Genomic DNA, 70,308 nt, shown 5'->3' with positions numbered 1-70,308 from the left:
CTCCCGTAACCTCTTGAAAAGATCAGAAGTTGGTTGACCGTCCCATCTGTTCATGTTCTCACCAAACTGATCACGCAGAGTTATCCAGATACTGCCACGTGATTGCTTCTGCTGTCTGTTTTGGTTTGACCTGTTCTGGAATGGCCTCCTTGGAGCACGTCTGTTTCTAACAGCTGAAACTTGTATCCATCTGGAGGAAGAGGAATCAGAATCATCCCCCTTCATCAAGTTGGATATGGACGTTTTAAGTTCCTCCTTCAGCTCTTTCATGCAATTCTTTATTTCTCCAGAAAAAGTTTCAATGGCTGAAACCAAAGAAGTACGTGCGAGACTATCCTCCAACTGCCTCATTTGGTCAGTGAAATGGCCAACAGTGGGAGGCACTCCACCATAATTTCTTGCCACAATCCTGCTTGCCAGAATAGTAGCATAATTAGGAGGAGCAAGCTTAATGAGCTTTTTGGCAAGGCCTGTTCCAACAGGAATTTCATCAGGATTCAGAGTCTTATGATCTCCATACATTATTTCTCTCACAGCAAACTCTCTCAGACGCTTGATTCCCTCATCTATTGTGGTCTAAGGCTTAGGGTTCCATGGTAAATCATCTCTGCTGGGGTACCTCAGCGAGACTGCCAGTAGGAGGCGTGCCCACAGAGAAACTTTACCAATGCACTTGCCTAGGTGCCTGTCTATGCCTGTATCCTTTGAGAGCATCCCCAACTGAGAGGCCGACTTGTCACCTACCACCAATGCTGGGGCTCCCATATCAAAACACCTGGCTAGCCAAGACAGGACTGGCTCATTATCTCCTCTGATGTAATCCTTCCTCACATGTCTAATTTCCTGTCTGGGTGCATTAGCTGACTGTATGTTATCCTCCTCCTCATCATCATCATCATCATCATCCTGAGGTTGCTGTCCCCATAATCCTGTAGTAATCCTCCGTTGAATTTCCTTGAGGTCAGAGGCTCTGCCAGCAGTTGCTAATCTACCAGGGTCTAATCCTGACCTACATCTCCATCATCCATGTGGAGTCTCAAGAGGTCTACCAGAGTTTTAAGGCTAACCCTCTCTTCCTCACCAGAAGGATCTTTCTTAACAGAGGGACCCTGAGTAGAAGGACCCTCATCTCCATCTGCACCATCTCCTGCAGCATCTGCATCTCCTCCTGCAGCTCCTTTACGCTTTCTGGTTACAGTGGCCACCAAATTTACTGGCTTGGTTTTCACATTCACAGCAGAGTTGGAAGAGCAAGTAGCCTTATGTCTTTCTTGACACAGTGCTATCAGTAGCCATATGATTATTCCAAGAAGCAACAAAATTAAGATTAGCACAAGATATCTAGGGTACCACTGGTTCCAAAGACCCTCTGTAGTTGTAAGAGGAGTAACAAACTCATATGTGTCTGCTAGCAGATCCATAGTTGAGTTACCATAGCTTCTTAGCCCAATAAGACCACAACAGAATTCACCAACATTCAGTAACTTGTTCTTAACCCAAAGAAATGACTTATATGCCACATATCTCACAATCTTGTCTATCATGCAGGAAACAGCCCATCTGTAGACAATCACACTGATAACAGATGAAATAGAATGACTCAGAATCCAAAACAGCTTCATTTTGCTTCCTAATCTGAGCAGAAATAAATCATACAAGCAATCAAGCCCCACTTTGGGCGCCAAAAATAAAAAGTGTGTCGGTGTGAGCTGAAATTCCCCTCCCACCGACAATAACCAGGCTAGCCCAGTCTGGAAGCAAATGAAAGCTGTATTTACAAAGCAGAGTCTAAAATCTACGATGAAATGCAATGAATATGTACAAATATACAAAATTCACAACATTTACAAATATATACAATCAACAGAAAAGCACAACCAAGCTCCCTTAGCTTCCCCCCAAGGGGTCCCTCCCAAAGGGTCCTCTCTCTCTCCCAGGAGCTTTCCCCCAGACCCCCCTGGACAGAGGAGCAGAGTTAGTTAAGCAGAAAGTTGTTAACTTAGCTGCCAAGGTCAGTACGTGTTATCTTCAGTCAGAAGAGAAGAAGAAACAGCAGCCAGACAGCCCAGCAACTGCCCCCACCGCCGAACACAGAATGTGCAGAGTGCCCACTTTGTTTTGAGTAATAGTTCTTAAACATTTCTATCTATCCAATGGAAGTGTTTAGAACAATCAGTATTTTGCTTTCTTACACCCAATAGTGACTTATTTACAATCTTTCACTTTTCTGTTTTGAACTTTGCAAGGAAAAAATTAAAAAAACAGTTTCAAACCATCACACAGGGTTTAATCTTTCCAGGATATGTGTAATACAGACCTTGGAGCACAGTCCTGGGATGTTCTTCCAGGCTTTATGCTTTTTCCCACGTCCCAGGCTACGACAAAGAACATTTCTCTGGTATTGAGCCTTCCTCCAGGTTTCTTTGTCAAACATTTTATTTTGCCAGCATAATTGCTCCTCACAACAAACCCAGAAGCATCTGTGTTAGGATTAAGACAGTTCTTACTTCATTATGCTGCTGCTTATGGAGGGGTGCAGCTGAAAATCTGGAGCATTGCATCAAAATCTTTTGGGAATGGTTAAATTTTATCAAAGCCAAGCCTTACGCTGGAGCTCAGGCACAACACAGCTCTCTGACTGTGGACTCAGAAGGTTGTTCTCCAGAGCTGGTACAATGAACAAAAAAGAGCAAACACTTCTCTTGCTTCAGATGCTTATGTCCACCTTGTCCAAGGAAGAGACCAAGTAAACAGAGGTAGCTCATTTAAAAGGAAATAAACATGCACAAAGTCTTTCCATCGTTTCAGTACAGGAGGACACAGAACTTCTCTGTCAAGCCAGCTTAACAAAGCAGTTACAAGTATGAGTAGACATGAAAATAGAGATTTTTTTTTTTTCAGTTTCAGTTATATATATCTGTATATTTACTGTATATGTTACATGTGCTGTACAGATAGTTGGGACAAAAAGGGAGCATTATTGTTTCAGCATTCCAGAGCAACCCTGGGAGCTCAGAATGGAGAGTAAAACATTAACTAAGTACAGAACAGTGAAGAATGGTGTGAAAAGCTGAGAGAGATGAACTACCTGTTGTTCTCTTTGCTTAGATGCTAACTTTCTAGGTCCATTGTTATGACACAAGAAACATTTCTGTACTGGGAAAATACCACACAACTGTGTTTCCTTTTGGTTCTTCAACTTACAAGTCTCCTGAAGCAGCCTTGTAGAAGGAGGAGAAAGTGCTGTTTTGTTCAATACTTATTGTGCAGCTCTGTTTACAGAAGCTCTTTTTGTTTGCAGCTGTTGTGAAGCCTGAATTAGTTCGAAGTTAAAAAATGGTCCATCTTTGAAGGGTTGTAATGGAAGATGCAACCTGCCTCTTCTGTTCTGTGGCCTGATGAATGAGTATGCTTTGAAGCAACAACACAAAGCACTTGCTTGGAGGGGCTGCAGCAATAGATGTAACTGACTATTTTTGAGCAGTTCCCCAGGTACTGACATAAGTTTAGGGAGGAATAAAAAAGATCTCCCCAAATCCCCAAGTATAGCAAAGATCCAAAGCTGTTAGCTAGGAGAAATCCTTTAGCTTTACACATGAGAAGAGGTAATGAGGCAGGGCTCGGCTGGGCTGGGGCATGCACCCTGATGATGTGTGAGGAGTTGTGAGCTCTCCCTGGGATTCTGCAGTGGCAGCTGGGGAGAATTGGGTACTCTGTGCTCCTCAAGCTGTCAGGGGTGACACCAAGGTCTTTTCTTGCCCAGCTCACCGAAGACTTCATGCTGAGATAGAATTAGGCAAATACAAGCGAATGCAAATCCCACACTTGTAGCTCCCTGACATTGAGCTGCATGAAGTAATTGTGAGCTTTAAGAAACCAAACAGAGTCTGCAGCTCAGTTATCTGTTAACTCAGGCCAAATGAGAAGTCTTTGGTCCAGGGTGGCTTTTGGGGGTTTAATGGCTTTCAATTTCATGGCAGATTTTGTCCCTGTTGCACTGGTGTGTGGGGTGTGGACCGCTGTGAGCAGTGGAGACTACAGCCATGCACAGAATCACTGAGAAAAGAGGCAAATCAGGCCTGTCTTTTAGGAATCTGTCACATTCAATGCACTTTGTGACTGTTTCTGGCCAACAGAAGTGCTTATTGAAAGTGCATTGAAGGTTCAGTGCCTATTGAACATGACACCATGCTGCATTCTCTGCTCTCAGAAAAAAACTGGTTTAAGAAGAAATGTTGAAAAGCTACATTTTGGTCACAGTTTGGTTTCAGAACAAATAAGAACTATAGCTTTCAGATGTAGGACAGTTGCCTAAGGCTGTACTCCTGTTAGAGCACATGGTGTGTCCTTGTGTGGGTAGGATCCCCACTCAATGTTCAGGTTACTCATTGTTTTGTAGTGTTGCTGCCTTTCAAGCTTGTGTTTTGTTTAAATGGCTTCACTTTGGGTGCTGTTTCCTTGCTGGGATGGCACCAAACTATTGTGGTTCCTCTGGAGTTTGTGTCTCTCTCAGCACACGGTGCTAGGAAAGGATTATTGGTGATACCAGGACTGCTTACATTTTAGAGGTGTTCTTACCTTCTGCAACAAAGCCAGGCACTTACCCTTGAAAAGGGTTAGGCTCAAATCCTGCTAAAAATAGAGTTTTTCCCTGAGAGCAGGGTGTCCAAGGATTTGCTGCACCTCAGGTATCTCCATGTCTTCTTTCTGTGGGAGAACAAGCATAAATCTGACACTGTGTTAGATGGATTTTTGATGGTGGTGTTTTTTTGTTTGGTTGGTTAGGGTTTTTTTGTTTCGGTTTGGGTTTTTTGTTTGTTTGGTTTTTGGGGTTTTTTTAGAAGCTATGAAATATCTTTAGTAGATCTTCTTTATGTTGTTTTAGTTTGGATTGGTTTGGTTTTCAGTTGGTTTAGATACACTCACACCAAGAAGAGTTTTAAGGACTGACACAGAGGCATCAGTAATGGTGTCTATGTTGAGACAACTTTCACACTGGAGAGCAGACTTTGCAGGAAGGATTTATTTCCAAGTGTGTGTTCACTTTTGCAACACAAAGAAATCTGAAGTGACATGAATACTTTTCTGCAGAAGAGACTGTAGCCAGGATATTCTGTTCTGGAAACCATACTTGCCCAGGGAGTTGGTGGAAGCCTCATCCCTGGAGGTTTTTAAGGCCAGGCTGGATGTGGCTGTGAGCGACCTGCTGTAGTGTGAGGTGTCCTTGGCCATGGCAGGGGGGTTGGAACTGGCTGATCCTTGATGTCCCTTCCAGCCCTAACAATTCTATGATTCCATGATCTCCTTCAGGAATCGCAGAGGTGGCCTGATAGCTGAGGTCTATGCCATCAGCTCAGAAAGCCCTGCATTTCCAGGTGTGACCTGCAAACATGAATCTTCACTAGTTTCTCATTTGCTTTTCACCAGGAGCTCTGACTCTGAAGAAGCATTCGAGACCCCGGAGTCCACCACCCCGGTAAAGGCACCACCTTCACCTGCACAGCCACCCCCTGAAGCAGTGGCAGCAGCAGCAGTGGTAGCAGACACAGCAGAACAAGAGATAAAACCCCAGCTGGCCTCAGAAGACACAGGTAACAAGTGTGTGACGAGTGGGACAGGTTACTGAGGAAGATGATGCTGCAGGGAGGTGTCTACAAGCACAGGCTAGGAATCGATGCTCATACAATGTCCTCTGGAGGATTAGTTTCTGCATACTTAGCATTATCCATGCCAGGAGGGAAAACCCTCTCACCTCCTGGAAGTATGGAAGGATCTGCCCATAACTTTTGACAAATCCTAAAAGAAAGAGGAACTTTCTAGAAAGACCTTTGTGTTTCTTGAATCAAAGTTGTTCTGTAGGATCGTTATTGAGTCAGACAAGTAGAGAAAGGAGGCACTGAAGTGCTGGTGCCTGGCTAAGTGTCACAGTCTCACAGTATATCAGAGGTTGGAAGAGGGACCTCAAGAGATCATCAGGTCCAACCCCCCTGCCACAGCAGGATCACTTAGGGTAGTCCACGCAGGAACACATCCAGAATCCACAACCCCCCTGGGGAGCCTGTTCCAGGGCTCTGTCACCCTCACTGGAAAGAAGTTTCTCCTCATGTTGAGCTGAAATCTTCTCTGTTCAAATTTGAACCCATTGTTCCTTGTCTTATCACTGTGAACCACCCAAAAGAGCCTGGCCCCCTCCACTTGACCCCCACCCCTCAGCTATTGATAGACATTGATCACATCCCCTCTCAGTCTTCTCTTCTCCAGACTAAACAGCCCCAGGGCTCTCAGTCTCTCTTCATAGGGGAGATGCTCAAGTCCCCTAAGCATCCTTATGGCTCTCTGTTGGATTTTCTCCAGCAGGTTTCTGTACTCTTGAACTGGGGAGCCCCAAACTGGACACAGGATTGCAGGTGTGGTCTCAGCAGGGCAGAGTAGAGAGGTAGAAGAACTTCCCTAGCCCTGCTGGACACCTTTCTTGATCCATCCCAGGATCCCATTGGCTCTCTTGGCCACAAGAGCACATTGTTGTTCCATGCAGAACTTGCTGTCCACCAGCACTCCAAGGTCTTTCTCTGTGGAGCTGCTTTCCAGCAGGGCAGCCTCTAACCTGTCCTGGTGCCTGTTGTCATTTCTCCCCAGATGTAGGACCTTGCACTTGTTCTTGTTAAACTTCCTGAGGTTTGCCTGCAGCCAGCTCTCAGCCTGTCCAGATCATGTTGGATGGCTGCACAGCCTGAGGGGTGTCAGCCAGCCCCCCCAGTTTGGTATCATCAGAACTTGCTGAGGGTACTCTCAATGCCCTCAGCCAGGTCCTTGATAAAGATACTGAACAAAACTGGACCCAGTACTGATCCCTGGGGAACACCACTGGCCACAGGCCTCCAAGTTGACTCTGTGCCATTGATGGCAACCCTCTGAGCTCTGTTGTGGAGCCAGTTTGCATCCACCTCACTGACAGCCACCTGTGCCACATCTCCTGAGCTTTTCTATGAGGATGTTATGGGAGACTGTATCAAAAGCTTTACTGAAGTCAAGATATATGACACCCACTGCTCTGCCCTCATCTACCCATTTGGTCATAACTTCATAGAAGGCTGTCAGATTAGTCAGACAAGATTTCCCCTTGGTAAATCCATGTTGGCTACTCCTGATAAGCTTCTTGTCTTCCATGTGGTTAGAGATGACCTCCAGGATGAGCTGCTCCATCATCTTTCCAGGGATGGAGGTGAGGCTGACTGCTCTGTAGTTGCCTGGCTCCTCCTTCTTGCCTCTTTTGAAGACTGGAGTGACATTTGCTTTCTTCCAGTCCTCAGGCACCTCTCCTGTTCTCCAGGACTTTTCAAAGATGATGGAGAGAGGTTCAGCCACAGCAACAGTATCAGCAGCTCTCTCAGCACTCGTGGATGCATCCCATCAGGGCCCATGGATTTGTGTGTCTTCAGATGGTATAAGAGATCTCTAACCCTGTCCTGCCTGTCCAGTGGAATGTCCACATCTCTGCAGTTCTGCTCTCTTGCTTCTAGAGGCTGAGGTTCCTGAGGGCTGGTCTTAGGAGTGAAGACTGAGGCAAAGAAGGCATTCAGCAACTCTACCATCTCTGCATCATCAGATTTATTGTCACCTGAAACAAAAGGAGAACCAAAAGCCCATTTTAGAACAATAGAAATATTTATATTAGCTTTGTAGGGGGAACAGGGGACTGTGTGTGAATGTGTGCATAATATGCATCCACCAAAATAGCAGTGTACTGGGGAATTAACCTTTAACAAGAGAATATTGTGTTTCAATTCTTTCACCCCTAAAAGTGTTCTGTGTTCTCCAAATTGAGTAATGGAATATGAGGTAGTACAGAGCCTTCTATTAGCCCAAAATAGCTTTGTTTGGGCTGTCAGATGACAGCTCAACAATTGGAGACTGAAATCCTCATTATGCTGTCTCTTTTTCCCATCCCAAAGTAAAGTCATCTTGATCATCTGGCTACATTGCATGAAGGTAATTTTACTCTCAGCAGACTGAAGCTCTCTTGTACTTCATTTGGAGAGATGTGTGGCATTGCCAGGCAGTGTTTTAAACCTTCAGTTTCCACTCCAGTAGTGCCTGTGTATGGCAGTGGGCAAAAAGCAGTGTCAAGGCTGATGTGTGTGCGCATTACAAGGTCTGTCTAGCTTTGATTTTGACCTCCAGGAAAGTGACAAATGAGTCTTGCAAATGGCTGGAGCTACCTAATGCATTTCTGAGAATTATGCATTAAGGAATGCCCTTTAAGACCATGATTTATTATAGGAGTTTATAAGAAGCTAGAAAGATGCTCAATAAATTGATTCCACAACATAAGAATGAAATACAGAGACATCCTCATACTCCTTTTCTGCTGTTGCAGTTCCCTCTTCATTGGAGCAAACACAGTTATTTATTCTCCATCTTCTTTCCTTTTTCTAACCTTTTGTAATCTAATGATTACAAAATAAGTGCTGAGAGAACAGCTGAACAGAATTGGAGTGTGCTTTCAGTTACTGCAGCAGATCATCTCCAAAGCCTTGATTATACATGTGCTTCCCTGGCACATGGCCTTCTTTTTTCCCCCCAGCCCAGATCTCCCCCTCCTTTCTCTCAGGTAGTTCTGGAGAAAAGTAGGAAACTGAATCTCTCTGTTCACAGTCAGTGTGAACTGTCCTGAAGGCCAACAGATGGCAGAGAGGCTCAACGGGGCTCTGGGCAACCTGAACTAGTTGCTGACTGCAGAGGAGATTGGACTAGATGACCTTTGGAGCCCTCTTCCAACCCAAACCATTCTATGATTCTAGGAAAACAGTTTCATTTGCAAATTAGATTTGTCCATGGGACAGAAGTTACCACAAACTAACAGGGCTCTTTTCAGCATCCCAAAATAATGCAAAGTGAAGTTATACAACAGGGCAGTTTCTGTGAGGGAAGGAAGATGTCTGTAATGCAGAAGAAATTCCAACAGGAGTAGGAGGGCAACACAAAGCATTTGTTTGTTCTGGAAGTTGTAGAAGAAATCCTGGGCTGCAGCAAGAGAAGTGTGGCCAGCAGGGCCAGGGAGGGGATTCTGCCCCTCTACTCCCCTCTGGTGAGACCACACCTGGAGCACTGAATCCAGTTCTGGAGCCTCTGTTACAAGAAGGATCTGGAGGTGCTGGAAGGTGTCCAGAGAAGGGCCACAAGGATGAGCAGAGGGCTGGAGCTGCTCTGCTATGAGGACAGACTGAGAGAGTTGGGATTGTGCAGTCTGGAGAAGGACCCAAGGAGACCTTCTTGTGGCCTTCCAGTATCTGAAGGGGGCTACAAGAAAGCTGGGGAGGGAATTTTTAGGGTGTCAGGGAGTGATAGGACTGGGGGGAATGGAGCAAAACTAGAAAGGGGCAGATTCAGATTGGATGTGAGGAAGAAATTCTTCCCCATGAGGGTGGTGAGACACTGGCACAGGTTGCCCAGGGAGGTGGTGGAAGCCTCATCCCTGGAGGTTTTTGCAGCCAGGCTGGATGTGGCTGTGAGCAACCTGCTGTAGTGTGAGGTGTCCCTGCCCATGTCAGGGGGGTTGGAACGGGCTGATCCTTGATGTCCCTTCCAACCCTGACAATTCTATAACTCTAGATCAATACTCCTACTTCCTTCTCCAGAGATGTTTTGTACCTTATAAGCCACTTGATAAAGTTATCCCATGGTTTGCTTACTTGTGGCTGCAGACAGAGAGTGTGAGTCCCTTCCTAAGGGGCTGTGGCCAGTTAAAGCAGAGTTGCTTGTTGGTCCCACGCAGCTGAAGGAGCAGGTCTCCAGTCAGGAGGAGTAAGGAACGGCGGCAAGCAGCAAGCCTGGCACATGCACGGGGAGAGGCAGTGACATCCAGCTGGGTTTCTGGCTCACCAGCTGCATGGCTTTGTCTTCTGCATGAGGCTGGTGACAGAGCATGTGTGTGGATGGAAGAAGGGAGCATAGTAAGTGTTTAAAGGCTTATTTCATCTCTATCTGCCAATAATTACTGATGCAGTTGTGCTGCGTGGTATCGTTAGCACAACAGCTGGACCCCACTGCTGGAAGGCCAAGAGGAGAGCTTTTAATTAGGTTGACTTCAGCCATGGCTTAATAAATATGATGAAAGTGAGCTATAGCTAGACTCATCCTGGGCTTGTGCCAGCTCCTGGTGGGGTAAAACCTGCTGCATGGCTGCGGTCCATCAGCAGCAGAGCAGAAGAGGGGAGTCAGTCTGCGGGTGAGTCTGGAGGGGAAGAAGAGTAGCAGAGCATATATGGAAACTACCTCTGCACCTCAGGAGGAGTCACTGAGGAGCCTTCCTATTCCTCTGTAAACACTCTTTTGTTGTGGGGAACTGGGTTGTTCTGTCCAGGCAAATGGGTTTGTGGGTGCTTTGTGTTGGTTTTATGTTGGCAGGATTTTAAATGATTGTTGCCTGTTTCATCAGCTTCTTGTAGCAGTGTTCTCTTGTCCTTTGTTCCAGCCATCTGATCACCAGAAAATCCCCCAAGCCCTTTCTCCCAAATACCCTGTTTCTGACCAAGAATTCCTGCCTAGGGAAGGGCATTTCTTCTGTCCCTCCACTGCCTTCCCCAATTAATTACTGTGTTCAGATTATAAACATGGGGAGCTGTGGGAGCTGGAGTCCCCTCTGTACGTTGCAGCCCAGTGATCAGGAGATGGGAGACCTATATTCAGTTCCTGCTAGTGCCAGGGAAATTGAGGTCAGGCTTTCCAGCAGAGAGATGACGACTCAGACAAAAACAAACCCAATTTAGGGGACAGAAAACATTCTTCTCTTTGTTTGTTTTTCTCTTGAAGTTTAACAAAGAGAAAACGAAAATAAATTGTATATGCAGAGATTTCTCCCAGAATAAATGGCAAAAGCATTTTTACACTGCTTTGTAAAACAGTGTTACTAATTGATTCATAACTTCAAAGGGTTCTAAAAGCAAGCAGGAACTGGAAATAAACTGTGCTTCAAGATGTCTGGTGTTAGATAATTCCAATTGCTGTATGCTGGAGGCAAAGTGGATTTGTCTCCTGAGTTATTTTTGCGCTATAATGGAGCATGCTGTGTGTGTTTTTCCAGTGTTTGTTTTTCTCTGGAAAACACAACTAGAATTTAATTTCTGCCATGTTTGCTTTATTAGAACTGGTCAAGTTTTCTTTCTAAGCCTTTCAATAGACTGTTTCATTTTGTCTCCAGCTCAGCCGCGTTAAGCCCTTCTATTTTCAGCCTGTTGGTTTGTCTGTGTTGTAGAGAGATGCCAAAATGCTCAACTATCCTACAGCACAATAGTACAGCTCCTTCTCTAGGAGAATTTGTTGTCATTTGAAAGGAAAAATATTTTCTAAATACCTAGAAGCCTTCTATGTGTTCTACCTCCATAATACATTTTCATTATTCATAAAGCAATAGTTCAGATTTAAATTCAATAAGCTCATAGCTGGTGCAGATATTTAATTTTGTTTCAAAAAATGTCTTTTAAAAACCTCTGAATTTACAAAGCTTTTGGAAACTTTTTTTTACTTTCATTTTTTTCGTGAACATGTCCCCAGAGAGCACACACCTGAGCTGTGGCAGGGTGATGCTGCAGGGTGTTGCATCCTGTCCCACTGGTCAGTGCTCGGAGCAGAGAATCACAGAATCATTTTGTCTGGAAGAGACTTTTTAGATCAAGACAACCTTTAACCCATTCCTGACAACTCACCACTAAACCATGTCCCTCAGAACCACATCTACACATCTTCTGTACCCTTCCAGGGATGGTGATTCCACCACTTCCCTGGAAAGCCTCTTCCAGGGCTTCACAACCCATTTGGGGAAGAAATTCTTCCTCATGTCCAATGTAAACCTTCCCTGGCATGACTTGAGGCTGTTTCCTCTTGCTCTATCACTTGTTAATCAGGAGAAGAGTCTCACTCCAACCTCTCAGGCAGGTACAGATAGCTCTGCAGGTGAGGAAGAGGTTGGTGATACTGCACCAAGATGAAACAAGTCTGCCCTTACCTGGGCTGCTTCTGTAGCTCCTTGTGCAACCACTGCCTCTTGAGTTTCTCCATTTTTTTCTGAGGCTGTAAAAATGTAGCCTAATAGCCACCGTGATCCCAGCCTACAAATGCCTTCTGTGCTTCCCATCCAGTATAAAGCCACAGTAGCAATTTAGTTAAAATTGGATATCCTCATCAGTGGACAATTTGGGGTACACAGAAAGGATTTGTTACTGTTCAGATCATTTATAGACCTCTAAGTAAAGAATCAGTGAATCACAGCGTGGTAGGGCTTGGAAGGGACCTCTGAAGATCATCTAGTCCCATGCCCTTGCTAAAGCAGTGTCACCCAGAGCAGGTTGCCCAGGATTTCAGAGGCCAGGGGGATTTGGAATCTCTGCAGTGAAAGAGACTCCACAGCCTCTCTGGGCAGCCTGCTCCTTTGTTCTGTCATCCTTGCAGTAAAGTTTTGCCTTATGCTGTGTGTAAGAAGGCCAAGTTCAGTGAGGCATGTGTCTACCTTGCTGCTTTTGTAGGTCACTGAAGCTGTAGTAGCAGATAAAGTGCCATCAAAATCTTGGTCTTTTGTAATGTACAATAAAAGATTTCTGTGGTTGACCAGAAACAAATTTTTTAATTGCTTTTTGTTGATGCTAAAACAGAAATTGGTTTTGTTTATTAAAGCAAACAGCTTTGTACTATCTTTCTAGCAACATTTGCTTCTGTCATAATAGGTGACAGGTGAAAATGCCAAGCATTAAACATCTCCTGCAGCTCTCACTTAGTGCTCTCCCTACCTGGATACAAGATGTCTTGGTTTTTCTGTTGTTGCTTTTGGGTTGGGATTGTTCTTATTTTTCACAGCTGATCCAGGCAAAAATTCTTTGAAATAAGAGAAATTGCCTTGTGGAAGGAGCAGAACTTGGTCAGTACTGTTTGTATCTTCTTCTCTGGCATTTCTGCTGTTGTAAGCAGGGAGCCAATGCTGTTGTGATGCCAAAGGAGTCTAACAGCAGCATTTCACTGCTACCAAAAGCCATGGGGTTTTGAGACAGTTTCACAAATGGTTTCCTAAAGCAGCAATAAAAATACCACAGTAGTGAATCGAGCGGCACTGCAGAAATCTGTAAGGAGAGGATTTGTTCAGGAGGAAGTTGTGAAATGAGCAATTACAGCAGATTAAAGCTCTGCACTATGTGCAGCACACCAAATTTGAATGCTGTTTAGCTTGGAGAGGCTGGAAAGCTTTGTGTGCTCTCTCTGCTGCCATGACGTGTCCCAGCCTCAGCTCTTCCATGCCTGTCATTTGCAGTCCAACTCCTGCAGGCCCTTGGGTTTCTTTTATTTTGCTTAAATGCAGGTTTGTACTGACTTTGAACAAGGGGCCTCCATCCTGCTGAAGCCTTTGGCTCATGCTGGAATGAAAACAACACATAATTGCAGACAACTTCTTGCTCAGATCCCCCTTTTATTTGGTGCTGACCTACATTTGTACTCTGCTGACATGTTGGAGCTCCGGGAGTGCTGATGTTAAAGTATTCCTGTGAAGTGTCTTCCATTCCTGATTTGGTGTGCAGATCAGACTCATGCTGGAGTTTCAGGGCACTCTTTGTATCCCTTTAACAGAAGTCCCATCAATGTCAAAAAGTGATGTGTGTATGAAATGAGCACCAGCTCAGCTCACAAATCAAGTCTGATTAATGACCTCTCACCAGGCTGAAACCGTGCCCGACCCAGCAGAGATTAAGGAGAAAAATAAGCTGTCCTAGAGTACTGCCACCTCCTTAGCATTCCTTTAGCAGAAAAACACATTCAAATAGTATTTTATTTGATGTAACTTAGTAATCTTCCACAGTCTTAAAAGAGAAATGGTGTAGCTGTCGTTCCTTTGATGATACCTGCAAAGAGGTGGTGTCACTTATGGTACTGTTCTGGGAAATGTGTCCAATGCCCTTAAATCTTTACTGTCCTCTACAGCCATAAATAATAACTCTCGTAATCTATATGCAGACACACAATTCCCTCTGAACCAAAGGAAAGATGTTTTATTCTGTTCTTATTCCATTCATAGCCTCCGACTAAAAGTAATTGTATGTTGTCTGTATTGCTTTTAGGAAGGGCATTAATGAAGGTAGCTGGGCAAAATGGGAACTCATTTGCAAAAATGTCAAGATGAGGATGAAAAAGATATGCAGAAATGTCTCCAAAATCATTTAAGGATGAGGAAAGCATTTTTGTTTGATTGTTTTCCTTTTTAATTGTGTCATTGGAGAAGCTGACAAAGTGGAGGAGGCTGCACTGCTTCCACAGCAGACGCTGGGGTGTTCTGCCCCAGTCCATACCAGTGGGAGCTCAGAGCAGCTGGCTTACCATAGCTTGAACTGGCAGCTGGAGGGAGGTTCCCCAGGTCTACAGTTCCCTGGTGGGACACACAGACACAGAAGGGGGTGTCTGTTAGGTTCAGACAGGCAGCAGTCCCATGGCAGCAGGAACAAACCCTATTTTTTTTGTGAAGCATTTTAATAATGAACTTTAGTGAGCTGGAAAGCAGAAAGGGGCAGCACCTTAGCCCTTTCCTCCCTGTAGATTTTCTTTTCTGCACACACTGTCCCCCATGCAGTTCTAATAGCCTGAGTCAGGGGATTCCTAGAAATCTCTTTAGACTTTCACTTAATAAATCTTTAATTACAGTGGCTTAGCAGTTTTAGCATAGAATTATCTCTCTAAAATTTTCTTTTCACTGATGAATGGTGGACATCCTGGTGGACAAGTTAATCATGAACCAGAAGTGTGCTTTTATGGCCAAGAAGGCCAAATGGTGTCATGGGGTGCATTGAGAGAGTGACCAGCAGGTCAAGGGAAGTTCTTCTTTCCCTCTACTCTGTCCTAGTGAGGCCATATCTGGAGTATAGTGTCCAGTTCAGCAAATAAGGAACTATTGGAGAGAGTCCAGCAGAGGCTGTGAAGAAGGTGAGGGGATTGGAGCATCTCTCTGACATGAAAAGGCTGAGAGACCTGGGGCTGCTTTGGCCTGGAGAAGACCGAGAGGGGATCTTCTCAGTATCTGAAGGGTGGGTTTCAAGAGGATGGGGCCAGACTCTTTTCACTGGTGCCCAGTGATAGGACAAAGGGCAGTGGGCACAAGCTGGAACAAAGAAAGTTCCACCTAAACATAAAGAAGAATTTCTTTCCTTTGAGGGTGCTGAAGCCCTGGAGCAGGCTGCTCAGAGAAGTTGTGGAGGTTCCTTTTCTGGAGAGATTCCAAATCTGCCAGGATGTGATTTTGGACAACCTGCTGTGTTAGCAGTGGGGCTGGATTGGATGACCTCCAGAGGTCCATCCAACCCCCACCATTCTGTGACTCTGTGATGAGTTAGAATCTACATTTGAGAAATCTGCTTTAAATGATTTGTAGGGAGCTTTTAGCCATCTTTTTTAAGGAAGACTTTCATGAGCATATTTGTGCAGCATTCTGATTAATTTTCTTGCCTTTGCCATAATTCATACAAAATTCTCAGTGATTCATGTCTCATTATAAACTTGGAATTATGAGGTCAAAGTGGAGTATATTGACTGCTCAGGGCAGAGAGAGGCTCAGCATTGAAGTGTTGTCCAGAGGAAGCTGTGCTCCTCTGGGAAATTGGTACTAATAGCCCATGAGAAACGAAAGTTAAGCTCAATGTGTAACTGCTGAAGCATTTACAGGGAATTTTCTGCATAAGAGCTCTGACAGAGCTCTGTGAACTCATTTTATAATAGTAGAAAATGTGAGTAATAAAGTACTTGATGTTTGGATTTCCTTCTACCTGGCATATTTAGCACATTATAATATCCATCTCTTGAAGTGATCGTTGGTTTTAGAGGTGCTCTAGAGGCAAATGTGTGTTTTGTATTTTCATGGAGCTTGCCTTGAATCCTTTTCTGGGGAGAACAGAACTATTTTCCCCCCCTGTAATCTAGTTGCTATATAGAAATGCCACATGGATTTATGTGCTTTAATTACCTCTTAGTCCATTTGTATGCTTTTGAACCCTTCAGGGTTTTTTTCCTTGCACTAATGCTAGGTTCTCGTAAACCTTACTAAGCTCCAGTTTGAAAAATACACCACCTCCAGGTGGTGGGGTCAGTGTCCCTGGAGGTGTTTAGGAATACACTGGATGAGGCACTTAGTGCCATGGTGTGTCAGTATGAGCTGAAATTCCCCCCCACACCAACAATAACCAGCCTAGCTCAGTCTGGAAGTGAATGAAAGCTGTATTTACAAGCAGAATCTACAATCTATGATGAAATGCAGTGAATATGTACAAATATACAAAATTCACAACATTTACAAATATATACAATCAATAGAAAAGCACAACCAAGATCCCTTTGTTTCCCCCCAAAGGGGACCTTTCCCAAGGGGCCTCCCCCCCGGGCCACCCTGGCAGAAAGCAGAGTTAGCTAAAGCAGAAGGGTTGTTAACTTAGCTCGCCAAGGTCAGTGTGTTATCTTCAGCCAGAAGAGAAGAAGAAACAGCAGCCAGACAGCCCAGCAAGTTGCCCTGACTGTGTCTGCTTTGTTTTGAGTAGTAGTTCTTAAACATTTTTATCTGTCCAATGGAAGTGTTTAGAACAATCATTATTTTGCTTTCTTACATCCAATAGTGACTTATTTACACTCTTTCACTTTCTTTGCTTTAACTCTGAGAAGAAAAATTAAAGAGACAGTTTCAAACCATCACACATGGTCTAGTTAGTTCGATAGGGTTGGGTGATTGGTTGGACTTGATGATCTTGGAGGTCTCTTCCAACCTGGTTGATTCTTTGATTTTGAGAAAATTCACTGAATTTTCTTTTGGTTCCTACAGGGTTATGTCCAGAAGCTGCACCTGTAACTGATGTGTCACACAGTGAACCAGCTGAAGAAAACCCTTTCCGTCCCCCTTGCCACTCCTTTTCCACCGTCTTCGATGAGGACAAGCCGATAGCCAGCAGCGGGACTTACAACTTGGACTTCGATAACATTGAGTTGATTGATTCTCTCCATGCCTTAGGACCAAGCTCTTCAGAATCCAAGAATCGTGACGCCAAAGTGAATGTTAGAAGGAAATCTACCGACTCAGTGCCAGTTTGCAAATCGACATTGTCTCGCTCTCTCAGCTTGCAGGCTGGGGATTTTGATGGAACATCTTACCTTGGCAACAGCGAGACGTTAGCACCGGCAGCCGATGTGTACGGTACTGGTTCCAGTAGTGCTTCCAGTACCCTTAAGAGAACAAAGAAATCCAGACCAGCTTCCTTAAAAAAGAAGCAGACAGCTAAAAAATCTCTGGATGCTCCACCAGTGAAGGAAACGCCGCAAGAGCCGTCTGACCTTGGCCAAGCAGCTTGTGCCCCAGGTGAGGATAAAACAGAAGCAAAGGCTGACTCGGTAAAGCCTGAATGTACTGAACCTTCTAAAATCTCTGCTGAGAAACAGGAGGCCCCAGCTGTGCCTGAGGGATCCTACCCTTTGGATCCAGACAGTTTTGAAGGGATTAGTGCATTTAGCAGCGGAGGTGGCAAAGTCCAGAACTTTCCCCCTGCCAATAAGAAAACTCTACCTCTTACAACGGCACCGGAGGCTGGGGAGGTGACTCCACCTGACACCGGAGGACAAGAAGATCCTCCAGTCAAAGGTGTTGCAGTGAGGCTGGAGTTTGATTATTCTGAAGAAAAAGGGGTGAGTGAAGACCAGCAGGAGAGCACTCCTGCTCCCAAAAAAGCAGGTAAAAAGCCTGGTGCTAAAATGCCACTACGGAGGCCAAAGACTAAAAAGACAGTGGAAAAGCTTGACAATGCTCCGAGCACCCCAAGCAAGGCTCCCGCTGATCCCAATGAAATCCCCATCACAAAAGGCTCCTACACTTTTGATATTGACAAGTGGGATGATCCCAATTTTAACCCCTTCTCCTCTAGTACAAAAATGCAAGAATCGCCCAAACTGCCTCAGCAAACGTACAGCTTTGAGCCAGACATGTGTGAGGACTCTGCTGACCCTTTCAAGTCTTCTTCTAAGATAGCCAGCTCGCCCTCTAAGTCTCCAGCTTCCTTTGAGATACCAGCCAGTGCCAATGAAACAAATGGAACTGAAGGAGACAACTTGAACAAGCCTGCAAAAAAGAAGAAGACGCCACTGAAAACGTAAGTTAAAGGGCACACCTGTGCCTGCCCCTTACCACAGCTCTACCCACCTTAGGTTTGACTGCAGAAAGAAAGATGACCTAGAGTGTTGGTAGCCACCCAGCTGGACTCAAACTGGGGACTGGACATGCTCTCCTTCAACCTCTTTTCTCTATAGCCTGGGGAGGACCAGCACCTACATCAAGCCCGACTGGGCCACTGCTCCGCTAATTGGGTTTTGGAAGTCTCGGGGCCCAGTGCAGCTTTGGATGTGATTAAGTCCAAATTTAATTGGGTTTGTGCCATTTTGACTGTGACCTCACCTTGGGAATATGATCTTGTTTAAGATGATCAAATAGTCACACAGGAAAGACTGGTTGGTGAACCAGTTTTTGAGAGTAGGGTGTGAAATAGCGAAGCAGTGACAAATCCTACTGCAGGCAGCAGGATGTTGGTTTTCTGGAGATTTCAGGTATTTAAAAGAAAGTAACTTGAAACACAGGAGAGAAGTATTGAAATACTTATTTTCTTTTTTTTTTTTTTTGTTTAATGCCAAGACAAAAAAATTCCTTTAAAAAAAATAAATGAGGAAATATCTGCCCATTGGGGAAATATCCATCTTCCATCTTATAGACACAGTTGACAAGTTGCAGGATAAATTTTCAAGCTTGTTTGTAAATATTTGGTTAAAAACCTCTCTGGCGGGTTGCACTGATTCCATGGTTAACTGACATTTTCTCTTCAGACCTGGTTGTTTTGGGTTGGTAAACCGGAAGTTTATATTCCATTGATCTAAAATTGATATCCTGTGTTTATCTGTAAGCAATTATCTCAGTGCATGTTGCTTTATGGTTTAAACCTGTCAGCTAACTAACAAAAATGTGACTAAAAACTTGAAAAGCCTGGCAATTGGAGGATAATGTGGTCAATGTGACCTCCCTTACAGACTGAGATGGTTTCTCTGAGCAGTCTGCTGCTCTCTAGGCTTCTGATTCATGTCCCTTGCCAGATTTGAGGAAGTGTGTGCTGTTTTTTTGCTTTTAGGGGCATTTCTTACTTGGGCAAAGTATAAACAATTGGATAGTTGTATTATTTTTTGAGTGAGGAGCCTTGTTTTGATTTGGTTTTTTTTCTTCTGATATTCCTTCTTTTTGATCTATGCTTGAAATGTGGTGGAAATGAAGGTAGGAATGAAGAGGCAAGCTAAGCTGGTATGTTTTCCAAGCCTGCAGTCCACAGTGGTTTGGTACAAACCAAGAAGACTTTTGACTGCAAGAGAGGAACAATTTGAATCTTACTGGGGAAAGCAGAGGGGAAGAGACGGGAGGAATTTTAATATCATCAGATCCTCTATTTGTCTGATATTTGCAGACAGCCAGAGTCTCCTCATGGCTTCAGTGGAGTTAATAGACCTTCCAGTATAAAGCTCTTGAGTTTACCCATCTGTGAATATTAGAATGAATTCCAAAGTTGTTAATTTAGGGGCAATGGGAGTTTACAAAGAGTTTGCTAAACCACATTTGCCTTTGGCAAAATATTTGTGGGAAGGTTCTGTTCTGCAGTCACAAAGTTCACTGCTGGTCTGTGTCATCGTGGAAGAACTGAAACTACCCTAGAGCAGGCTTGCAAGTCCTTAGGTCAGGAGGTTTGCAGGAATTCCCAGCCCTTCTTGGGACTGCCTTCACTTTACTGTGTAATGTCTGCTCACTGCAGCCCCATAACCTACTTTTGCAAGTGGTTTCTAGCAGAGGAGAATCTGCAAATTAACACAGTTCAGCCTGCAGCTGTAATGCTTTCCAGAAGAAAATCAGCTTCGGGCTTGTTGGGGGATGCCACAGGGAGCAGAGGCTTTATTTATCTCTGCCTGCATATTCTCTCCTCACCATGAAAACGACCCTCAGTTTGGCTTCCAGTGCAGGGAGAAGGGGTGTGGGACCCTCCTGGCAGTACTGCCATGGTGGGACAGGGGAGAGAAGCCAGTGCAAAGTGCTTCAGCATTCAGGAGGCTGTTTGCATGAGAGGATGATACTGTTACATACCAAGCCTTCTAAAGCTTAATTAATGGACAGTTCTGCAAAGCCAGAGGTTTTTGTTAGGGCTGCTGAGGAGTGCAAAGATTAAACTTTATGGACCATTTTGGAAACTTGTTTGTGATGTGGAAAGAGAGAGATTTCTAGGCGAGAGCTATGGGAAGTGAAGAAGCCAGGTTAATGGTTTAAGCCATTTCTAAGCTTGTGCTGCTTTGAATCTGTGCCCTATGTGAGGTGCTGCCTATGATAAATCAGTTAAAATAATCAGGTTTTATTTTTGAATGAGAACTGCAGCAGCCTAAGCGTTGACCTCCATCTGAAGAGATGAGATTTTCACAAGACTTATCAGCTAGACACAAATTCCTCTCTCTTGTATACTGAAATGCTGAGCTGTTTTGAAGTAGATCATATTGCCCACATGATAGTGAAGAAAGAGGAGCTGATGTCTTCTGAGTGCCTGCTTGTAGTGATGAGTGAAGATAGGTGACTTGTGTAAACATTGTTCTTGAAGCTGTTGGATGGTTGGAGGCTGTGTTCAGGAACACAAGGTGCCAGCCTTCAAGAGCACTGCATGTGAAGGGAGCTGAGCAGAAGCTGCCAAGCTGCTGTGTAGATGAAAACTTTTCTTAGCCTAATTTTTTTTTTGGGACAGGTTTGCTTCTGGTTTTGGGGCAATCAATGTGTTCTGTTGGAACACCAAGTTAGATTTCAGTGAGAGCTAAACCAGATGAGATTGACAGAAATGCCATTGCCTTTCGTGGCTGAGGTGAATGACTTGAAGTGGTCAGGTAATTTTTTCTGTGCTGTCACAATGAATCAGCAGACATGGAAAAAAACCTTGCATAGCTCTGCTCTTTTCTCCAGCTTAGCTGCCATTCAAGAACAGTTTTACACCCCATATAATAAGCAGAAAGCAGGTGACTGCTGTCAGGAAAGTAAGGACAGTTAGCATCTTGCAAGGAACTTAACTCAGAGACATCAGCTTTGAAGTCTATTTTGTAAGATAAAACCTGTCAAAAGTATAACATTGAATTTGAAAACGTCACAGGGCTTGAAGAATTCTTTTTTTTTCCTTCCCCATGTATTTCACAATAAAAAGTAGGGGTTAAGATCAGACAGGAAGAAACTGTGCATGATGAGATTGCCTTAACACATTAACAGAGTATTTGCAGGTTAATCTTTTTTGTCAGTTCCTCCTGTCTGTCTCTCTTTTCTTTGTCTTCTTTGTCTTAGGATGGTAGAAGATGTGATGTCTGTATGTTCTCTGTTGTAAGTAATTCTAAGCTAACAATTCAAGTTTCCTCTTTGATTTGTGGGCTTTTTGATGTTACTTATTTATTTTGCAGCATGATCAGTTTCTATTCAGCATGAAGCTTTTATGTTGACTATTTCCTTTCGCTCCACATAAAAAAGCTATTTTAAGAATATTCCTGGCCCTGAATGAATTTGAGGAATCTAAACCCTCATTATCTGTTTGCCTATCAAAGAAGGTCCTCTTTTAAAAACTTTATAGAGTATTCTTGAGCTAAAATATGAAACTTGTATTTTTGTACAATACCATTATACAGCCAGGCCTTCATAAATACTGCATCAAATGACTCTCCTTCTTAAAGGAATAATTTGTCCTAATTACTTCTAGCTTCGTAACTAGATAATTAGCAGCATTGAACACACCAGTGTTCAGCTATCCAATTTATTTTCCCCTTTAGATGTATTGACTTACCCTCTGCCAATTGAAACCCACCATTCTAATTTCTGGTGTCGATGTGGCCATCATTGATCAGGGATGAGCTGATGGGCAGGAATCTTGCCCCTGCATCTCAGTTCAAACACTAAGTCTTCATCAGTGAATTTGCTGTCATACCTCTTCCTCCCCCTTTTAGATAGTAACATAAATGTGTCTGAATAAATCTGGCAGTATTCATCTAGAGAACAGGTAGATGTTTTGAATAAAGATAAAGGCAGCATCCATAATTCTACCCCAAGACACAGCACATGTACTGCATTCCATTTGCCTGACTGGAACCTGTGGGATCTTGAAGGGCTACAGTGTCTGTGCTCCCAGGCTGCACTGTGTCAGGGGAAGTGGAAGCAGAATTGCCATATTTGTTGAATTTGAGTTAAAGAGGCTCCTTCGTGCACTTTCGTCACGAACTATGTTCTGGCATCTTGGGAGCAGCATCTGCCTCAGCTGTTTGCAAGCAGTTCATCCAGTTTTTTTCTCAATGATTCACGGAGTCATTGAAACTGAGTGCTCAAGTTTATCACAGTTTGAATTCTCAGGTAAAGATGTGGCTGAGAGCTAATTTTCAGTTGGGAAACTCAAGCCGACAGAAGCTAAGTAATTTACTTAAGGCCACTGAGGGCAGCTGTGGTGGAGCAGGGATTTGAAATGCAATAAAGCAGCAGCAGCTCTGTGCTGTGTCAGTAGTTAGCATGAAAAATATGGCAATCCTGCTTCCCTCAGCATTTGGGGCTGGAGGCTTGTTCCTAATGCATGGCAGCAATATCTACCCATGGCATGTTTCTCTCTGGTGCTGCTGCCTAACAGATGGGATTTTAAAGCAGAAGGGCTTACAGAGGTTGCTTTGTCTGTGGCTGTCTCTTGCTAAGTGTGAAATGACCTGGTTCTTGGTGATGTTACCACATTAATGGCTTTAACTTTGTTTTCAGTGATACATTTAGGGTGAAAAAATCACCAAAAAGATCCCCGCTATCAGATCCTCCTTCCCAGGTAAAGTGCTGCCTTATTTTGAGGCTTGTGATTTGGGTTCTTGTAGTAGTAGGGTGGGGGGCAAGAGAAATCTGATTTATTTAATTGGACAATTGTACACTTAGAAGAGAAGGCTTTTTTTTTTTTTTTTTTTTTTGAAGAGTTTTAAAGTGTCCAAGTAGGGCACATTGGGCTGGAATCATAAGGTATTAGCCATCTGGTCTCTAGAAGTTTGTATGTAGCATTCCTTAGGTCTAGTGTTTCCTCTGCAGGTTCCAGGTAGGCTGTTAGTAAAGGTACTTTGGAAGGTCCTGTGTAACAGTGGAGTAATGATATGAGTTAATCTCTTCAGTCAGTTATGCAGTTAACTAAAGAAAACAGATGTAACTGTCCACCCTGGAGTTTCTAGATTAGAAAGAAAGAAACTTAAATGCATCAAACTGATGGGCTGGGAGGGAAATAGAAGTAAAACAAGTGGGTTGGTCTGGCAGGAACACATGTGCTTGGATAGTTTTATTCCTTGTTGTCAACCGCTGGCAGGTGGCTTTCTTGGAAGAGAAGTTAACAAAAGCTGCTATGCCTACAAAGCCCCTAAGTGCTTTGATGTGGTGCAGCTCCTTCCATGCTGCTGTTCATTTTCCTGTTATCCATCCCACCCTTTTATTTGTGCTGCTTGACAGCACAGAAGTGAAGGAAGGGTTCATGACCCTGCAGACCTAGGTAGGCTTGCTTCTAGGAGGGAAGCCTAAAAAGTCAGTTTTGATAGTCAAAGACTTCAGTCCTGGGTGATGTGTGCCAATTACTATGTCAAGTGCCTGACAGATTGAAATGGCTTCTTTCTTCCTGATTAGCAAGGCAGCTTTGCAGTGTGAGTGGTTATCAGCAAAGAGTTTAGTTATGCTGGGGCAGCTTACTGCTAGTAGAGTTCTAAATTAAGTAGATTAATATTTTTCATTAAATATTTTATGCAAAGCCGTAGCAAAGAGCATGGAATTAAAAAGATAGTTGACTGTGATCATGCAAAGCAATTCAGAGTTAATTATTCATAGTGTTAATGAAAGATAATAGAATTAATTGCACTTGTTTTCTGCAGGATCCCACTCCACTGCCTACTCCAGAAACTCCTCCTGTCATATCCACGGTGGTTCATGCGACAGATGAGGAGAAACTGGCATCCTCAGTGACCAGTCAGAAGTGGACCTGCATGACTGTGGACCTGAACACAGATAAGCAGGACTACCCCCAACCCTCTGACCTGTCCACCTTTGTCAACGAGACCAAGTTCAGCTCCCCTACAGAGGGTATGCTTTGGGAAGGACTGCAGCCAGCTGATGTTGTGTTTATGGGGAAGGGGCTTGGTATGTTCAAGATGGTGGCATGTATTTTGCTGAATGCAAGCTGTATTAATTGGGCATCCAAAAGAATGATGCTCCTTGGACCAGTCTGGACAACTTGGCAATTATGGGGAGCTGAACGTGAGACCCCAATAGTCCAACCTCGAGTTTTCAAGAAAGAGAAGAGAGGAAGCTTAAAGGCAAAGGAAAGGGGCCCTCAGAGAAAGGCTTTTGCTTGCTTAGTCCGGTTAATTGCATACTTGCTGTGTTCTTCTCTGTGTGCTACCTGTTCTTCTGTGCCTTCACAGGAGACTAGGGCCTGAATGCTGCTCTTTCTTAGTGCTTTGGGATGGAGAGTCACTGAACTCCTGCTTTCACCTGAGCCTGCTCCTCTAACCTGAATGGGTTATCCCCAGTGTGAGATGGTTATTCATGTGCCAGATAATATCTCCCTCTAGATCAACTTCAGACTTTTTCTCTTGCACCTTCCTGTAGGCAGTGGAGAGCTAAAGCTGGCAGTTGCTGTCTAGAGAACTGGCATTCTAGGGCTGTGAGAGGTGAAACAGACAGCACTGAAAGATTTGTGTGTGGCCTTCCTTGGGGCTAGCAGGGGGAATTGTTCTTCTCAACATCTGCTCCCGGGGCAGGTTTTCGGCTGTGTGGGTGGGAAGATTTGTACAAGTTTAACTTGGCTTAAACTTTTTCTTCTTGATCAGAATTTCATTTTTTTTCCCCCTAACCTTTCAATCCATGTTCCAGTCTACCCTTAAAGATACTTTATACCATTTTAGACTGGGTCTGAGGAGGAGCTTTTAGATGGGATGTGTTTGCCATTACAAGGCAGGAGTGATCAGAGTGGTTTTGATGGGACTACACATGTTCATATGCATGTGCTTCCATGTGTGGCCTGGGCTTCTTGTACTGTCTTCTGTAGAGATAAGTATTTCAGTCTGGGTAAATCCACTTTGTTTTCTTGTCAAATGACAAATTTTAGACATTGGCTTCACTTAATTTGCTTTAAGGAAAATAAGAACTTAAATATGTCTTAGAAAATAATCTCTACCTTACCCCCCCTAATCTGGGAAAATGGAAATGGTGGAAGGAAATGGAACAAAAGAATGGTGAGAGATACTCTAAAGAGATTATTTTAGCTATCAAAGTGGGTAGAAGAAAGTGAGCAAAGCTCCTAATTAAATGCTAATTGTCTTGTCTCATGTGCAGGGTGTAGTTGGAGTTTCAGATTACTTGCTAATTATAATCAACAATGCTTCCACTTTTCACATCTCTTAAAAACAGTATTTTTCCCCCCCTTGGCAGTCTTACTCCTGGAACTTGGAGAAGTATTTGAGCAATTGCAGGGCTGTTTCTCTGGGTGAATATTGTTACCCCTCCCAGACACTGGTGTGTTCCTTACTCTGTAACCTAACACAGCTTTGGTAGAGATACAGCCCAGCCACTGAGTCAGCCAATCCTTCCAGCTCTCACCTCTTGCTCACACTGCTCATGACTGCTGCCACTTGCCTGTTGCCCAGGCCAGAACTAAGCAGTGACTGTTAGCAGAGAACTCTGGTGTAACCTTGCAGCTCTTTGTAGGCCGGGTTGGAGGACATCACTTAGTAAGTCTGTTGTATGTATTTATGAAAGATAACGACCTTGCTTGGTGGGATATCCTGGGCATTTGTGATTTTGAGTGTACAGAGGTAGCCAGAGCCTGAGAGCTTGGAGGGGAGATGATGTCTCAGAGGAGATCATGCTGGAAACTTCTGAGGGCAATGAGATGAAACAGTGCTTAGTGATCCGTGCTGTTCCTTTGGTTTCTAGCTGAAGTATTTCCATCCGTGTCCTGCTTTTTTTTACATCAGTAGAGTTGAAGGCATGTTGTTCCCAAAGTCCATGCAGATCGGCATGGCAAAGCTGCAGAGAAGCCTGCAGGCAGGCAGAAGCTGTGCCAGCAGAGGACAGCGCTGGAGCGTCTCCCGCCAGTGAGCACAGGGATTGCTCTCTGGGTCACAGAGCTGCTCCACAAAGGTTCATGATACAGCTCCCTGGGCAGTGTGTAGGTAATTGCAGTGCAGAAGGGCAATTCCTAGGCACTGGGATTTAATGCTTTCTCCTGCAGTTCTGCGTCAGAGGTGGTTTGAATCTCATCCTTCCGGTTTTGCTTTCGCTTTGCCTAGGAAGAGGCTCGTGCCTGGTACCAGGGGGTTGTCCACTTGCCTGGCTCCCTGTGAACATGAACAACCTACAGTGCTAGGAATTTAAACGTGACCAGCCTGCTCTTACAGCATTCTCTTCACTTAGATCTTTTACTGTTAATATCTCTCACGTGTGAGGTGATGAGAGTCTGCGGCTGTGCCTCTTCAGTGGTGGTTTGACAAAACCCAGGCTTGGGGAATTACAGCACTGGCACCCTGCTGGGCTTTTGGCAGGAAAAAAAAAAAAAAGAGCCTTCTAAGTTCACATTGCCCTCTTTGGTTTTTTAAACTTTATTTTTAACAAAACAGGTAAGGGCTTGAGGGCTGGTTTGCTTTCAAGACCAAATGTTGTAATGATGGTTACTGTGCTCCTAACAGAAGCCCTACTTCTGCAAGGCTGCCCCCATCTAGAAGAATTTAACCACACACTTTTATCTTAGTGGCAGTGCCAGTGTGGCAGGCATTAGAACTTATCTGTAATGGAAATGAAATTACACAAATGGTTTATTGAATTAACTCAGGGAAACCGAGTAGAAGACAGCATTAGGACAAATTAATGATGGTTTTAATTTTTAAATGAAGGTGTCATTGAGCAAAGTCTTTGCTTTTATTTGGGTGCAGGAAGGGATTCTCTCTTTTCCACTTCACTGTGCTTTATCTTTCTGGGTGACCATGGACTGGAAAGAAATGCTCAGTGTAATTAGGAGATCTGAAGTAGAGAAGCAGTAAAGATTTGCATTTTTATTAGGGTTTAGGTTTAGGGCTCTTTGTAGATCTTCCTGCCCTGGGCTTTTTCCTCTGAAAGGAAAATGTGAAAACTGAAATGTTGTCTCACAGATACTTTAGGTACCTTTTCATCTGAAGTGATAGACAGCACAGCAGGCCTTCTTAATTAAGAGTTGTAAGATCAACTTACAGTAAGAAATACAAATTGCTTATTTTCTCAACAGATGTTTAAATCTTTCTCTCTTTTTTTTTTTTTTTGTCATACATTAAAGGAAACAGATCCCAGCAATCCCAATTATTGAAAACTCTGTTTTCTGTGATAAGATGTTAGAGGAAAGTTATCTGTGCTCTGAAAATTTCTTAATATTCTGATTCCCCCCAGGGCAGAATCTTCAGCAAATCAATAAGGCTGAAATTTTCCAGGCAGATTAATTTGCCTGAACTGTGTCATATGCTCATTGCTGAAAATCAATGCACCTTCTGCTTTCTCTCTGTATATTCTATTTTTGACATCTCCTAGGAAAGTCTTGAGGAGAATGAGAGTGGCCCTTGTTAAATGAGGTCTCGTTTACATCTGCAAAACCAATTTCATGGCATGTATTTAATGGCTCTTTTTGTTTGTTTCTGTTGCAGAATTGGAATACAGCAACTCATATGAAATAGAATATATGGAGAAAATAGGCTCCTCTGTGCCTGTAAGTTCTCCATTTCCATTCATTTGCATTCCCCTGTCATAATATACTGTCCTGATGGTGCCATCGGCCTCACTACCCCTTAATTAATTATTCTGTGCCTACAGCAGATCTGCGAACCCAGCTCCTTTAAATTGTCATAACTGGGGTAAATTGCGTGTGCATTGTTGTCCTATGTCCTGTAGAGCTTGATCCATTTTGTAATTTTATTTTTAAGCTAGCATGATAGTAGGTCATCCTGGAGATTAAAAGCAAGTCAGTGTTTCCAGTGGTGTAGAACTGTCTACAGCAGCTGTGTTAAGAAACTGAGAGTAAGTCTTGTAAGAAGATGGGAGGGGAATCAGGAGAGAATACAGAATGAGTGTGAAGTAGGGAATGCAGTACTAGGCATTATCAGTTATTTTGCCTTACTTCTGCTCAAATCAAATATTTGATCGCTTGACTAGATCCACTGGGGGTGTATCCACAGGGGAAGTCAGAAAAATCAAGGTTGGATGGCAGGTGCTTAAACTGCTGAAGAGGTTCAATGAATATTTCAGTAACATTCTCAGTCAAGGAGTGCCTCCTGCCAGCCAGGACCAGAAGTCTGATTAACCTCAAACTGGGAGAAGAAGAGGCAATACGAAGAGTCAACCGTTTAGGTTTTGTTCTTTAATGGATTATTCCTGAAAGGGGTCATCTCAGTACCTGTTAGCACAGACTATATTACAGTCCTGTGTTATTAGCTGTCAGTCAAGTCCTTTGGTCACTTAAGGCTTCAGTGACCTGAATTAGCTTCAGTGGAGTTGCTTAATGACTCTTTTCTTTTCCCATTGCCAGCAGGACGATAGCACCCCGAAGAAACAATCTTTGTACCTAATGTTTGATGCCCAGCAGGAGAGCCCTGTCAAATCACCTCCCATCAGGCTGTCTGATTCCACCACGCCGTGCTCAGGGTAGGTCACTGCAAGACAGTTCAGCAGTGAGAAGGGCTGTCAGGGAAATGGGTTACCACCATAGCACCTACCCAGGCAACTTGTCCTCCCCCTGCCTCTGTGTTGCCGAGCTGCTTGTTTTAAAAATAGATTCCCATCTGTGTACACATATGAGAGAGAAGAGAGGGCAAAGATACAGGAGTTTTGTAATGGGGAGAAATAAGGACATATATTTTTCCTTCCTGTTCTTGCTGAACAGTCACAGTGGCAACTCTTTCACTAGACAATGGCTTCTTACAGTTGTGGGCTTTTTTTCCTTCTCAGATGCTGAGGTCATTTTTGTGTTAATCTAGAAATCTCCTAATTGCAGCTTTTCACTTGGCATTTCCTAGATACATTTGCTGAACAAGGAGCCTGGTTCATAAGAACAGGATGTGGGGGTTGTATTTACTTCCAAAAATTTTTGCTTGTTAAGAACATCTGTTCTTGTTAGTGAAAGCTGTTTGTTGGGAGAGATGGAGGTCACAGTGAGAAAGGGGTAAAAAGGCAAGGGGGAAATGGTTAGGAAATGTGCTTAACATTTCTGATGGAAGTGGGTTTACTGGGATGACCCTGGTGCATTGCTCTTGAAAGGATATTGCAAAGGGGTTTGAGGTAGAATGATACAAAGTTGAGTTGGAACAAAGTGCATGTACGTACATGCATTCACACACAAAAGTACAGAAGGGGGTTTGCTTAGTTAGCAAGGATTTAGTTAGTGGAGTTTTAATTGCTGTGTGCTCCACCCTGGAATCTTGTACACAATCTTTCTCCAGGTCAAGTTTTGAAGACCCTGAGTCCCAGCAATCCTCTGGAATGAAAATACAACATCCAGCTTCCCGAGTCCTAGCTGTCAGCCAAGAGGCTCACTTGCAGTCACCTGACAAGTCCAAGCCAAAAGACCTGGAGCCCATGACGCTAGGAACAACTCCAGAGGCTATTGAAATAGTAAGTCATTTGTGATAAGAGTTGGACAACCCTTTTCCTGCAGAAATTTCCCACATTATAGAGGAGATAGCAAAGATGAGTCTCAAAAGTGGAGTGAAACTCAGCCTGATACTTAGAGACCTTGGTAGCAGCATGTGGTAGGACCAAAGCAAGGGAGGCAGTTTGATGGAATCTTCTTTTTGTCATTCTAATTCTGTCCACCCTCATACTCTGTGTTTATCCTGATCACATAATTGTGAACAGAGATTATCCCCAGTAAGCAGCAAAAGACTTTGTAAAGACTGCAAAAAGAGTCTGGCTGAGGTTCCCCTCAGCTTTGGTGTTCTTCAAAGCTTTTGAACTGGCTTAGAGATGCTTGAACTGCACATTATCTATTGTGTGGAGAAAATCCATAGTAACTGCTTGAAAACTATTGTGGCAGTATGGTGAGTGGGCTGTGGTCCATGGCCTGAGAGCCCTTGCTGTAGAGGTCCTGATGTTACTTACTTCATGTTAGTCTTGGAAAGCTTACTTGGCCTTTAAATTAGGGAGATTTGTTCTTGATGTTTGTCTGTTACACCCATGGGTCTTGTATTCAAAAGTAATCTTCAGTGGTGCATGAAATGACTGGGAGTCAAAGATTTGCAGACACAGATGTTGCTTTTGGCCTGAACTACTGGGGGTAGTATCTCAGTTGGAAATCTCTGTTGCTTACTCTATATCCTCCTTACCCTTCAGACGTCTCCTGAAGACTCCTTTGTCTCTGCTGATGCTCTTCTCAGTATGATATCTAAGAAAACCTCAATATGTGATCAGCCTGAATATCTAGATCCTGACTTAGCAGAAAAGAACCCCCCAGTATTTGCTCAGAAACTTCAGGTTTGTAGCAGAAACATAAATGTCACTTTTCTTGAAGTTTGTCTGTACACAGGCAGAGGAATACTTTGCCTCAGCTGAAAGGAGGGGAGGCTTGGAGGGAGGGTGGGAAAGAAGCAAAAGGTGTCCTTTCAGAAGTAACTTTGTCCTTTCAGAAATTTATGGAACAGAGATAATTTAATCCATATAATTCATAAACTTACATTTCATCAACACTTTCAGCTATCCTATACCACTGATGTATGTATTTTGCAGAAGTCTTTATAAAGCAAATCATTTAAGTTTGAATAGAGGACTTGATGTGTGGAGAGCTGTCTTGACACCTGGCCTTAATAAGTCTGTATGCACAGATTCATTCTGGGCCCTACTCCTGCTGAAATGAAAGTTAGGCTCTGTGCTTCTGGTCAGATGTATAATGGAGAATTTGGCCTGGCTTCTTCTAGCAGAAGCAAATTGATCTGCAGCCCAGTCCTGTATGTCAGACCACATCGTCTAGAGTATTTACAGTGAGACTTGAAAACAGCAGAGGTTGAAGCAGCTGGCGTAAAGTCCCATCAGATGGAAACAAAAGGAGAGGAGGCTGTGGAAAACAGCTTTGGCTTTACAAAATACTTATTTCATGCTGTTCATACTCATCCCCTAAAAAAAAAACTGTTTACTTACACAGCTGCCTCAAAACTAAAGGAAACATGGAGGTTTGTGTCAGTGTTCTAGTGAAGAAGGGAGCACAGGGTGTGGATGTCACCCCAGAGCTGTCAGAATTATGCACTAAAATACAACATTGCAGTTTTTAATCTGTTAAACATTTTTGCTGTGTTCTTAATACGTTTTTTCCCTGTGGATTGCTCACAACTAAACACTTGCCAGGAGGAGTTAGAGTTTGCTGCAATGAGGATAGAAGCCCTGAAGTTAGCCAGGCAGATTGCCCTGTCTTCTTTCTACGCTGAGGTATCTGGTTCGTGCCTGCCGTGTGTGTGAGTGTGCACAGACTAAGAACCCGAGTGCTGCTTTGCCTTTAACAAGGTAACTGAGGCTCTCAGAGCGTGGTGCTGAGCTGTCTGCACCCCAGTGTGACACCAAAGAGCATGCTGGAAGCAGTACTGCACACACAAATGCTGTCACCTGCTACATCCAGATTAACACAAGGTAAATTGGAAGGCAAGAGTCAGGTACATGCCTTTCACAGACAGCTTCTGCAATCCAGCTGGCCATTTGTCATCTGCAGCAAGAGTTGTCCTAAAATGTTTGATGGCAAAACAATACTAAACCTATTTCTTATAAAGGTGCTATAGATGTTGACCCTGGGGATATTCTGCCTTTAGCTGGTATTTTTAGCTTGAAATAAGATACCTTGGACCTTCTAGTTTGGAAGTGAGAAATTCAATCAACCCTACCTTCAGGCATCTGAAGAAAGGCACTGCAGGACTGGAGATTAGGAAAAACATTTTCCCAGCAAGAATGGTCAGGGATTGCAATGTGCTGCTTGGTGGAGTCACCAAGCCTGGATGTGTTTAAAGGTGGTTTGGATGTGGTGCTTGGGGACGTCGTTTTTAGGGGTGAGCCTTGTAGAGTAGGGTTCTGGGTTGGACTTGGTGATCCCGAGGGTCTTTTCCAACCTGAGTATTTCTGTGATTCCAGAGGTTTTGTAGGGCTCCCAAGAAAAGAAAAGGCTTCCCAACACAGTGTGTCCTTTATTCATGAAGATCTAAACCTTTTTTTATCTATTGCTACTTTCCAAGTTGCACAGGCTGGCTGCACCTCAGGGTGGTGCTTTGCACTGGGATGCACGTGGTCCTCACCGTGTGTTCGGAACAGGATGGAAAAGTTTGCTTTTGATGTGCTGAGTTTGGTGGTCAGCCCTTTGCACAACCTGTGTGTGCTGCCCTTCTGGTACTTCTAAGAAAAAGAGTGGCACCAGGGGAGGTTTAGGTTGGACATTAGGAAGAACTTCTTCACTGCAGAAGTTTGTGTAGCACTAGAACAGGCTGCCCCGGAAGTGGTGGAGTCCCAATCTGTGGAAGAATTTAAAAGCCAGGCAGATGTGGTGCTGAGGAACATGGCTTGGTGGTGACCTGACAGGACTGAGTTAACAGCTGGATGTGATCTGAAAGGTCATTTCCAACCAAAATGATTGTGTGAGTCTCTAAACCAGATGTGTAAGTGGCTTCCTTGGGAGGTGCTGCTAGCTGGATGGGATGCTGCTGAGATGAGAGAGTCATCTTGTTGCACATGAGAAGAATGTGCTTCTGACATGGCCTCCTCCAGTGACCTTTCTTGTCTTACACTATCCATTAATAACTCAGTGGGGAGTCTTTTGCCCCATCCTATATCATCCTGAGTTAATTCCATCACAGCCACATCTCACTCATAGAGTAGAATTTCTTGGTGCTTTAAAGATCAGTTCCTAAAAGGAAAGGGGTTTGTTTATTTATTTCAGATTAACTGTACTTTTGTGAAAAATGTGATGATCCTATCTGATTGATTTCACTTACTGCAAATAGCCCACGAACCAACTGCTTCCATCTTTACCAAAGGACACTCAGTCCCTGCAGATTTCTGGGTGTTTTATTGACATATGTGGCTGTAATCCTCCGTTTAAACAGGAAAAGCTTGTCCTTGTCTGCCTTAGAAACCAAGCTTAGACTTCTCATTAGGGACAGGAAAAACGAGGGAGGAAAAAAAGAAGGATTTTCCTATGTGTCACAATGTTCCTGTCCTCTATTGCTCTGTCAGAAGAGAGACATGTCAGATCCCCTCTGCCTCCTTGCCCCTCCCTCCTCTCCCTCCTTGTCCCCTGTCCTCTCCCTCCTTGCCCCACCTTGTCCCCTGTCCTCTCCCTCCTTGCCCCCCCTCCTCTCCCTCCTTGTCCCCCCTCCTCTCCCTCCTTGTCCCCTCTCCTCCTTGCCCGCCCTCCTCTCCCTCCTTGCCCCCCCCTTCCTTGCCCCTGCTCCTCTCCCTCCTTGCCCCCCCCCTCTTCCTTGCCCCCCCTCCTCTCCCTCCTTGCCCCTCTCCCTCCTTGCCCCCCTCCCTCCTTGCCCCCCTCCTCTCCCTCCTTGCCCCCCCTCCTCTCCCTCCTTGCCCCTCCTCCTCTCTTCCTTGCCCCCCTCCTCTCCCTCCTTGCCCCCCCTTGTCCCCCCTCCTCTCTTCCTTGCCCCCCCTCCTCTCTTCCTTGCCCCCCCTCCTCTCCCTCCTTGCCCCCCCTCCTTGCCCCCCCTCCTCTCTTCCTTGCCCCCCCTCCTCTCCCTCCTTGCCCCCCCCCTCTCCCTCCTTGCCCCCCCTCCTCTCTTCCTTGCCCCCCCTCCTCTCCCTCCTTGCCCCTGCTCCTCTCCCTCCTTGCCCCCCCAGCACGTTGCTGGAACACACAGCAGCCAGGCTCTCCAGCAGCAGGAGACACTCAAGATGAAACACATAACAATACCTTGATGCTCTTCACATGTTGCACAAAACCCTCTGTTAGACATCTGCACTTTTGCTACTAAGCAGCAGTTTAGAAGCTACCAAGTGGTTCTATTTTAGGCTGAAGAGAAGAGCTTCAGATGCTTGTGAATTCTTGTGTGTTGCCCAGGGAAGGTCCTGAGCTGCAGAAATGTTACAGTGTGTGTTTGATTATGTGGAGTTGTGCTTTAAAGATGCTTTTTAACATATTCACAGCATTTGTTTTCATCTGGAACAAGTTACTGAGCTCCTTAGAAAGGGGAATGGGTTCTGTTTGTCAGAAAATGCTGCTGATCTGTGTAACAAAGATAGCAAAACTGACCAGCAGAGATGAGCAGAGAGAAATAAACACAACTCCGCCCTCTGGTAGAGAATTGGTAACATTTTGGGAGTGAGCAAGCACCCTGGTGGTTCAGTCATGACAATGCTTTTAGCTCAGTACCGTGGGTGTCACATCAGGCTAGGATGGACTTCTGTCCTTGCATGACTTCACCGTTGCAGTGGGAGGTTGTGCTGTTAAATTAGCCTTGATGACAACTCTGGTGACCTACAGTGACTGATGGCCAGGATTAAGCATAATAGGATCCACCAGAAGGCTGCAGTGGCTTGAATTTGGATGCTAACTGGCAGAGTTCCCTTCAGCTTGACTGGCCTTGGTTCTTTTCTTGATGTTCTGTCATTACATTTAACATTTGCTAAACCACTGCAGAATGTGCAACACAGGCTGCTAAATAAAGCCACCAGTGCTTGTGAGGGTCACTTGGGTCACCTGAAATGAAGATCAAATAGAAGCATTTGCTGCTAGTGCTGAGAATAAGGAGGTGTAGCTTCTTCTCAGAGAGAGGAAGGTTCTTGGGCCACTCCCAAACTTCTTGTCCCAGGCATCAACAGGACTGGTCATCTTTGACATTGCCTTCCAGCACTGAGATGAGTTAGCACTTCTCTAGTAAACAGTCTCCATTGGGGTGTTCTGTGGCAAATTTTTATAGGTGCAACTTGAACAGAAAGCTGACAGGGTTTGTGTCCACCACCCTGCAGATGCTGGGGTGCTGTGGGGCTGGATGTTGAAAGAAGGTCCAAGGAAAGGAGAGAATCTGAAAAGCGAAAGGCATCGGCAGCAATGCCCACGATCAACCTGATCTAGTTGGGGATGTCCCTGCCTGCTGCAGAGGAGGTTGGACTGGATGAGCTTTGGAGGTCCCTTCCAACCCAGACCATTCTGTGGTTCCATGATTCTGTGATTTTATGAAATAGGATGAGTGCATCATGATTTGGGAAACTCTGGTGGTCATGGAGCAGAAATATTTCCTTCAGACAGGAACAGCATTGGGGTTTTTTTCTCTAGTCAAACATCACAAGCAGAGAATTTACTGTTGGATTTTACTTGGTTTCCAATGTACTTGCAAGCAGAAGGAGGTCTTGTTTTGTCTCAGCCTGTCTGCACACACATCAGTTAATTAGAACAGGTCATTTGATAGGCACCCATGCACTACAGGAGTGTTTGCTGACTTTCAGCAGGACTAAAGGCATATTCCTCTAAACAGTAGAATAAAACTGGGTTTCATTTTCTTTTCAGTGTCATTCCCTATTTTCTTTCACCTTGACCTTCTTGAAGCAAGACAGCTGCAGCTGGTTAATCAATGTTTATTCCCTTTCTGGTCAGGTGTCTGCTTGCTGGGAAAGACGCTGGCAAGAGATGAGCAAATGCGTTGGGCTCTCAAATATTTACACTAAGATTGCAGTGACCTACATTTCATAGTAATTCCTCTGCAGGCCTTAAGCTTACTCTGAGATTCAGTGACTTACAAATCCCTATGCTTGTTATTACCACCAATTAACTCCTTACCTTCTCAGCAATTAGGCACTGAGCTGAAATCAACAGAGTTATTTTGGGCAACGCCATCGTCCCCTTGGTCAACTTGTTTTATTTTCTCAAGGTAGGAATGTTTAGAGGCAGCACCAGTCTGGAGCTGTGTGAAATTGGCTTTTGAAGTCAAAGCATGGGGACTTCTCCTGGTTTTTGCCACCAAAGTGCCAACTTGGGTGAAGTGTTTCCAGAGTTATAGCCGTAGCAGTCAGATCACTGCTGCAAGCATTTCTGCTCAGTGATTAAATTCCAGGAGCTTTGATGATCATCTTTGGAAATGTTAAGTTGGTTTGCATGTCATTAATAGTATTCTTTTGCACAGTTTACTCAAATGCAAGAGAGAACTAGAGAAAACATAACTACATTAGTGAGAGGAGAAGGCTCTGAGGAGACCTTATTGTGGCCTTCCACTATCTGAAAGGGGGCTACAAGAAAGCTGGGGAGGGACTTTTTAGGGTGGCAGGTAGTGATAGGATTGGGGGGGGATGGAGCAAAACTAGAAATGAGTAGATTTAGATTGGATGTTAGGAAGAAATTCTTCCCCATGAGGGTGGTGAGACACTGGCACAGGTTGCCCAGGGAGGTGGTGGAAGCCTCATCCCTGGAGGTTTTTGCAGCCAGGCTGGATGTGGCTGTGAGCAACCTGCTGTAGTGTGAGGTGTCCCTGGCCATGGCAGGGGGGTTGGAACTGGATGATCCTTGATGTCCCTTCCAGCCCTGACAATTCTATGATTGTATTCTATGAGATGTTGATCACTATCAAAAAAGTACACAGAAGAATGTGGTAAATGCTTTGGATTCTCTTTTCTTTAATATTTCATCATCTTGGCAGTTACTTTGGCACACTTTTATGTGAGCTTGAGGAAATTTGTGCTTCTTTTGTCACAATTAATATTTTCCAGCAATCCCTTTACAAGTTCCAGCAAATTAAGCTGCAGGAGGCTTTTGAAATCTGATACAGTTGAAGAGATTGATCTCCAGGATGGCCTTTGTTTTGAGGACAGCTTTGATGATCTAATGGCTCCTTTTTTATCTCTCCTTACTGTCTTGTGTCTGTGGTTTTTTGAAGCTGAGATACAGAGTTAAGCCAGCAGTTTTGTTCTTTAATGGAGACTGTCTTACCTTCACTCAGGCCTGTGAGCAGCACCATGTGGGTTTGTGTTTCTGCATTTCCAGAGCTGTCTGAGCTGGTGTCCCAGATGCCCAGATGTGCTTTTGCCTGCATAGTTTGCTGTGTATTGGCAGATACTTTCAAAGATACAGGCTACTGATTGATCTTCTGGTGCTTTTTACTCAATTAGGAAGTTCCGTTGGATTTGAAGTGGCTTTTCCTTAACTACATTGGAATTTATCATGGTTTTGTGTGTTCATGGCATAATGTAGCAAAACAGAGAAGGGATGGCCAAAAACATTAGAAGTAATAAGTCACTGCTATTTAAAAATGAATAAAAGACACAGAGCAAATTAGTGAGAGTCTCTTACAAAAAGAAAGATGCAGAAGGTAGCTTTTAAAGTACTGCTTAGCTTATTCTTGCTCTACTTAAGTTTTCTCACCCAGCCTTTTAATGCTGCTGGCCAAGTTTCTTCATGTTGTCTGCAGATGTGATATCCAGAACATAGAATCATAGAATGGTCTGGGTTGGAAGGGACCTCCAAAGGTCACCCAGTCCAACCCCTCTGCAGTCAGCAGGGACATCCTCAACTAGATCAGGTTGCCCAGAGCCCTGTTCAGCCTGACTGAATATCTCCAGGGATGGGGCCCCATCCACCTCCCTGGGCAACCTGTTCCACCACCCTCACAGTAAAGAACTTGTTCCTAACATCCAATCTAAATCTGCTCTGCTCTAGTTTGAAGCCATTGCCCCTGGTGCTGTCACTGCAGACCTCTGCAAACAGTCTCTCTCCATCCTTCTTGTAGCCCCTTCAGGTACTGTCAGGCTGCTCTTAGGTCTCCCTGGAGCCTTCTGTTTTTCAGGCTGAACACCACGAGCTCCCTCAGCCTGTCCTCATGGCAGAGATGCTCCAACCCCCTGAGCATTCTTGTGGCACATCAGGTCCCTGACCTTCCTGCCTAGCCATGTGTGACCTCCAGTGATGTAATTTTTGTGCTGTAGCTTCTTCATTGAGGTGTGATGGGAGAACTCAGGACAAAGTTATCAGTGGATTTGGATCCTTTCTACCATTTTAGGCTATGCAAGGAGAACTGTGAGCAAGTGAATGATTTATGACATAGCACCTGGCAAGATTTCTTTTAACTGGGTAGAAATAAGAGTGTGTGGTGTTGAAATGAAGGAGGTCTATTTGTGTGCACATTGTGACAGGAGAACTGAACCTTCCTTCAGATGTCTTCTCCCTTTCAGATTGCAGTGTTTCAAGTAGCAGAATGACTCTGCTAATTTAGTGTTTTTTTTCTAAAAAGCCAAAACCAACTCAAAAAACCCCAACCCTTACACTAAAACAGAATCTTTTTCTTTCTTTTTTTTGTTTTGTAAAACCTCATGAGAAAAATAATAGCTTACTACTCTTAATTACTGCAGATAAAGCCTAAAGGCTAAGGTCCTCCATTAGTAAACTTGCAGGAGCAGAGTGTATTGATTTATACATGAAGGTATAAAGTATTGTCCCCTTTCCAGCAGCAAGGAAGTGCCATGCCAGAAAAGCTCTGTGTGAAAATCCACTTCCAGCAGTGGGTGGAAACAGGCATTGATCAACCTAACTTCCCTCCCCACCTGCACAAGCTGGCCATGGCCCAGCCTCTCTGTAGCAACATGTGGCATCATCACAGAGACAGGTTTAGTCACTGTGAGAGCCCCCTCAAATACTCTGCTGCTGAATCTGCAGGTTAAATTAAAAGTGAATAAAACCATCCTGTATTTGAAAAGGCACTTTTGGCACTGGCTTAGTATCTGAAGGGGGCCTACAGGAAAGCTGGGGAGGGAATGTTTAGGGTGTCAGGGACTGATAGGATTGGGGGGAATGGAGCAAAACTAGAAATGGGGAGATTCAGATTGGATGTGAGGAAGAAATTCTTCCCCATGAGGGTGGTGAGACACTGGCACAGGTTGCCCAGGGAGGTGGTGGAAGCCTCATCCCTGGAGGTTTTTGCAGCCAGGCTGGATGTGGCTGTGAGCAACCTGCTGTAGTGTGAGGTGTCCCTGCCCATGGCAGGGGGGTTGGAACGGGCTGATCCTTGAGATCCCTTCCAACCCTGACAGGTCTATGATTCTGTGTGCATCCATATGCAGCAGGAGAGGGATTGCTGGGAATTTGTGTCCTCCTTTCTGTCAGTGTTTGGGTGTTCTGTGCTGTGTGGAGTACCTTCTTTAGACTGGATATTAGGAAACATTTTTTCAGGGCAAGAGTAGTCAGGCATTGGAATGTGCTGCCCAGAGAGGTGGTGGAGTCACCAAGCCTTTATGTGTTTATAGGTGGTTTGGATGTGGTTTAGGGTGAGCCTTGTAGAGTATGGTTCTGGGTTGGACTTGGTGATCCTGAGGCTCTTTTCCAACCTGAATGATTCTGTGATTCTCAGCTCACAGAAATTCAAGGAGTTTCAGCCATCCTCAGACACAAGTTCTTTCCTATGAAACTCCTTTTGCTGGAAGGAATTCATGGAAGGAAAAAAAGAGAAAGAAAAAGAGTGGTTGGTTTTTGTTGGGGTTTGGGGTTTTTTTGTTTGTTTGGTTGGTTGGTTTTTGGGATTTTTTGCTTAGTATCTACCTAATAATCTTTCCTAGTCTTTTATAATCTCCTTGGTTTGAACATGCTTTAACTTGGATTGTTTGCATTGAGAGTGATTTGCCAGCCATCCTGTGCCTCTCAGGGTCACATACCCTCTGGTTTGCTCTTTTCCTCATCTCACCTACTGCTCTCCTCCCACCTTAATCTGGGCTGCTGACCTGTAACTTACTAATTGCATGCTAACTCCCAGTGTAGTCACTTTGTGTAGTCACACTTTGTGTGACACGCCACATAGATAGATACAGTACATTGACAGGCCAGTCCTGAGAAACTAAGCTGTCCTCTTGCTTCTGGTTTCTTGAGCTGTTTTTATGGAGGCAGAATTGCCCTTGACCCCAGCTCTCTGCCTTTAGTTTTTATTCCCTCTGCCGATGTGTATTTCTCTGAACATTCTGATGAAATCTCTGCATCAGGAAGTAGTGAATTTTCTGGTACAGAACATGAAAATACTGATGGTGAAGTGCTGTCTTGATTTTCTCTCTGTGAGGCTAATATGGCTCTCTTGGCTCTTGCTGTGGCTCTTAAGTATATATTTGATGATTCAAATTCAAATTTCCTTGTCATTGTTACAACGTAGTAGTCGACAGAATTCTAGTCGTAGGTCAGGATGCTGGTGCCTAGCACTAGGCTCAGGAACCCTAGGAAGTGAAAGTTTCTAATGGTTCATTTGTTTGTGTTTAACCCGCCCTCCCCCCAGAGGGAGCCTGCCATCCCAGCAGATGTGTCCATCTCTAAAAGTGCACTGTACTCCCGCATCGGCACCTCGGACGCAGACAGCACTGCCAGCCTCCTCTACCCCCAGCAAGACTTAGACTCTGCACTACGACTTGCCAGAGCAGAGGTAATTTTCTTCAGAATCTGTAAAAGGAAGCACATGCCCCTTGTGGTTTCTTTCTTTCCTGTCTTTCTCCCAAACGATTCATATTATGGATGCTGCTTCTGTTCTTGGAACCATCCTCAGCCACGCTAGAGCTGCACTAGAGGCTGCCGAAGCTAAAGGCACTGTGCTGTGAGTTTGGCTTTGTTGGACAAAAGTGGAAAGGAGACATCAGATCAAAAGAAATCCTTACTGGTTTTAACCTCAGGTGTGCTCTGTGCACCTTGATGTTGCTATGCAATTATACAAAAATTGTGAGGTGCCAGCAGTGGGAGTGAGTAAAATGATCTATGTGCAAAGCTACAGGTAAGATTAGTCTGGCCAGTAATGAAGCAAACCCCAATGAAGGTGCATGCTAATGACACAGGATTTGAACCTCGATGATAAATTGTGTGAACTAAAGGAGCAGAGCCCCCAACCCCTTGGGTGTGATGTTCTGTGGATAGTCAGCCCCTAAATAGCTATGCAGAAGCTGTAGAACCCCTTAGAGGACAAACCAGGAGACCATGGTTCAAAGCCATGTACAGAAGTCTTTCAGGTTTGGCACCTGGCCGGATCAGACCCAGTGCAGTCTAACACAGTGCTTAGTGAGAAGTCTCTTTGCTATAATCAGGAATGAAAGAGGGAACAAGAACATTACATCTACTTTCCTAAGCTAGTTTTCCCAAACCTGAGAGTGATTTCACATCCACACTTCTGCAGTCTGAAAAAGAAAAAAAATCACTGAGGGATGCTTATGTTAGAACCTATTATGCACCTGAAAACTATACCTCTGTTAATTAGGATTGGATATTAAGTCAATTATTGTACAGTTATTTAATTTCCTCTTCAATGGAGTTCCTCTTCACTTGGTTTTACTGGTTTGGGTTTTTTTTTTTCCCTCTGCTTTCTTTTCTTCAGATTGTGGCCAAGGAAAGAGAAGTATCTGAGTGGAAAGAGAAATATGAAGAAAGCAGAAGAGAAGTGATGGAAATGAGGTGAGTTCTTACCTTGTCACTAATTACACTGACGGAGTGTCTCATTTCAGCCTGTGGATAGTGCACAGAGTGCCATGGTTTGGTTAGCTGAATTTATTGTATTATTTGTAGCTACAGGCTTTGGATTGATCCCAGACTGGTGCTTTGTCTTGACTCTGGATGGAGCAAACAGGATTACCTGTTCGGGGGAATCATTGAGCACTTCTGTGTTACTCATCTCATTTGCATCTTCAGAATACTGAGATCAGAGAAGGTTTAATCTGGGTCAGTGTTAGGGCAGCATTTCCTCCAGCCTGTGCTGTGAATTGTGACATGGACTGTGTGGTGGTGGTGGTTCTGTTTCCTGGCTGAATGACTCTGCTGCAGAGCTGGCAGGGATGTGCATGTGTTGAGTCAAAAGGCACCCTCCACAAATAGTTCTGCAACAGAAGAAAGCATGTGCAGATTTGGAGATAGGGATGAGTAGCACAGGCTCCCTCCTCCACAATATTGTAAAAAAGTTTCTTTAACAGTAGAAAACAGAAGCCCAGCAGCCAGCAGAAAAAGCTTTCCTGCAGAGGAACCACTCTGGCTCTCAGGAAGACTCTGCACCCTTTTCTTTGAAGTGAGCTGATTTTTTCATGACTGCACACACCAGTGTGGATTTGAGTTAAGCCCCAGTTAGTTTCCCTGGATTTCCTTACTCTGTTTGAAAGCTGAGAGAAGGACCCTGAGCTTTTTGGTTTATTCTAGGTTGTATCTGTTCCATTCGATTTCTCCTTGCAAACCTCTCTATTACATTAAATATCTGAACTCTGGGATGTGGCTGATTGGAGATTCCTTCCCAGCCCAAGTCCTGCCACTTTGCAACAAACCCACTGTAGCAGATGAGGTGAGGGGTGTTGCTCCAAGGATCACTGTTGCTTCCCACTTAGTCAGTTGAAAGTTTCAGCCTCTCTTTTTTAACAGTGCTTGGATGTCATACCAGTGAGCTCAACCTGAGAAAGTCATCAGTTGCGAAAGGGAATGTACAGAAACGTTTCATGGAGTCTTTAAAGCCTTTTATTTTGTGTCTTTCAACAAGCAGGATAACCATTTCCCCTCCTTCAGCTCGTAAATAAAAGGAAACTCAGATTATTTTAGCATCCTCCTTTTAAGGAGTAGTTTCCACAGCTGCTTCTCAGACTGACTTTTCTTCAAACCCCCTCCTGTTCTAGCAGCAGCTTCTTCCCAAAATGACACATCCTGGTGGTTAAAGCTGAAGCCAGTGAGCTGTGTCTCATGGTGACCTACATATGCACTCCCTCCTTAACATCCAGGAAACTGTACTTAGGGAGTAAGGGTGAGAGGGAATTGTGGTGAGAACTCAGCATATACCAGCAGGGATGCCAGGAGCAGCACATGGCAGATCTGAGTCGGCAGCACAGGGCTTGGAGCCAAAGCCTCTGAAGAGAAGGTTCTGCAAAAGGCAAGGGCAGCCACTTGATGGCTGTCTGAAAACCACCTCCCAGCCCCCAGCTCCCTTCTCTCACCTCTTTTGTGCTCTGCTTGGAGAAGGAAATAAAACCCTGGCATAACCCTCAAGTGCATAATGAAGCAAAACAGAAAGGGGCTGCTGCTAGCAAAGTGAGGAAGCAAAACAAGGAATGAACAAAAAGAGGGATTGTGTGAGGAATGTGTGAGCAGTCAGCACACACTGGAGTGCAGCTCTTGGCCTGCTCTCTGGAAGCTGCCTGGCTGCAGTGTCAGCTGGCTGTGCTGATAGAGGTTCTTATTCTTCAGTGAAAGAGCAGGGGGTGACACAGAGCAGCTGCCACACTGCAGATCTGTACCTTGATCTTCCTCACAGCAATTTGCTGTGTGCCTGGACACATTCCTGTGCAGTCTGATCCAGGCAAACCTAGACTAGAGGGTCTCTGGAGTTCCCTTCCAACTCCCACCATTCTGTGGTTCTGCAAGCCAGATTTCCCACAGGCATATCTCTAGAACACATGGGTGAAAAAAAAAAACTGACTAAAATTGTCACAAAATGATAGAATATGCATGTGTGCACAAAGAAAGGTTTCTCTTGGAAGATTAAATGGTGGAACAGTCTCTGTGTGACAAATTAGAGATGCAGTTATTAGGTAGTAGTGATAAGTAAGGAGTGAAGGGATTATCTAGAGTTGCAAACACAAAGGCATCACATTTCCACAGCAGGAGAAGCAATGCTCCTGCACTCAAGTCCTGCATACTCTAACTGGAATGCCCTGAGCTCAGCTAAGCTCCCAGAAAAATGTCAAACTGGAAGAAATTCCAATCCAGAGACCAGGAGCCAAAAGGAGAGGTTGTAATAACATGATAACTGTCAGAGAGTTAAACCAGGGTGGGCCATACCATAATCCAAGGGTACCACCAGAGGCATGCAAGAACATTTAACTGTGGTTATTCAGAGGTCTCATTATGCCTCAGTAAGGCAAGTCAAGCAGATGACCTCTGAGATCCGTTGTGGTTGTGGATTTTGGTGGTTTCATGACTTAGGAAGTTGCAGGAAGTCAGTAAGTAGACTGGATGTCTAAAATAGCAAGAGTAAGCCTATGGAGCACATCCAGCCAGGGTTAAGATCTGCCATCAGAGAGCGGAACGCTGTGGCCAGCATCCTTTGCTTCCCCAGCCATAGTGACTGTAATTTAGGCTGCTTCACTGGAGGGAGGCCTTTGGCATGGATCTGCAACAAGATTCCACTTGACCACCTTGACTTTCATTCCTCAAATCCATGTGCCACTGCAGTGTCCACTCCTGCTGAAGAGCTGCCCCGTGCTGCACAAGGCTGGGTGTGGATACTGCAGAGGATGTGCACCCTCCACCAGCTGCCCTAGGCTGGTCAAAATGGGAAAGAGAGAATACTGTTTCATTTTGCTGCCAACTCTCATGATGCAGCTGTAGTGTTGTAGCAGTGTTTCATGTTGGGTTCATTGCCCTCAGTCCTTGGCTTCATTTTCTAGCATGATAAAAATTTCCAAATGGTGCTTGGTGTTATAAATGCATGACAGGACTTTAAAGTCCTTGTTGCTTACAGCAGGCTTTTGAGCTAATCTTCTTTGGACATGAAACCAATCCCTTCCTTCTAGGGGAAAATCCTTCCAGTTATCTTTGTTCTCAAAAGTGTCAATTATGGTTAAAAAAGAAGAAAAAGAGCAATTAAAAAAAACAGACTGAGAGCAGGGAAAGCAGCATCCAAGCAGACCCCAGTGGAGGCAAAGCAGAGCTGTGCTCTGGCCCCAGTACCAAAGATGGTTTCTACCTGATCCTGGAGCAATCTCAGCAGGAAGTGCAGTTGCAAAGTCCCTGCTGTGCTGAGTGCCCAGCAGGACCAGGGCAAGTGAGATGCTGCTGATCTCTGGGGCCAGTAGCCTTCTAAGGGGTTTCTGGGCTCTGGGATTCAGGTTTGCTACAGGCAGTGCTGGAGGTGCTGTGTTATTGGGAGCTCTACAAGTTTCTCCTTTCCCTTGCTGACTTTTGTCTCAGGATTTTCCCACAGCTTTTCTGTAACCTCATGAACTGCAGCAGGCTTCTCTACAGTGGGGCAAGTGAAATTGAGCTAAGACTTCAGAAGAGATGTGCTCAAATGCCAGTCAGCTACTGGGAACATCCACTTCAGAGGAAGTGTAGGGTAATTTGGTTTTTAGTAGACAGCCCTGCATGGCTCGTGATTCAAAGCACAGATCAAGCAAGTCTCATTTTATTGGCTTTATTTGGCTCTGGGAATGGATGGATCATCTTTCTAAATCACATTTAATCAGCTTATTTTGGCTAACCTCTTTGCAAGAAGGCAATTCAAAGCCTGCCATGAGTGTATGAAATAAAATAGTCCTCAAAGTAACATTTTTGCCACTTCTGTTTCCAAACCTGGTCTGGGAAATAGGGAGATGATGGATTTTGTGCTGCATAATTGAATGTTTTGGTCTTGTTCTCTTAAGTGCTAACAGATCCTTTAGTCACATGGGAGAGTGGAAGGTGAGATATACTTTGGATGAGGGCCAGGTCTACTCCTGTTAGGTTTACTTGCTACCAATTATAACTTTACCTTGACATTGAAAATAAGCAAACACAAACATGGAGAAGGGGGGAGAAAGTAATGGAAAAATCAGACTCTTTGTAACTCTTGAAGTAGGCCAATGTGATTATATTTAAATCAGGGTTGGGAATGTGCTTTGGGCATGTCTGAAATAACAGAATGTGGTGGAAAGTAATCCTTTTGCCCATTGATTTTTAATGGAGAATTAAAAGGCAGATGCAATGTTTAAACTGTCCCTTTTGTTTATTACTCAGGTAATAAGGAGCATAAAAATGAATGTGAAGGAGTTCTCTTACAATTCCATAGCCCAGTTCTTGAGTAGCATTATTTATTTCAGTCTGGAGAAGAGAAGGCTCTGAGGAGACCTTTTTGTGGCCTTCCAGGATCTGAAGAGGGCTACAAGAAAGCGGGGCGGGGTGGGGGGGGGACTTTTTAGGGTGTTGAGTAGTGGTTAGAGGAATGGAGCAAAACTAGAGGAGGGCAGATTCAGATTGGATGTTAGGAAGAAGCTCTTCCCCATGAGGGTGGTGAGACACTGGCACAGGTTGCCCAGGGAGGTGGTGGAAGCCTCATCCCTGGAGGTTTTTGCAGCCAGGCTGGATGTGGCTGTAAGCAACCTGCTGTAGTGTGAGGTGTCCCTGCCCATGGCAGGGGGTTGGAACTGGATGATCTTTGAGGTTTCTTCCAACCTTGGCAATTCTATGATTCTCTGTAAGTATTGGCAGTGCTGATGTTTGCCAAAGCTTTTCTTTTTTCTTTCTTTTTCCCCTCTTACAGGAAGATTGTTTCGGAATACGAGAAGACGATTGCTCAGATGATAGGTAGGTGTTCCTGCTCTGAGAGATGCTGTTCTCCACTCTGGTTTTCTGGAGAGAGCCTAGAAACATAGTCAAAGTCTGTGGGCTTCATTTTGCCACTAGCTACATCTGCTGATGCTGCTGGCACTTGTGGATGCATCCCAGGACATCAGTGTGTGCTGCCAGGCTGCGGTGAGAAGCACCCCCGAGGCAGTCAAGGGAACACACAAAGGTCAGGGCTTTTCCTTCTGCAGCAGAGCAAGCTGTCCCTGGGCAAATGTGTTCAAATGCTTTGCCCAGAATTCATGGATGTCTCCAGGAGAGACTTCCAATGACCTAAAAACCCTTCAGTCATCCACTGCCAGCTGTGTAACAGGAGATACCAAACTTAGCTCTTTTCAACAACAGGGATTATTTGTGCTAAGTGCATTGGTGAGACCAAAACCTAGATTAACTCCAATCCCATCTGAGAGATTAGGAGTGGCCAATCCATCTCCCCAGCTATTTGCTCCTTCAAGGTCTGAGTTATGACATGTTTTGCCCCACAGTAATTAGAAAATACCTTTGGGAACAGAGAAAATACCTTTGGGAATAGCATGCCCCACAAATGAAAAGTGCTAGCTGCGGCAGCATTTCAAAACCAAAGGTTGCAGGACTCGTGTTCTGCCTCAGCATGGGAGGTCCAACCCCTGGGATGTGACTTTAAAGCCTCCTCAGAGTATTTCGAAAGCTCTTTTACTCAGTTTGGCTACAGAAAGCACCAGTGGCTTGTGCTGCTGCAGCTTGAGCTGTCTCCCAGGTAGGCAGACAGCTGAGCAGGGTCTTGACTTCTCTATGGCCAAAATTGCTGGGAAGAGCAGGAGAGGAAGCACAGTGGCTGATGAGAAAGCAGGACCAAGCTCATCTGGACAAGCTCAAGTAGAACAGCAACTGTGCAGTATTGTTAGAAGCCCTCAGGAGTGGCCTCAGAGTTCATCCTGGGCTGTGAGATGCAAGAGAAAGCCTAATCTATAGGTTATGGTAACTGCGAGCAGGGAGTGCTGTGAATCCAGCCTGTTTGCACTCTTGGGTGATAGAAAGTAAGAAAGAGAGGGAGAGAAAGAGAGAGGACAGAAGGGAAGAAAGAGAGGACAGAAGGCAAGAGAGAAAGAGACAGAAGGCAACAGAGGACAGAAGGCAAGAAAGAGAGGACAGAAGGCAAGAAATAAAGGATGAACAGAAAGAAAGAGAGGACAGAAAGCAAGCAAGAGAGGACAGAAATCAAGTCTCTCTTCCACCTATTGCAAAGAAATCAAACCTAATGAAAGCTTGGGCCATTGACCAGTAAGGAAATAGATCTTTCACATTCAAATGCAGAGTATCAAGTCAGTCTTTGAAGTGCTTGGTGGCAAGGTTTGTAAGAGCTGTGGCTATGAATCCTGTCATTTGCTGTCCATTTGCAGAGGAGGTGATCCAGCAGTGCCACAGAAAGCATTGTGTTAATTAGGGCACATTCTGCAGCATGGTAATACCTTAAATGTGAGGCTTCCTCTACCTGCATTTAATGGCAATTTTGGGTCTGATTGTCTTGTTTTCTCCTGTCGTGTGTCACAAATTGCTGTCCCTTTTGATACAGGCATTTGCTCATCCAAATGCCATGTTGTGGAGGAAAATGATTGTCTGTGTGCTCTTTGCATATACCCCACTGCCCTATGGTCACAGCAATGCCTCCCTGCTGAAGCAAATTGTGCATCTGAACAACAGAAATGCCTGTGCTCTTTCTGTTTGTGACTTAACCCTTCAGAGCTGCTTGCACAGCCCCCTTGAGAGGGCATTACAAAGCAAACCCATTTCACAAATCCCTGTAATGACTGTTCAGTGTGCTTGATGGGCCCTGCTCAGCTTTTTATAGGTTATCATGTGTCTGTATAATGAGCACCAGAAGTGCTCCAGATGAAGAGTATGTGACTGAGCATGTTTGCCTCTAAAGGCACAGGAAACATGCACTGCAAACAGTGATTGCCTTTGATTCCAAGGGTTTTGGCAGGTTGAGTACTCACTGTCACATACATACAGAACCCACTATTACCTGACTGAGCTTCAGCAATTAGCTTCATGCCACACTCTGTACAGCCAGAGCCTGCAAGCTGTCAGTGTGCAGATCCCTAGTAGTGCCTCTGCATATTTTTTTTCACTGGCACTTTACCTGTTTTTCCCTTTTTTTCTGATGCTTGCCTCCACTCCTAAGGCATTCTTGTTTATGCTGAGGAGAGGGCGGGAGAAGGAACAGGCTTCCTGAGCCAGCCTGCTGCTGCTTGTGCTGCTGCTTGGCTGACTGCTGCCCGAGTTGTGCAGCTCACAACTGCGTGGCAGGGACAGCTGCATGGAGCCTCTGCAGCCCCAGCGTTCACTGCACCCCACCCTCCCCATTCCTTGGTCACAGCCCTCCCAAATCCCTGCTAGGGATTTCCTTTTTGTGGGTGGATTGGGAATGTTGGGGTTTTTTCCTTTGGAAAAACGTGTCCTTAGAATTGTGCCTTTAAATGCAGAACAAAATTCTCATTCTGGAGAACAAAGAGATGTTGAAGCTTTGTGCATTACAGGATGTTGCATTACTTATTTTCTGCTTTCCTAACAATTCCTGATTTTCTATTTTGCTTCTGTTTTTTTGTTTTGCTTCTTGCTATTTGCTTGCAAAAACAAAACAGGCAAGCCTGGTAAGTAAAGCTTTTCACCAAACTTCACACCAGCATTTTGCATTTTGGTTGAGTTTCTTTTGCTTTTGTTCTCTGTTTTTGCTGCATTCCCATGAAGTAATGTCAGTAGCACTGTGCTGAGCCTGAAAGCTGATCTGCTGTGGTGGTGCTCAGTGTGGATAGTGAGTGTTAGTCCTGTGTGGTGCAGACAGGGAAGCAGTTTTAATTAAAGGATTTTAATTGCACAACCTCAGAAATATCTTTAGAAACAAATGAACTGTAACTTCTTAACAGGCTGCCAGTCAAACCTTTAGCTCTCAGAACAGTTCCACTCAGCAGCTTTTTCACTAGAGCTAAACTGTAGCTATAGAAAGTGTCACAGAGATCCTCCAACCCCTCTCCAGCCAGGGGCCACTTTCTGTTTTCTGTGGTATTTAGCCACTCTGGTTTGAAATGTATCTTAACTCTTACTGAGATCATCAGATACCCGTTTCCTAAAGCTCACTGGAACCTCTTTCTCATTAAGATGTCACTCCTTTCCCTAATGTAGAGTCTCTGTTTTCCCCTCCTCAGCTCGTTCCCTGGTCCATGGACACCTCTAGAAAAAGGGAGCATCAGTCTTCCAGTAGTTAAAGGGGGCCTGCAGGAAAGATGGGGACAGTGTTGTAGCAGGACCTGTTGTGACAGGAAAGGGGGTGATAATTTTAAACTGCAAGAAGGGAGATGCAGACTAGGTAGAAGGAAGACATTTCTTACACTGAGGGTGGCCAAACACTGGCACAGGTTGGCACCAGAGGGGTGGTGGATTCCCCATCTCTGGAGACATTCCAGGTCTGGTTGGACTGGGCTCTCAACAGAATGCTCTAGTTGCAGGGGCTGGACTAGATGAGCTTTAAAGGTCCTTTTGAACCCAAGCCACTCTGTGATCCTGCATTGCCTCACCCATAATTCCCATGTGCCACTAAAGTTAGTGGCAGTGAGGATGAGTGAGGAGTTCATCCAGCTGAGGAGAGAGGAAGGCACCATGGTGCCCTGGGTGAAACAGGAGGAGCTTGCTGACTGCGAGCAAGTGAGCCATGAATTACTGTCTGGTTTTCTCTAGAAACACATTAGAAGACCCCAGACAGCAGTGTCAGGAAAAGTGAAGCTGTGACATTAAATTCTTTTTAAATAGATGATGTGATCTTGCAAACTCCCTTGCATGGAGTTGCATCAGCAGAGGTTTTGCCAACAGGACTCTGCCAGTAAGTGTTTTGGAGTCAAGCTAGGCAGTGTGCAAGCTCCAGCATGACTAAACCAGCCTTGTGCTGGAACACAAGGTGACAGCTGCTCAGATTTAGGAAAACAAATGAGTGACAAATTCTTTTCTCATTTTACCTGAGAATATGTTCATTTTGATGTCAAAGAAGATCACAGAGTGTCTTTAAGAAGACAAAATAGAAAAGAAGGTTTATTTTCTTATGAAATACTAAATGTTACCAAACTGCTGTGGCACTGCAGGACTCTGTGTTTCTTGGTTCTGCCACATCCAAGGGGTTTGTGCACCAGTAAATTAAAGACTTGGCAGATTCCAATGCTGCAGACTCAGTACAGATCCTAAGTAAACCTTCTCTGGTTCTTTGTCTTCTTCATGGCACAGAACAAAATAACCTCAGGTCAGGCTGTGCCCCAGCAAGGTGCTGTCAGGGGGTGTGCAGAGGAGCAGAGGACATAGCCAACATGAGCTGACAGCATCCTCACTGCTCTGGCCTCAGACTACAAAAAAAAGTGTATGAAAGGCTATAATATACAAAAGGAAGAGATTCATCTGCCTGGGAACTGACAGCATCCACTTTGACATTTCAGAGCTGACCAGCACTAGGAAACACTTAATTCAGACCAAGGCTTGTATCCTTCTTTCTATTTCAAACCATAGAAGTCTGAATGAAAATTAGGTTCTGTGATGCCCCAGGATTTTACATGGGAGAGCTACAGAGGGTAGTGAAGTCAGTGTTCTAACTACTACTGCCCTTCTGAACATTGCATAGGAGAAGCTACAGAGGGTAGTGAAGTCAATGTTCTAACTACTACTGGCCCTTCTGAACATTGCTTTTTTTCCCCCTGCCCCTCTCTTCTTTCTGACAGAGGATGAACAGAGAGAGAAATCTGTCTCCCATCACACTGTTCAGCAGCTGATAGTGGAGAAGGAGCAAGCTTTGGCAGATCTGAACTCAGTGGAGAAATCCCTGGCAGATCTTTTCAGGAGATATGAGAAAATGAAAGAAGTCCTGGAGGGGTTTCGGAAGGTGAGTTGTGGTGAGGTCTCCTAAAGAGCAGAGCTGAGCAGGCTCTCCTTCCTGCCAGTGCTGCTCAGCAGAAGGCACAGCTTTGTTTCCAGCCAAATCTGAGGTACTGCATGGGGGGAGGGAGCATACAAATGCTCATTTGTGCTTTCATTTTGGAGTAGCTGTAAAAAGCTGAAGATTTTACCCAGGAGTATCTTGCTCCCATCTGTCACACTGTGATGACAATAGATGGCACATCCCTGCAGCACTTGAGCTTGTGGCAGGGCTGGCTTCTGGGCTGAGCATTCTGTTCAAACCTGGGATGTGAATTCCTCAGTCAGAGGCTGTGTCTAAAGCATGTGGCAGACATAACCCTCAGGTGAAGGATCACAGCCTTGTATCAAATGCAAATAGAAGAACTGCAAAGCATTTTGCACTGGGTAATGTTGCTTCAGAGGGCCTCTCTGTGGGGGTGTCTGTGTTGGACCACAGCCCTCAGAAGATCTGAATGTGACTCCTGCAAATAGGTGCTTGTTCTACACTTCAACCTCTTGGATTAAATTTGGTGTAATCTTGTCATTTAAGAATGAAGAAGTGTTAAAAAAATGTGCACAGGAGTACTTATCACGAGTGAAGAAGGAGGAGCAAAGGTACCAAGCCCTCAAAATCCATGCTGAGGAAAAACTGGACAGGTAATGGATTGTACACATCTCTCTCTCAGGAGTTCATGCTGCAGGAGGATCCCTGTGGCTGGACCTTGCATCCCAAAGCTGCCCCTTCAATGTGCAGAGCACAGGCTGCTGTGTGGTGGAGGATGGAATGAAATGCCATAGTCACAGAATCATAGAGTGGTTTAGATTGGAAGGAACCTTAAAGATTATCCAGTTTCATCCTCCCTGCCATGGCAGGACAGCTTCCACTAGACTGGGCTGCTCAAAGCCACATCCAACCTGGCCTTGGACATTTCCAGGGATGGGACATCCACAGCTTCTCTGGGCAATCTGTTCCTGTAGCAAACCTGACCTGACCAAAATCTGTGTTTCTTCTAGAGCCAATGCTGAAATTGCACAAGTGAGAGGCAAGGCTCAGCAAGAGCAAGCAGCCTATCAGGCCAGCCTTCGGAAAGAGCAGCTGAAAGTGGACGCCTTGGAACGAACACTGGAACAAAAGGTAAGTGGCAGCTGAGCTCTTTTCACCCAGGGATGAAGTGAAACTTCCCCAGAGTGGCTGCATCCAGCTGTCCTCTGGAGCTCAGACTACAGACAAGGTCTGAGGAAGACCAATGTGGGTCCTCCTTGTTCCTCATGTCCAGCTAAGCCAGCAGCTCCCTGGCCCCAGCGAGAGCAGCTTTGCAGTTCAGGGAAAGGCATGGGCCCCTGCCAGGCTGTGCCACAGGCAAGGTGATCCAAACTCAACCAAAGCTGAGTGCACCTATGTACCAGCATGGCCCTTGGGTTGCTTTGGTTTTCAGGTTAAAAGTCTTGGTTTAGTTCTTCTTTTCTTCTGTTTACTTTCCCTGTAATTCCAGTGCTAGCTCATATGGCTCCCTAGTTAACACAGAGCAAATGACCAGGTCCAGGTTTGTACAGCTTAGGGCAGAAGTGACGGTAGGAGATGCCATGTGCTCCAGCTCAGCAGAGGAGCTTGCTTTCACTGTAGGGCAGCCCCATCCTTCCTTGGAGCCCCTGCCAAATGGGATGAAAAGAGCCACAAGAGTACAGCCTAGACATAAACAGATGTGTTGTGTCATGTGCTAGGAAGTATGGCTGCAAAGCTGTCTGCTCCAGTGCTGAATTGTGTTCTCTGAAGTCAGAGGAGCTGCAGGTGGCAGTCAGTAAGCACAGTGTTGGAGTGCAGTGTGTGTAGCTGCGCTGTGTGTGCACACATCATAGAATGGTGGGGTTGGAAGGGACCTCTAGAGATTGAGTCCAACCCCCCTGCCAGAGCAGGATCATCTAGGGCAGGACACTCAGGAACACATCCAGGCAGGATTTGAAGCTTCAGAGAAGGAGACTCCACAACCATTCTGGGCAGCCTGCTCCAGTACCCTCACAGGAAAGAAGCTTCTCCTTATGTTGAGGTGGAATTCCCTGTGTTGAAGCTTGTACCTGTTGTTCTGTGCCCTGTTACTGGGCACCACCCAAAAGAGCCTGGCACCTTCATCTTCACACCCACCCCTCAGATATTTATAGACTTTGATCAGATCCCCTCTCAGCCTTCTCCTCTCCAAACTACACAGCCCCAGGACTCTCAGTCTTTCTACATAGGGAAGATATTCACAGTCTCACAGTGTATCAGAGGTTGGAAGGGACCTCCAGAGATCATCAGGTCCAACCCCCCTTGCAGAGCAGCATCACTTAGGGTAGTCTGCACAGGAATGCATCCAGGTGGGTTTGGAAAGTCTGCAGAGAAGGAGACTCCACAACCCCCCTGGGCAGCCTGTTCCAGTGCTCTGTCACCCTCACTGGAAAGAAGTTTCTCCTCATGTTGAGCTGAAATCTTCTATGTTCAAGTTTGAACCTGTTGTTCCTTGTCTTATCACTGTGAACCACCCAAAAGAGCCTGGCCCCCTCCCCTTGACACCCACCCCTCAGCTCTTGATAGACATTGATCAGATCCCCTCTCTCTCAGTCTTCTCGTCTCCAGACTAAACAGCCCCAGGGCTCTCAGTCTCTCTTCACAGGGGAGATGCTCAAGTCCCCTAATCAAAGTTCCTTCCCCCTAATCAAGTTCCTTCATCATCCTCATAGCTCTCCATTGGATTCTCTCCAGCAGGTCTCTGTCTGTCTTGAACTGGGGAACCCAAACCTGGACACAGTATTGCAGGTGTTATTGCAGGGCAGAGCAGAAGGGGGGGAGAACCTCCCTAAACCTGCTGGACTGACACATGTGTATGTCTACGTGCAGATACTTCCCTTGCTCTTGGAGAGAACTGCACTGTCTCACACTTCTCCCAGAGGTCTGTCAGCATACAAAAGCCCAAACCTCACCTGAACACAGCCATGTCTGTCGTAACACTTCACATCACCTTTTGTTTTCCAGAACAAAGAGATAGAAGAATTAACAAAGATTTGTGATGAACTGATTGCCAAAATGGGGAAAAGCTAACTTTTAACCAAATCTCTGGACTTGGATCTCGAGTGCAATATGACCACTGGCACACTGCTGCCCATGCCTTTCCGTGGGCAGGTTCTATTTTCACTTTTTTTCGTATGCACTACTGTATTTTCTTTCTAAATAAAGTTGATTTAATTGTATGCAGTACCAAGATGACTATCAGAATTTCTTGCTATTGTTTGCATTTTCATAGTATAATTCATAGCAAGTTGATCTCAAAAGTTCCTGTATCAGGGAGATTGTCAAGTTCTCGAAGAAATTACAAATTGCTGATCCTAAGCCTTCCCTTTGTACATGAGTTCCCATGTTGGATGTCTTTTGGATTTAATATAAACATGTATTACTTGCATGGGAACTCTTGCCTTAAGGAGTGTAAACTTTATCTGCATTTGCTGATTTGTAAAATAAAGTTTAAAAGGAAAAAAAAGAAAAGGGGTGGGGGGAAATACCAGAAAAGGCAATGCATGGCACAGCAGTGAAATTCTTTATGGTAAATAAACCTTTTCGTTGAAAGCTGAAGCTCAGCACGGCTCTCTTTGAGGCACTGCCTCTCATGCCCCTTGGGGAAAGTCAGTTTGGGCACTGCCCCTCATGCCCCTTGGGGAAGGCCAGTTTGAGGCACTGTCCCTGATGCCCCTTGGTGAAGGTCAGTTTGAGGCACTGCCCCTCATGCCCCTTGGGGAAGGTCAGTTTGAGGCACTGCCCCTGCTCCCTGCATGGGCAGCACCAGGCACAGCAGCTCTCCCTGAGTTCCTTCATGGGAGGCACTTCCTGGGTGACTGCTGGGAGTGTTCTGTAGGTCCCAGGAATGCACCACTGGTGTGCATGTCCCTGTGTCTGTCTCTGGCTGCTCTCTACACAAACACAGAAATACAGAGAGCACTCAGGTCTCAAGTGTAGGTTTAATTCTCTGAAGTGTTTAATATTTTGGCCCTGATCCAGCAAATCACAGAACCATAGACTGGTTTGGGGCAGAAGGGATCTTAAAGATCATCCAGTTCCAACCCCTCTGCCCTGGGCAGGGACACCTCCCACCAGCCCAGGTTGCTCAAGCCTCATCCAACCTGTTCTTGAACACTTTCAGGGAGGGAGCATCCACAGCTTCCCTGGGTAACCTGTGCCAGTGGCTCACCAGCCTTCCACTGAAGAATTTCTTCCTAATGTCTCATCCAGCTGTACTCTCTTTCAGTTTAAAGCCATGCCCCCGTGTCCTGTCCCACAGGCAAAGGTCAAGAGCCCATCTGCATGAGTTGGAGGCTGAGATGCACTGAAGGGGTGGTGGGGTTTAAGCACCTCTGTCACTGAGAGGTGAGCACATTTTCTTCTCCCTGCTGCTGGGGGAACTGGCCTGCAGGGGTTGTGGTGCTAGAAGTACCACCAGAATAAGCTAGATAAGTAGCATTCTTGCACACCTCTTTATCCTTTAAGTTATCCTCTGCAGAGGATTAGCTATGTAAGACAAGCATTAAAGCCTTAATAGCAAACAAATTCCTTCCCTTGTCTAATGGTGCATCTCCTGGATCTCCATGATGTGGACAGTCCTCAGCCTGGTTCTTCTCAGCTCCCTTTTCATACTCAAAAGTAAGTCAATGATTCCCTTTCCTTTATTATTCCTCTTTCATTTCCTACTTGGGGCATGACTGAGCCTCTTTGCTGCTGTGGGCTGCTGTCCTGGGTTGGGTTGGTGTCAGGCTGGTCTGTGTGTGTGGTTGGCAGCAGAGGGTTTCACCTCTGCTGTGTGATGTACACAGGAGTATGTATGCTGGGACATGTAAATGCTGTGTGGAGGGCAAGTGTGCCTTCCGCTCTGCAAGTTGTTTCTTTTAAATACATTCCCAATTCAGCTTGCATTTGGAAATAGCACATACTGAGAGGTGATGGTGTGCTTCCAGATGAATTGGTGCTTTAGGAGAAAGCAAAATAGGGATCATTGTAAGACTGGCTGTGCTTACAGTGTACATTTCATGGCACTGTGGGCCAAAGATGGTGACAGAGAGGCTAAACCCCATGATACTGCAGCTGGTTACAGGGGACTGTGCTCTGAAAGTGTTACGAGGAGGCACAGAAGCAAGTACAGAGCATCAGGTGTGCTTGGGTTGGTTTAATTCACAAACTGTAGCAAGTAATTGATGGTTCTACATGCCTGGTTTCTTTCTAAAATGAGTATCTGGACCACTTCCATAAAACAAAAAGACAAGATTAGCAGAAGCTTTAGGGCTTTTTTAAACCTCTGCAATTTTGTTTTACTTGCTCCAAGCCAAAGAAGACAGACTGATGTTCTCCTGTACTTCTTGTGAACACTGCTGTTCTAAGTGGTCTTGTTTTCCTCCATACCAGGTGAAGCACTGCAGTGTTACACCTGTGTAGGCTCTAGTGATGAAGACTGTAACAGACAAGGAGCCCAGCAGTGCCCAGGCCATTCAGATGCCTGTGCCATCATCAGAGGACAAGCAAGTAAGTTGTCACAATCAGTTCAGACTCATTAGCTGGTTACTAATTGGTGGTGGAAAGAGAGGAGTGTAGAATCAGAGAACTGGTGAGGTTGGAGGAGACCTTTGAGATCACCAAGTCCAACCACTCAGAGTGGCACTAAGGAGAAAAGCAAAAGTGAACATTTGCTCTCCAAATAAACTCTATTAATAACTCCCAGTCCCTAATTCTGTTGGTTAGGCAGCGATCTGATACAAAATCCCACAGGGTGTGATCTGTCAGGATGCCATGGTAAATACCTACACTGTGTGGAAGCTGTAAAAAAGCCTTCCAAATATTGTCCATTCCTTACCTGAATCTGTCACGTTGTAGTTAAATGACTGATGTGGAAATGAGGCATGGAAAGAAGCTCACGAAGGGCTGCGTTTGAGCACGTTCAGGGATAGTTAAGCTGCAGCAGTGCAGCTAAGATCACAGAATCATAGAATGGCTGGGGTTGGAAGGAACCTCAGAGATCATCTCCTCCAACCTCCCCACCATGCCCAGGGACACCTCTCAACTGGACTCAGCTGCTCAAGGCCTCATCCAGCCTGGTCTTGAACACCCCCAGGGAGGAAGCATCCACAACCTCCCTGTGCAGTGTGTCCCAGAGTCTCACCACCCTTGTACTGAAAAACTTCTTCCTAAGATCCAGTCTGAACCTACTCCTCTAGCCATGAGCAGACCTCATGCTCCCCTAAGCACAGGAGCTAAATGGAAGGAGCTGATGCAGTGGCCATGGGAGCTGAATTTCAGTTATGACCTGAAGTGGAAGCTTGTTAGTGTGCTGCAGCCTGATCGTATTCACTGGCTTGGAAAGAACAGCCAACCCCGGGGGCACTGGTCAGAACTGGGGGTCAGGTTGGTGCTGAGGGGTTGACCAGGAGTGTGCAGGTCCCTCTGGGTTCACTGCGGCTCTGTTGCAGGTGGTGTGATGAAGTCCTGCTCATTCAGGTCCTTCTGCGAGCGGGCGAGGCGGGACGGATCCAGAGCCCCCGGAGTGAGCATCCACTGCTGCTACACAAACAACTGCAACGCAAAGGGCCTGGCTCCAAGGGTCACCACCTCCACAGGCTACTTCTCCCTCCTCGCCTTTTCCTTGCTCTGGCACCCCTTGTTGAAGCTGACGTGAGGGGGGCACCAGAAGAGTGTCCCGAAGCAGCCAGTCTGCCGCCTTAGGAAGGGATGGTTCTGTTTCCTCACCACGTTGCTCCGTCTCCTGTATTTCTCAGTAGGCAAAAAGCAGTAGGCAGACCTGACAGATGTTCAGATAAAAATTGTTCCATCTGCTATGTCCTGACCTATATGTAAGAAATGCTGTCCTCTTCTTCTTCACTGTAAGGGGTTGGTTGTGACAATCTGTGATGTTTTCTTACCGCATAGTGTTTAAAGAGAAGGACAAAACTTAGCTGCAGGTAGCCTTTGTGGTAGGGCAAAGCACCAATATCTTCCAGATAGCTTTCTACTGTTGGCAGGCCTTCAGAAGCCAGCTAAAACTTTCAAGCACACAGTGGCTGAAAATTCTAGCAAGCAAAGAAGTCTGTCAGGGAGTGTTTTGTGAGCTGGACAGAGCCAGAGAACCTGAACTAAAGATGGTTTGGTATTGATGCAAGCTGGTGAGAGGAGGTCATAAAGAGAAGGGTGCCTGGAGGTACGTTATCTTATCTGTGTTTCCTGGGGGGAAAAGAAACACCTTGAAGTCTTCTCTGTTCTGATGCTCTGAGAATCCTACCACAGCTCTGAAAGAGGAAAGAAAAAGCACGTGGAAGTTGTTTGAACTGGTAAGCCCCCTCCAAAGATCAGCTCCTTCCAGCTCTGCTGCTTGTTCAGAGAGCAAGTGGTTAATTAATCCCTGTCCTGTAGGCAAATTATAACCTGGGTAAAAGCAGACTCCTTTGTCCAAATTCTTCCTGTGGTGGCAGCTGTGTGGTTAATCCCTCACTATCCTAACCTTCCTACTTTGAGAGTAAGAGTATGTAGCTTCCCCTTCAGTGATGTGATTGGGTTGGCCTCGGGTGGTTTATGGATCCTTCTCTGGTTGCAAAGTGAATGAAACTACTTTGAGACTCGTGGGGATAGAAGGAACTACATCAGTATTTGCAGTAATCCCTTCATTGCAGTCTTACCAAGGAGGTGACCCAGGATGGGCCACCATGAAGGAAGGCATCCTGCACTGGGAGGGCAAGGAAGCTGGGAAGGGCCTGGAGAATAAATCTTATGAGGAGTGACTGAAGGACCTGGGGCTGTTTGGTTTGTAAAAGAGGAGGCTGAGGGGAGACCTCATGGCTCTGTACAACTACCTGAAAGGGCATTGTAGAGAGGCTGGTGCTGGGCTCTTCTCACAGGCAATTAGTGGTAGGACAAGAGGGAATGGCCTCAAGCTGCCACTGGGTAGGTTTAGTCTGGACATTAGGAAAAAATTTTTCCCAGCAAGAGTGGTCAGGGATTAAAATGTGCTGCCCAGGGAGGTGGTGGAGTCCCCAAGTCTGGATGTGTTTAATGGTGGTTTGGATGTGGTGCTTGGGGATGTGGGTTGGGGGTGAGCCTTGTAGAGCAGGGTTCTTGGTTGTTCTTGGTGATCCTGAGGGTCTTCTCCAACCTGAATGATTCTGTGATTGCGTGGTCAGTGGCTAGCAGGCAGGTGGTCCTTTGCAGTGGCTGTGTGGACGCAAGGCAAGATAAGGAGCAACTTAATGTACGATGTGGTAGTGCCAAGCAGGCTCTTGGGTCTGTGATGTTGGAGAGCAGGGTAGGACTCCTTTGACTCCAAACTTGGAGACACAGAGCAGCAGATGAATGATATTTCTAAATGTTGATGTCCAGCTGTGCTGCTCTGGTCTGATCTCTGGCACACAATACCCATGAGACTGGCTTTAAAGTCCAGCTGGTGTCATTGGAGTAGAGGTTCTAGTTTCAAGTTCTAGCTTAGTTGGTGGTTTGCAGAAAGATTTGGTCACCAGGTTTATTGAACTCACAAAATCCATGGCAAAGTAGCCTTCTCACTAGCTTTGTGTTGTGACTTTCTTCAGTATAATTCTTGGAAGAATCAATTCCAGGCAGAACTCTGCACGTTCACAAAAATGGTGTTAAGACTGCAGACTCTAGAGAGAGCTTCTTCAAATGGTACCAGTGAAACCTCCACCTAGAGTGTACCCCAAGCCTGTGTTGTAGCTGTTGCGGGTCACATGGACCAAACTGTCTCTGTTTTTTTGTCCTCTTCCCTCTGCATGGATCATCTCCTGTAGGCTGTGGCTTCAGACTGTGCCTGGGGTTCTGTTTGAATGAGCTCTCATGTGAGGTGGCTCTGCTCTGTGTTTAGTCGCTGAATAGAGTTCTGATAAAGCTGTGGAGTATAAAGATGGCAGCAGTGCAGCAGATCTGGGCTGAGAATGTTAATTTACCCTTCAGTATCTCATCAGTGTAAAGATAAATTGGTTGAAGTGTTTTTCATTCCACTCTCATCTTGAGTCCCTTCCTTCAACCTGCTCTGCCAGGGGAAACGCTGTACTGATTGTGTCTCTGTTTTCTGCTGGCTCTGTAAGGATAAGTCTGTGGTGAGTGTGATCCCTGTGTAAGCTCAGTGCACTTCCTTAATGAGAAAATAAAATACATGCAGTGGCTGATGCTGTCTCTCCATAAACAAAGCTGCATCTTGAAACTGGCATCTCCAGGTACACCTGGCGGTCTGCTTTCCAGCAGGAGCTCTCTTTCTGGGGGCTGTAGTTCTCAAGTCTGGGAGATAAAAGAGGGGATGGTGATCCTTTTCTTCCTGTGATGTTTCCATGATAAAATAAGAAGGTAAGGCTCTATCCTCTTGACAAACACCATCTGTCACTCCTGGCTACAGCCAGGACTGGGATCTTCAGGCAGCTCACAGCCTCCCACTGCCTCCGTTTGATTGTGTCACCCAGCAGGTAGCAGGCTGTGGTTTGCTTGGTACGGCTCTGACATTTCCCCTGCCTAATTGTGAACCTGAAGACTGCATGCCTCTATTTACCTAGAAATGGTAAACCATACTGATGGGCTGATGGTACCAGAGGGGCTTCACAATGGTCCTTGACATAAACATGAACAGGAAGACAAGCACAGAAAAAAAATGGAACAAAATAGAAGGAATCTTTTTAAAGCCCTATTAAAACTGGGGTTTAATACACAATATCCTACCTTAAAAATACAGCAAATGCTTTAAAGTTTCCATTGCTGTGACTGTGCAGAGCTAACCCCAGTCACATGTAAGACACAAAGTAATTGTCTTTAGTTTGGTTGTCTGAAGTCTAATCATTCCTGGCTCAGTGGTGTACTCTTTTTCTTCCTTCATGTTGGCAGACAGCTGGGACAAGAGGAGCAGAAAGTGATAACAAAATGCCTTCTGCTGCCACTAAAAATAAGAAGGCTTCCTTTTCATCTGTTGTGTTAGGTGGATTTATGCAGTGGGTCAGTTGGGTAAGTACTAGGTTGGGGTTTAATGCCAGCCTCTCACCTGGAAAGGATCTCCAAAGCTAGAGATTGATAATTTCTGATGTATAAGAGAGAAACTCTCAATGATAAGTGTAACTTGTAGGACTTAGAGGTAGCCTCAAATCACGATTTCTATGGGTTCTTTCTATCCTCTTGGGTTTGGCACTGCAGACAGAGTTTCCTTGTTTTTCCAGTCTTCTCAAAGGCAGGAGCCTCTGGGACCTGCCAGGAGGGCACATCTGAACAAGGTGCCCCCATGCTTGAGCTCTTCCTCAAAGAGCTTCTGTGCAAGTGTAGGATTTAATGTGTGTCAGTATTCGTCCACAGCGGGAGCAGGGTCCAAGCTGTCTTTGTTCTTAGAGAGGAATAAGCAGCTCTGGAGGCCTGTGAGCTTGAAAAACTGGGTCAGGGAACATTGCCTCAATACCAGCTCTGCTATTCAGTAAAAGAAATTTGGAGTACCTCTCAGTGTCACAGGCCACAGGCTCTTTATTAACCTTTTGTGTGTGTGAAATGTTAGTCTCATGGCTCCAGCAGGGATTCAAACACCTTTGCACCTTGTGCTGTCATCTCTTGCTGTGCGCCTAAAGCCCAGCTGTGACAGGTTTCCTTGTGAGCATTCCAACCCCTCACACTCTGTGTTTCTGTGTGACCCTACAGATGTTCAGGGCATAGCCTGGAGCTGTCAGCTCTGGCTGGTGACTGCCCTTGGGGGAAGAGTTTTATGCTTTGGGAGTGGGAATTCCTGACTGCAATTCATGGAGCTCAAGGTCATCGCCCTGCTAACACACACTGCCGCTTATCATCCAGAGCCAGCAGGGCACGGGGGGGGGGTTGTCATGAGTGAATTGATGATGTGCTTACTTGTAGCATCTTCACTCACAATGGGGTGGAACAGAACTGATCAGAGCATTAATCCCAGGGCTTTGCTGGCAGCTGGTCCTGTTGGTGGTGTTAGGTACAAGGCACTTGGTCAGCATCTGAACCAAGCTAGGGAAAATCCATGTGGGACTCAGCTCAGGAAGAGCCATGGAAGCAGTGTGTGGGGCTTGGCAGGGAGGCTTTATGGAAAGTAGGTCCTGTCAGAAGCATCTCCTCTGAGGTTAGGGACTTTTGCTGATGAATGCATTGGGGTTTGCAACACATTTCAGGTGAAATCACAGTCATGATGCACAGACTGAGAGCTCCAGAGCTGCACAAACAAGTTCTCAGTAGGAAATCATCCAAAGGGTGTCTCGGGCACAGGCGATCTCCCACCACTGACAGTCTCAGGATGGTACCATGACAAGTGTCACAAAAAGGAGCTGTCAGTGTACCAATATCTCTGCATCAAGATGGGCCTGTACCTTCCCTCTGTGTTGCCATAGGGACAGGTTTCCAAGGGAGACAGGAAATGCACGTTTCTGGGAGGAAATGAAAGCGGGGGGGGAGGGGGGGGCGGGGGAGTGTGGGGGGTGTGAGCATTTTTTAGCCACCCAGCCCTCTGCTCTGCACTTTGTGCACTGCTCTGTGAAGCTGCAGTGCTCTGTGAAGGGGATCACTGTTAACTACAATTGCTTACACCTGTCTTAGGAGCAGAAGTCAACCTGGCAGGCAATGTTGCTTCCAAAAGCTACCCTTTTAGACCTGTAAGTATGGACAACGTTGGAAAGCTGAAGGGGAATTCCTCACTCAAAGTCATCTCCCTTCTCTGAAGACTTCCAGCTCTTCATCCTCCACAAAATGTTGGGGTTTTTTTGTTTACTTTTTTGGCTTTAAACATTGCAAATGGGAGGGTTTTGAACAAGGTATTTGAATGCCAACAGAGACATGGCCAAAAAATGAAGTCTGATGTTCAAGTGCAACCCTGATGGTCATGAGCATGATCGGAGGGCTGGAGCTGCTCTCCTATGGAGACAGACTGAGAGAGTTGGGGTTGTTCAGCCTGGAAAAGAGAAGGCTCCAAGAAGACCTTCTTGTGACCTTCCAGTATCTGAAGACGGCTACAAGAAAGCTGGGGAGGGAATGTTTAGGATGCCAGGGAGTGATAGGGCTGGGGGGAATGGAGCAAAACTAGAAGTAGGGAGATTCAGATTGGATGTTAGGAAGAAATTCTTCCCCATGAGGGTGGTGAGACACTGAAGAGGTTGCCCAGGGAGGTGGTGGAAGCCTCATCCCTGGAGGTTTTTGCAGCCAGGCTGGATGTGGCTGTGAGCAACCTGCTGTAGTGTGAGGTGTCCCTGGCCATGGCAGGGGGGTTGGAACTGGATGATCCTTGAGGTCCCTTCCAACCCTGACAATTCTCTGATTCTATGATTCCTACCACCTGCACTTGAGACATCTCTTGTCTCATTTTAAGCAGTGTTGGTCACCCTCAGGTCCTGATCTCCAGGGCACAAAGGCCAGTGTGTGCAGAGGTGGCCTGGAGCTCAGGCAGTTTGGCATCTCTTCAGGCAGGTTGGCATCTCTTCAGGCCTCAATGAGCCTCAATTTGCTCAAAGACAAATTTCTGGTCCATGGTTTTGCTCCTGCACTCTCCCAGTCTTCACAGAGCTTTAGCTATCTTGTGACTCCCTTTAGCAGCTTCTTCTGACCCTCCTTTGCAGCTTTTGAAGGACTTTTACCAAATGAAGAGAAAAATCTCTACCAGTTTTTGTTAATTTCAGGTCCTCCTATCTATGTGTCAATGGGATTGAATTAATTTCTGATAGCATAACAACTTCTAAATTGTGTTTCCCAACTCTGTGATGATTAATAATTATCAGCCTGGTAGCTGATAATTATTAATCATTAAGTTTTCATATACTCAGCTGATGCTGAGTATATGAAAACTTAATGGCTGAGGCTTCCAGTAGCCAGCTCTGGGAAAGATCTGCTGCCCACTGGCAAGTGTGCCAGAAGCCCAGAAGCTGTGGTTAAGGCAGGACCCATTTAGACCATGGTCAGTTGTGGGGCTGCAGAGCTGGGGTTAAGTCACACTTGTAAAGCAAGCCAAGCCCCTGGCACAGAAGCAGCCTCACAGTATCAAATGCCTCAGGGCTCTTTTCAGTCTGGCCCCTCTGAGAGCTGCCAGCACCAGCTGGGCAGGTAAGGGCAGATAGTGACAGTCCCTGCCTGCACCTCTTGTTCAGCTGTAGAATCATAAGAATGGTTTGGCTTGGACAGGACCTTGAAGATCATCCAGTTCCAACCCTCTGCCATGGACAGGGACACCCTCCCCCAGCCCAGGTTGCTCGAAGCCTCATCCAAGCTGGCCTTGAACACTTCCAGAGATGAGGCATCCACAACCTCCTCTTGGCAGCTTGTTCCAGTGCCTCATTACTCTCACAATGAAGAATTTCTTCACAATATCTAATCAAAATCTACCTTAACCTCAGGCCCCTTAAGGGTTAAGTTTACTTTTGGGAGGCATCTTTTTGGACATGTCTTTTGCACTGTACTGTTAACAGTGATTCTGAGCACTTGGCAGTCTCCATCACTTCAGATTCCACATTCTCCCAGCCAGGTGTGGCTCCTCGTGTTGGATAAACACATCTGGGTTTGTTAAATACTCAGTTTCAATGCATATGACTCTGGAAAGAGCACATCAGTTACCAGGATGAAGGAAATTGATAAGTGGGGCAGTTAACTGAGCCAGGAAAAACGTTCCTGGGGAAGTCAGGCAAGCAGGGCTGTGCCCGTGGGGCATTGGCAGTGGGTTGGTAACATTCCTGTAATTAAGCCTGGGAGGAGCTGGTGGAGAGATCTACCAGGCTGCTCTGCAGCTGGCAGTGGCTGTGCAGCACAGGAAAATGGATGGTTTGTCCCTGGGCTGCTTTGGTTAGCTCTCCCCAAGGGGTAGCACAGGGAGGAGCTGCTGCTAAAGCATCTTCCCAACCCACCTCAGCTCTTCTGGGTTTGTCCAGATTTTGTAGATGATCTTTGTGAATCCCAGCACAGCCACAGGGGCAAAACCCCAGTCCTGAGCTGGATGTGTGCAGAATGAGAGAGTTGGGGTTGTTCAGTCTAGAAAAGAGCAGGCTCCCAGGAGACCTTCTGGTGGCCTTCCAGGATCTGAAGAAAGCTGGGGAGGGAATGTTTAGGGTGTCAGGGAGTGACAGGACTGGGGTGAATGGATCCAAGGTAGAGGAGGGGAAATTTAGATTAGATGTTAGAAAGAAGTTCTTCCCCATGAGGGTGGTGAGACACTGGCACAGGTTGTCCAGGGAGGTGGTGGAAGCATCATCCCTGGAGGTTTTTGCAGCCAGGCTGGATGTGGCTGTGAGCAACCTGCTGTAGTGTGAGGTGTCCCTGCCCATGGCAGGGGGTTGGAACTGGCTGAGCCTTGAGGTCCCTTCCAACCCTGACAATTCTCTGATTCTATGACATCAGTCTGAGTGTTAGGGAAGTTTCTCTTGGCATGAGGGTGCTCTTGCAGCCAAACAGGTTTCACCAATTGCTGCCAATTTCAGCTGTGATACTGTAGGCTGCAAGCCAATAAGGCAGCCTCGATGAGATTCTTCTGAGGATGATGACAGGTAGGGAAGGGAAAAAAAGGAGGCTTTGGTCTGACAGCTCCAGTTAACATCAGAGAGATGCAGCCCCTGAAAAAGCCATCTTCTGCCTGCTCTGAAATCAGGGTCCCTTGTGGCAGCTGAAAATAATACTGTGCTCATTCAGGATCAGCAGCCCACTGATCTCATCTGACCTTTGCTTTGACATGGCTTATCCAAAGCCTTTTATGCTTATCCAAACTTTGGCTCCAGATCACACTGCGAGCCCAGGCTATTTGGGGCAAATCCTGGTGACCTCTCTTTCAGCTTGCTCTCATCAGGAGGATGAAGAGAGGATTATTAGCCCATGGATGGAGTGTCTTGAACCAGCAAATGAAATAGTCCTGGCTGTCTTGGAACTGAATTCTAAACCATGGTGTGCTGGAGGATCTTTTTGTGCCCAGTCTCAGAGACCACTTCTCCAGGAGACAGATGGCCTAAGGGCTGCTTTGGTCTCAAGAACTACAGAGTCAGCTGCAGTGCTTAAAATAGTTCTTAAAACACTCCTCTCTCTCCTTTTTTTTTTTTTTTTTTGCCTTTCTTCTTTTTTTTTTGTTTTGTTTGTGTTTTGTTTGTTTGTTTTGTTTTTTTGTTTTTTGTTTTCTTAACCAGTTTTGCTCTAGATTTGGCCAGCAACTGCAGAAGCATTTTTATTTATGTTATTTTCATAACTGGGAAACTGAGGCCCAGGTAGCCACAAGCCCCAGCCAGGTGTTGGAGATGGCTGAATCAGGGCAAGCTTTAGCAATGTTCCTGCCACTGGAAGTTTGCCCTGCTGGAAGTGAGGTGCCTGCAGAGAGACAGCAGCCCTCAGGTGTCTCAGCCCTGTCTCAGCTCCAGGTCCCCTCCCAGAGCTGGCTGTCTGGATGGCAGCTTTGTTCTGCTTCCCTGCTGGTTGCTGCTGGGAATTTGGATGCATTTGAAATCGGATTAGACTCTGCTAGTTCTGCATGAGAAGTGTAAAGAGGCTGCAGTGCCAAATCAGGGCTCCTTTGTGGAGTTTTGACTGAGCATCAGTGTGCTCATTCCTCCTGCTGTCTGCTGTGAAATCAGCTTCATTGCTGCAGCATTAGTAAGAGGAACTCTCTAGGGTGTCACTTAATCAATGGACTCCCACTCAGTCAACAGCAGACTTGTCTGTGAGCCCTTAGCTGAGGCACATTGGGGTCCCCAGGCAGTGCAGCAGGGCTGGCAGCTGGGCTGGGATGCACAGCAAGAGCTCCTCAGCTACATGTCCTGCTGTGAGCTCTGTGAAAGGGCAGCTTGCTGGACAGGTAACACAAACACATCTGCTGGCCTTGCTGCTTGTCTACAAATAGAAAGGTTGCACAGGAACAATAAACATTTGGCACAGAAAACAATGGCACAGGTAAGTTTTGCTTTGGATAATGCTCCTGCAGCTGTGACAGAGCAAAGGCAGAGGTGAGGGAAGGTTTGGAGGAAGGGGAGAGACTTTACTGACCCAGTGAAAAGAAGCAGACACCTAAGTCCTTCTTCAGGTAAGAAAACTCTTAATACTGTAGGTTTTCTCCCATATTTTTTTCTTCTTTAAGGTTATACACCCAGAAACCAAAGGAATTTGTTTTGCCACAGGCAAAGAAGATGCTGCTCCAAGCCAGGAACAGTCAACTGAGAGATGTTCCTTGGAAACTGCACTTTATTTTCACTGATCCAAGTAGCAGGACTTTAATGCAAGTCTTTTTTCCCTTGTATGTGTACTTGAAGTGTTGAGCTTCCTGTGGGATCCTCTCTGGATGGATTTATTTAAATCCAGGAACTCTCAGAGCTTTTTGCATCGCTTATGGGTGTGCTCCTGAAAGCTTGATCTCAGTCCCAGCAAGGGGAGTGGATGGCAAACACAGGACACTGCAGAGCAAGTGACCTAATGGTTGGCCACTGCCAGCTTCCCTCTGTCATAAGCCTTACCCCTGCTGCTGCAGCTTTGCTCCTCTGCAGCAGGGTGATAACACAAAGCCAACTCCACACAAGAGGGAAAAAGTCCTGGCAGCTTGATTCCTCAAAGCAGGGCAGATTTGTGTTAGACATTTGCAAGTTCTTTGCTGTGCAGGTGGTGAGGCATTGGAAACAGAGAAGTTGTGGATATTCCATTCCTGGAAGTGTTCAAGGCCAGGCTGAACGGCTGTGAGCAGCCTGGTCTAGTGGAGGCTGTCCCTGCCCAGGGCAGGGGGGTTCATAGAATAGAATCACAGAATTGTCAGGGTTGGAAGGACCTCAAGGCTCATGCAGGTCCAACCCTCCTGCCATGGGCAGGGACACCTCACACTACAGCAGGTTGCTCACAGCCACATCCAGCCTGGCTGCAAAAACCTCCAGGGATGAGGCTTCCACCACCTCCCTGCACAACCTGTGCCAGTGTCTCACCACCCTCATGGGGAAAAATTTCTTCCTAACATCCAATCTGGATCTCCCCACTTCTAGTTTTGTTGAATTCCCTCCAGTCCTATCACTCCCTGACACCCTAAAAAGTCCCTCTCCAGCTTTCTTGTAACCCCCTTCAGACACTGGAAGGCCACAATAAGGATTTCTTGGAGTCTTCTCTTCTCCAGACTAGACAACCCCAACTCTCTCAATCTGTCCTCATAGGAGAGGAGCTCCAGCCCTCTGCTCATCCTTGTGGCCCTTCATTATCTTCAGGTGCAATGGCAGCAGCCCTGCTGCTCACACCTGCAGAGGACAGAAGCTCCTCCAGAGGTGTTGCTGCCTTTGTCGTTTGCTAATCCTCAGCACTGGCTGTGATACAAAGCAGGAGAAATAGGGCTGGGAAGGATGGGAGTGGGAGAGAAGCTGCAGCTCTTTCAGATCACAATCTGGAAGGAGCTTTCAGCCCCAGAGGCTGTGGTGAACTGAGGTAGTTCCGAGGAAGAGCTATTCATAGCATTTTTTTAACCTGCCAATGCAGTTGAAATCAGCTTCTTTGCCTAGAATTGCCTGTCTCAGCAGAATCAAAGGGAACACAGCTAGCTGAAGGTAAGCACCTGGGCTAGCAGAGACTCAGGGGAGCCTGCTGGGGGCTCTCAATCAGCTCTTTCATTGCTCTTACAAATAGCAGCAGACACAAACAAAGCAGTGTGTTAGCTCGCAGCCAGTCAGACTGCCTCACTGATGGCAAGGGAACAGCACACACCCCCAGATTATGCCCCAGAGGGACACTGGTGTCAGCAACCCCCAGTTTACTCCTACCCATCCTGGGGATGAGGCTGGCAGGAGCTGCCTCTGCCATTCATTTGCTGCTCAGCATCCATGAAATGCTTTTTGCTGGAACAGTTCCCCAGCAATGCCTCCAATCCCAGAGCCAAGCTGTTCTCTCAGGACAGCTGAAGCCCAGCAGCTGATGCCCACCACACCACAGGACAGCTCTGTTATGGGGATAAAGCCAGCCCAGGAAGAGAGCAGTCTACAAAACTCTACCCCAGACAGGGAAGGTAATCCCTGCTGTGGTGTGTGCTCATCTCATGTCCTGGGCAGTAGGAATGGAACACCTTCTTCCTGAAAGCTGAGGGGGGATCTTTTGAGCTAAAAACCAAACTAAACCAAAACCAACCAACCAAAACCCCAACAAAAACAAACTGACAAAAGATCCCAAAGCAAAACAAAACAAACAAAAAAAACCTAAACCCACAAACAAACAAAAGTAGCAGCAGAAGGGAAATCTGCAAAATCTTGTCAAACTCTTGGTCCCCACAAGGAATGGGATGAGAGGCTCTGGAGTGTGATGGTGTCACTGGAAGCATTCCTGTGTACTCTCAGTCCAGTGATCAGCTTCAGATAAAGCTTCAGCCTTTCAGCTTTTGAGGATTGCTCTGAGGAGCAGCCTGGTTGTGCATTGCTGATCAGCAGAGTACCTGCAACGTTTCTTGCTGGTATGAAGAGCCATGAGGCTGTTTCACAAGGCTGCTTCTGAGGGAGGAGGTGTCTCTCGTGTGGGAATCCTTCTTCCCAGCAGTGCTATCTGACATAACCAGGCTGGTGGAGCTGATGTGAGTCTGCCAACTGAAATGCAACCAGGAGGCTGAAGGTTTGGTCACCATTGTGCCTATGATGGCTTTGAGACACTGCTACCCCTAAGGTGCACAGGAGGCTGCTGCAGCTTGACTCCTGCTAACACCTTCATACTGCTGTGGCCTTGGTGGCTGACTGGCATCCTGACCTATAGCCCAGACTTTGCTTCCCTTTTCAGGAGTTTATTCTCTGTGTCTCTTGGCAGAAAAGCCTCACCCACAGCATCTCCAAACTGAGAGAATGGCCAAAAAATTAATCTCTGTTGTCTTGCTGCAGCACTTGTAACAAATAGTGACCACCAGCACGGAACCAGAGTTCCAAAAGACCTTTGAGATCACCAAGCCCAACCCTTATCTCACAAGGCTGGGGCTAAGCCATGTCCCTCTGCACCACATCTTGGCATCTTTTAAACACCTGCAGGGATGGGGATTCAACCCCTCCCTGGGCAGCCTGTGCCAGTGTTTGAGAACCCTTTCAGGTAAGAAGTTTC

At 45.7% G+C, this 70,308-nt stretch overlaps 2 protein-coding genes across 2 annotated transcripts; both read left to right on the top strand.

The window, feature by feature from the left end:
* The first annotated feature begins 17,754 nt into the window (after nt 1-17,754).
* TACC2 (transforming acidic coiled-coil containing protein 2) lies at nt 17,755-54,827 on the top strand. Its single transcript, XM_054382166.1, has 13 exons — nt 17,755-18,149; nt 22,832-22,892; nt 23,965-24,172; nt 27,760-27,821; nt 28,638-28,753; nt 29,548-29,719; nt 40,315-40,458; nt 41,395-41,471; nt 46,285-46,328; nt 51,104-51,264; nt 51,829-51,935; nt 52,293-52,413; nt 54,286-54,827. Exons 1-13 carry the CDS (start codon nt 17,755-17,757, stop codon nt 54,349-54,351), a joined length of 1,734 nt encoding a protein of 577 aa, XP_054238141.1. The 3' UTR covers nt 54,352-54,827.
* A 1,059-nt stretch (nt 54,828-55,886) lies between these two features.
* On the top strand, nt 55,887-57,961 carry LOC128968346 (ly6/PLAUR domain-containing protein 3-like). Its single transcript, XM_054382771.1, has 3 exons — nt 55,887-55,941; nt 56,698-56,814; nt 57,756-57,961. The coding sequence occupies exons 1-3, from the start codon at nt 55,887-55,889 to the stop codon at nt 57,959-57,961; spliced, it is 378 nt and encodes a 125-aa protein (XP_054238746.1).
* Nucleotides 57,962-70,308: the final 12,347 nt, after the last annotated feature.

The sequence above is a fragment of the Indicator indicator genome, chromosome 7, assembly GCF_027791375.1.
Source record: "Indicator indicator isolate 239-I01 chromosome 7, UM_Iind_1.1, whole genome shotgun sequence".
In the NCBI taxonomy this organism is placed as follows: Eukaryota; Metazoa; Chordata; class Aves; order Piciformes; family Indicatoridae; genus Indicator; species Indicator indicator.
Note: the sequence above shows the minus strand (reverse complement) of the source record. Positions and strands in the feature narration are given on the sequence as shown.

Coding starts and splice junctions, on each gene's coding strand:
- LOC128968346 (XM_054382771.1), top strand. CDS start 55,887: ATGATGTGGACAGTCCTCAGCCTGGTTCTTCTCAGCTCCCTTTTCATA. Junction 55,942..56,697: donor CTCCCTTTTCATACTCAAAA/GTAAGTCAATGA, acceptor CCTCCATACCAG/GTGAAGCACTGCAGTGTTAC. Junction 56,815..57,755: donor CATCATCAGAGGACAAGCAA/GTAAGTTGTCAC, acceptor GCTCTGTTGCAG/GTGGTGTGATGAAGTCCTGC.
- TACC2 (XM_054382166.1), top strand. CDS start 17,755: ATGCCACTACGGAGGCCAAAGACTAAAAAGACAGTGGAAAAGCTTGAC. Junction 22,893..23,964: donor TATCAGATCCTCCTTCCCAG/GTAAAGTGCTGC, acceptor TGTTTTCTGCAG/GATCCCACTCCACTGCCTAC. Junction 51,936..52,292: donor GCTGAGGAAAAACTGGACAG/GTAATGGATTGT, acceptor TGTTTCTTCTAG/AGCCAATGCTGAAATTGCAC.